The sequence below is a fragment of the Malania oleifera genome, chromosome 5 (genome assembly GCF_029873635.1).
Source record: "Malania oleifera isolate guangnan ecotype guangnan chromosome 5, ASM2987363v1, whole genome shotgun sequence".
In the NCBI taxonomy this organism is placed as follows: Eukaryota; Viridiplantae; Streptophyta; class Magnoliopsida; order Santalales; family Ximeniaceae; genus Malania; species Malania oleifera.
Window position 1 is genome coordinate 40,887,532 of NC_080421.1, and position 72,089 is coordinate 40,959,620.

The window sequence follows — 72,089 nt, forward strand, 5'->3', positions numbered from 1 at the left end:
CATAGCCTAGTATGGAATCACAGAGCTCCATCATCTGATATGCTAAATTCCTCACCCTGACCATCACGTACTCTAGCCATCACCGCTGCCAAATCTGCATCATCATCCGGAGCTGCTATAATCCTCTCATAAATCGTAGGCTGAACCACTAGACTGGCAATAACTACCTGAGGACTCTCCTTCACCAATTCTATACTGAGTCTCTCAAAATCTACCAGAATTGAGTGCTGAATCTCCATAGCTTCCAGTATGGGTCCCTTCGATTTCCTGCTTAGAGCATCTGGCATTACATTTGCTTTTCCTAGGTGGTAACTAATTGTGCAATCATAGTCTTTAATAAGTTCTAACCACCTTCTTTGCCTCATATTCAACTCTTTTTGAGTAAAGAAATATTTCAAACTTTTATGATCCGTGAAAATCTCGCACTTTCCACCATATAAATAATGCCTCCAGATCTTGAGAGCATACACCACTGCAGCAAGTTCTAAATCATGGACAAGATAATTCTTCTCATATTCTTTAAGTTGTCTGGACGCATAAGCAATGACCCTACCATGCTGCATCAACACGCATCCAAGACCCTTCAAAGAGGCATCACTATATATTACAAAACCGTTCTCCCCTAATGGAATAGCTAGTACTGGAGCTGAAACTAACCGCTGCTTTAACTCTTGAAAACTCTGCTCACAGTCATTAGTCCATTCAAATTTTACATTTTTCCTTGTAAGTTGTGTTAATGGACTTGATAGTCTGGAGAAACCATCCACAAAGCGCCGGTAATAACCTGCTAACCCTAGAAAACTCCTGACTTCCTAAACATTTCCCGGCCTCTCCCAATTCACCACTGCCTCTATTTTACTCGGATCAACTGATACTCCTACTTCTGAGATCACATGACTGAGAAAAGTAACCTGCCTTAATCAGAATTCACATTTCTTAAATTTTGCATATAATTTTCTTTCCTTTAATATCTACAATACTAGCCTCAAATGATGCTCGTGCTCCTCAAAACTCCTCGAATAGACCAGTATGTCATCTATAAACACAACCACAAATTGGTCCAAATACTGGTGGAACACCTGATTCATCAAATCCATGAATACTGCTAGTGCATTAGTCAACCCAAATGACATTACTAAAAACTCATAATGCTCATACCTGGTATGAAATGCGGTATTCGAAATGTCCTCTGCTTTAACTTTCACCTGATGGTATCCTGACCGCAGATCAATCTTAGAATAAACCCAAGTCCCCTGAAGTTGATCAAATAAACCATCGATCCTAGGGAGAGGATATTTATTCTTGAATATACAGACCATAGTCATACAAAAATACCCCTCCAACATCATCTACCCAAAAATATACATAACTCTGTCAAAAACTCACCCTATAACCAGGGTAATCCAAAATAGTCTCTATCCGCGAGCCTGATCTGCTCGCCTAACTGGCTCACCTAAAAATGTTAAAGTAAAGGGGTGAGTCGACGCTCAATAAGTGGAAATATGCTATTACTAGTGTGTGGCAACTAAGTTAAGGATACTTTTAAATAATAGTTAAACTGTAATGCAATAAATAATCTGTAAAGCATATCTTTCTTTCACAATTTAAAATATACTGTATCATCTATATTTTCTACTTTTCGTACTGATAATATCATACTATACTCATCATATACTGTAGAACTGTATACATATACATAACTGTGCTTTATCCCTGGGACTCTGTATGTCATGATTTGACCCCTTATGACAGGGTTGTGCGGCCCGTAGGCGGGACTTCATCTGGTCGGCCCTCCAGATAAGTCAATATACTCTACACTACCTCAGCCCAGCCAAACTGCATCCACTCCTAGGCTCGGGACTGGCTACTACCACGTCAAAAATGGCCCCCTCCACCTAGTGAACTGGGGAGCTGCATCCTCTTCAAACACGGTTGACGGTACCTACACACTATCTGAGATATGTGGTTGCACTCTATCTGTATATAGAAATGGTACCGTTCTCTATAATCTATATCTGTACGGTATCTGTCTGTAATCTTTCCATAGGGATCTGATACTATATGTATTCTTTTACTGTTTTCATCATGTTTCCAAAATTACCATAACTTTATCTTTCTGTACTGTAAATATTGTAATCTCTGTATACTATATCTATAGCATCTTGATGCTACCTCTGTATCTCTGTCTGTATACTCTGTATGTTATGGTAATAGGAAACATGACATGCTATAACTCTGCATATATTGTTCTGTATAAAGTTATAATATAAATATTGATCTAAGTAAAATTGTATGCACGTATATATATATATATATATATATATATATATATATATATATATATATCTGTTTCATGAAACTATTCATATAAAAGTTGTATATGTATGTACATTTCTCTGTATACTCTCTGTGAATATAAATCTATATTTGTATATTCTGTGTAATCTCATATACTGGAAAAACTATATAAATTGTATATACTATCTACATCTGTGTATTCAGTATAGTATGATACATTATAAAAGCTATATAAATTTCTTCATCACATGAAAATCTACTCTGGCCACACAAGCATTTAAACTCATATTCTGTAAATACTGTATAATAAACTGATATAAATATGTGTTTATGAAATCTCCGATAGCATTATGAAAACTCCTAACATAGCATATTTCCCTTACCTTAACTCTAAAAAGCCCCTATAAACTTCTGGCTCTATACCCACAGGGTTCCTAACTCAACATCCTGAAAACACAATACCCCAGAACAAAATATCAGTATTTTCTTACTTACAACATTTCTCATAACTGAGGGAAAGACAAATACTAAATAAAATGTCTTACCCTCAGATCAGGAAGAAATCCAACCCAACTTTCCCAACGATCAGTTCCGGCAGACTTGCAAAGAACTTCACCAGGAGGGTCGTGGTAGCCTCAGATCTTCGATCCGGCGAGAAACAGGCCCGGAAACGAAGAGAGAAGTGAGAGAGAGAGGAGTGCTGAAAATGGGTAAAAATCCGGGTTTTTCACTATTTATACTGCAGCCTTCGTCGACGAGACACGTCATCTCGTCGACGAATCTTTCAGTAATTTCGTCGACGAACCTTGCTCCCTCGTCGACAAAATTCAAGCTGCCCCCAAAACCTCTCTCGATATTTTCTCGTCAACGAATTCCATTCTACACTCGTTGACGAGTCCCTGTATTCGTTGACGAGTTCTAGCAATTCCTTGAAATTATTATTATTATTATCATCTCCAAAATGCGATGTCGTCAATGAACGCGAGCGTTCGTTGACAAAGTCTACTGCCTCCTTCTGTTACTGATTTCATTTCTCGCTCTTTATTATTTAAATACCATTATTTCCTGGGTCGTTACAGATGATATACTCAAAATGTGATTTTATTTGAACTTAATCATTTTTTTTTTCTCTTTTTGATTGATGTCAAAAGGGGGAGAAGTTTTAAGCAATAATTAAGCATGGTATTGCAAAAATTGAGCATGAACATAATATACATCAAAAGGAGGAGAAGTATTTGGTATTGTTTAATAAACTTGAACTTGAATGAAGTGATAAGCATGATTGCAAAATGAAGTGATTAGCATGATTGTAAAAGAGTTTTTGAAACTAATATTGATTTTGTGGATATTATTAAGATGATGCTTATTGAAATGGGGAGTCTTTTTAAGGCTCAATCAAATTTTTGCTCCTTATTTGTCATAATAAAAAAGGGGGAGATATTTGGTCTTACAAGGTTTAACATCCTGTTTTGATGCTAACGAAAAAAAGGAAGTTAACATATTTGGTTAAATGATGTCATTTTAGGATTCAATGATAAAGACAAGGTCAAGTGTTCAGAAGGATTCATGAAAGTTTATATTTCAAAGAAGGATGATCAATATGAAGCTAAAAGTATGGATTCAAAAATGAATTCAAAGATAAAGCTTGAAGATCATGAGAATATGAGGATTAAAGAGAATATGATGAAAGCTTAAAGAAAGATGAAGCAAGCATAAAGACTTCAAGGAATTCAAGAATTGAAAATTTGAAAGAGTCTATAGGAAATTTCATGTAAGTACTTCAAATTATTTCAATATGGATACATGAAACTCTTAGGTTAATTTATTAGACCTAGATACCTTTTAACATACTTGGAAAATATTTTTATAAGGTCAAAAATTATTTCAAAAAGGTTAAAATCATTTTTGGAATGAAAAGCACCAAAAGGAGGATTTTCCAAATGATGTTAATTTTTCTACATCCACATTGAGGTGTATTTTTTTATATCAAAACCTCCTTATTTTAAAAAGTATTCAACATAAAAGTTGTAGGATTTTCTCTTATCTTTCTTTTGACACCAAGCAAGTAAAATTTGGAGTTACACAGAAAATGTTATGATCAAAAGACTGAAGGGTACTCGAAGTTGACAACAGCCTTGTGTTCCTCCAATAAACTGTCTGAACCATGACAAGCGCCTAGGTGGTCAAGCCAGGCGACTGCCTATGTCCTGGCAGGCGACTGCCACCCTACTTCCCATTTAAAAATAGCTGGGTAGGTGACTGATAAAATAGCCAGTCTATTGCCACGCGACAGTTTTTAAATTTCTATAACGAATAAATTTTTTAAATGAGATTGCTTAGGGCTCAAATTTTGTGAAAACTTGGGGAATACTCCAAGTCACTTAGGGATCAAGTAACATACTTTTTCAAGTCTATCAATAGTGTCAAGATCATTGAATTAATTAACCAAGAATCAAATTCAGCTATTAAATTCTCTCAATTGCTCTCAACACTCAAAGGCTATTTCACTCTCATCTTGTCTACGAAATTTGCTGAGTTCTTGTTAATTCTCACTCACCAATCTTATGCTACAAATTCTAAATCTTTCAATCATTGAAAGAATTAATCGGTGATACACTTCCTTGAGCTTCAAGTTAAATTCCATATTGTTATTTACTTTGAAATATATTATAGTGCTAAATTGTTGTACTAATCAGCTTTTTGTGTGAGCATTCTTTGTACATCTATTTTATTTGTATCTTATAGATTGACGATTCCAAGGATTGTTTGGATCGTTGGCTAAGCAAGTGGATTTTACTTAGAGAGGCAGGCTCTAACCTATTTGAAGGAGGGACCAAACGAGGGTACATTATTTAGAGAGGTGGGCTCTAGCCTAATTGAAGGAGTGACTGAACAAGGGTACATCGTTTAGAGAGGCGGGCTCTAGCGTATTGAAGGAGTGTGTAAAGGTATGTTCCGCCCGGTAAAGGAACATGTTTAGTGAATCCTTTAGTGGTTTGCTAAAGGCAAGGACGTAGGCTGGGTATAAGCCGAACCTCATAAAAATCCCGGTCTCACTCTCTCTTCCCTACTCTTTACTTTTCAGCAAAATTTATAAATTGTGTGGATGCTTTATAAATCTCTGAATTCTGAGTGTTTGGTTGTTAAATAGACCAGAAGATAATTTGTTTTGATTTGATCAACATTGATTGCGGAAACTGAAAGAGACTACGTTGGTTGATCATCCTTAACTTATTAAACTGAAAGTTTATTTAAAAGCTGAACATTGGGAAGAAGTGTGTTTGTGAATGTTGTGTTGATTGAGAAAGCTAATTCATTATTACGGGGATTGGTTCAAATTCATATCCACGGGGCTTATATAAACAAACAAACCATCTCAAGTTCTTACATTACCCAAGTGCTGTATATTTTAATCTTGGTTTGGTTGTATGCTTTCAAATTGTGGATGATTGGTTTGGTTACTTGGATGTTTACATAGTTGTATTGTTGATTGTATAAAAGAAATTAAGTTCTTGTGTAATTGACAAATTAAACAAACAAGTCAAGAATTGGTTAAAAGAAATAAAAGAAGTTTAAGTATTCTTAAAAGGAATTAAAAGAAAATTTTAAAATCCAATTTAACCCCCCCTCTTGGGACTACACCTTACTTTTCACTGACGACCTCATCATATAATAACTTTGATTTCCCTACGAAGCTACTGATTGCAGTAAAAATACCATTCCAACTTTCGGGCAACTAACTAAGAATCAGTAGGGCACAAATCTCACTATCAAATGTAATCCCAACTGAAGCGAGTTGATCTGACAACTCGTTGAAACTATTCAAATGCCTGCTAAAACTTTCACCTGCAGACATGGTCATAGTAAATAACTTTTTCATAAGATGTACCTTATTAGTGACTAACAACTGCTCGTACATGTTAGAAGGCGCATCCATCAGAGACTTGATGGATGATATGTGCTTGATATTAAATGCCACAGACTTTGACAACGTCATTCTAATAGCTTCGAGAGCTTTCCGGTCAAGTAACTCCCACTCATCCTCGTTCATAGATCTTGATTTCCCTTCAATGGCAAGTGCAACTCCTTCCCAAACAAGTAATCTTCAATATGCATCTTCCAGAAATCGAAATTGTTGCTGTTAAACATCTCAATCTTTGAGCTCTTTTCGTTCGACATCCTGATTCGCTGATCTAGAGATGAAATTAGCTCAAATGGATAGCACGATTGGATCCATAAGGTTGAAAACCATAGAAATGGTTCAAGTTGTTCGAAAAACGGACCTGAAATGGCTCCGAAAAGCCCAGTCAAAGATCTTGTCAACTATAACGGAATATTCCCTAACTTAACGGAATATACCTACTGTAACAACCTGCTCCTTTTTTTACATATTTTTTTTTTATATAAATAAATTATCATCACATCTTACATTCCAGTTCAGCAGGTCACAATCCACCTAGGCCCGTGGGCACTAGGGATATATCAAAGCATCAAGCAGAAGCCCTAGCAGCAGAAAATATACAAACATGTACATCTCAATACCATATACCACAATATACCAGAGTTACTACAATCACTGTATTTTCATATATACATCCCAAAAATAAAACCTAGGGACATTTCCCACAAAATCTAACTGTCCCTACAAAACTTACCCTTCAAAAAGGGTAGATAGACCGTACTATATCAGCAGGGCTTTTCCCGCTCTCCTATCTGGGGCTCCTGAAAAGTTAATAAGATTTAGGGGTGAGACACCTCTCAGTAAGGGAAATAAACTAATACCAGTGTGTGGCAACATGAGTATTCTGTGTTCTACATATACCACACATAACATATTCAATACTGTTTATCAAATTTGGGAAAACATATGCATATCAAAACATGATAGAACATACTGCATTTTCATAAACATTTCTCATCTCACATCATAATAATAATAACATAAAAACAATCCTGGTAGGTTAGCTGGCTGTTGTCATGTATAACCCCTACATGACTGGGTTGTGTGGCCCGAAGGCGGGACCTGACAATGGTTGGCCGACCACTGCCAAGTCAAACAGTAGTCTGTAGGTCCGATGGGTCTACCCAGACTGGTTCGTACACTAGGGGCGATAACAGCACACTTCTTGAAAATAAAAACATCGACCATCCAATCTCACACCACTCCGTACAGTGGCATTAACACAGATATCATGATCACAAGGACCATGGACACATAGCAACGGTACCGTGCAAGTGTTATCTTAGACCAAGCCAACCAGGTTCTGATATCATATACATATACTAAAACCGTGATATATAAATATCTCATATTATTTATTTTCACATCAATCATATCATTTCACATATATACGTGTATCATGAAAATCATCGGCCCGTACGCCGGTATTACACATTTTAACATAGCACGGCCCGTACGCCGGCAAATCACATAGCACAGCCCGTACACTGGCAAACCACATAGCACGGACCGTACGCCGGAAAATCACATAGTACAGCCCGTACGCTGGCAAATCACATAGCACAGCCCGTACGCTGGCAAATCACATAGCACGGCCCGTACGCCGGCAAATCTCATCCACATAGCACGGCCCATACGCCGGCAAATCACATATACATATACAAATATCTCGGCCCGTACGCCAGTTTTCCATCATAGAAATCCATATCGTCCCCATTAAAAAAAAACAGTATTTCACAACATTTTTATACTCATGCCACACTAAACAAATTTTCTACGTATTCAACATATCATCATTTAAACAGTATTTTCCAAATATAAATTATATATATAAATATATTTATTTTTCCTGAAATCAGATGCTATATATATATACATACATTTTCTCAAAACAAAACTAGCTTAGTTTATCCCCTTACCTGATTCCTGAAAAGCCCCTAAGAAAATTTTCCCCGTACCCACAAGGTTCTCAACTCAACACCCTGAAAATGAAAACTCGCAGAATTAAAGTTTAGTATTTTCGTACGTACAACATTTTCTATAACTACCACTAAGTCAAATTCGACTTAAAAAAGTCTTACCTCAACTTAGGGATGATTCCCAACGTTCCCAATCAACACCCTGGAACTGAAAATTTCCAGTATTAAAGTTCAGTATTTTTATGCGTATATCACTTTCTTCAACTGTCAAAAATCCAAATATTGAATATAAAGTCTTACCTTGGATTTGGGATGAAATCCAACTTCATTTCCCTGACGATCCGCTCCGGCAGACTTGTAGAGAACTTCGCCAGGAGCGTCGTGATGGCTTCGGTTTGTCGATCCGGCGTAAAACTAGCCCGGAATCGAAGAGAGAGAGTCGTAGGAGAGAGAGAGAGAGAGAGAGAAGAGAGAGAGTGAGAGAAGAGAGAAAGCACGCCCACCAAAATCCAAAATTTGATTTCCAAAGCTTCTTAAAGAAGCTTGTGCTAGTTTAAAAATATATATAATAATAAACCTTAAGTAAAGTAAAGTAAAGTAAAGCTTCTTTAAGAAGCTTTCATACTTTATATATATATATATATATATATACACACACACACACACACACACACATATATATATATATATATATATTTGTTCCTTATCATACTGTTCATTTTACTTGTTAATTTAATTAATTAATTTTATTTTATTATTTTTTAAAAAATTTATTTTTTTTTCCTGGTTACTACACCTACCGTTAGTGCTGTCATTACTTGACACCGTATGTTGACGTGGTAGGGTGTGGAGTCCACTACTGACGTGGCACTGGAGACCCACATATTGGCAGATTTTGTGGGTCCCACTGGATGACGTGGCAGCGCTGATGAGTCAAATGCTGCGGTTGCCACGTGGCGACTGATGGGGATGCCACGTGTTGGTTGGTCGGGTATGAAACGACCGGGCATGGATCCGGGTCAGGTACGGTCCAGGCCTGGAGAGGGTTACTGGGTCGGGTCGAAGCAGCCAGGTGAGGAAGACGCGTGGAGTGCGTGCGAAGGCGTGGCTGGCAAGTCGCCGACGCATGAAGGCGCGTGAAGACATGAACGTCTCCGGCGTGGCGTGTATGGTGTCATATGGGCTCCTTTCGAGCTCTGGTTTGCATCATTGGCTTCGTCTCGACGAGATGAACGTGATGGTGGCCTCAAAATTCAATTTCGAGACACTAGACATGGCTTTGTTTTCGGTGAATTTCTCCAATTTGGCATTTCTGCTCCAAACCAGACTCTGATACCACTTGTTAGGAATCTGTGAGCAATAAACAAACGTTAGAAAAATAGGAGACACCAGAAATTACGTGGTTCGGTCTAAATTAACCTACGTCCACGGAGCACACCACAATTCACTATGAAATCAGGAGAAAATACAAACTCTCTCTCTACTCTCTCTGCACTCTTCCTCACACTCTGTTCTACACTCATATTTTCACTTGCACACACATCTCTATTTATAGATGGCTGGAGGAAATACATTAAATGGTGATTGAGGCATTACAATAAATCGGCAATCAATAGCCGCGGACACAGCTCAACGCGGCTTGCACGCAACACCAGCTCACACAAGGCACCGCGTCTCTGGCTCCAGCTACTCAACAAAATCCCTCCTTTTGTTGACAAACATCAATGTGAAACTTGTCACATGGAAAAAAAAAAAAAAAAAACTCGTCTGCCTTTTCGCAAGAGTCAAAAATTTGTTAATGCACCTTTTTTTTTATCCGTAAATGTAAATTATATTGATAAAAAAAAAGATATGTATAGAAAATCTGGGCATATGAAGGGAAGCAAAGGCTCCCAAACAACACAAAAATGCAATTACACTAAACCCGCGCATCCCGAGGGGCACAAAGGCCATCAAAAACTAATCTAACCGTCAAAGACATCAAAAATAGTTAACATTTTAAAATCACAAAAAGGGACTTTCAAAACAGCTCAAGCCACCTTCAAAAAGATATCCATGATGATAAAGGAACCACTAAGGAAGCAGCAAAAATCAGAAATTCAGATCAGCAAAAGCACAAGCACTACAGAATCTGAAGGGGCAGGGAGACAACTCAGAAACCATCATCCAAAGCACAACTCTGCAAGCATTTTGAAATGCAAAACCAAAAGTAAAAACAACCAGCTCAAAAACACACAACTCGAATTGTAGGAAGACAACACTACAACCCAGCATTTTAGGGACCAGCAACCAGCAAAGCAGAAAAACAGCACCCAGCGACTTATTGAAGCATCAGAATCCCAAAAAACCAGCACAGCTAAGTCTACAGGAAGCCTAAAAAAAAGCAAGCCCCAAAATAAATTCAGAACAGTTTAGTCCAGATTTCTGCTTCAAAAAGCATAAGTGCACCAACTGAAACAGCAGTTGTAGGTATCTGCAGGAAACCCACCAACAGACATGAACAGCTCCTTTAACAAATTCAGAATCTCAACTACTGACTTGCAGTCAAGCATCAACATGTCTCGGCCCCCAGTAAACAAAAAACAGAGGAAATTTGTCATAGATTGTTCTATAAGTGTAAAGTGTGTACCTGTATCAATTAGAACAGAGTCTCAGGCGAGATGATTTTCTTTTCAAATATCATTTTATATCGGAAGTGCCAAATGTGATATACTGTGGCAGCAAAATAGGTTTTCTTAGCCACTGACTGAACTCCTGTGCCCTTAGCTTCCTTGTGCATCCATTTAAGAGTTGCTTTTAAGGATGTCATGCTTCTAGTCAGCCCCATCCATTTTCGAACAAGATCCCAAACAAGCTTCAATAAGCTGTAATCTGAAGAAGAGGTGATCTATAGATTCCAATTCATTTTTGCACATCTCACAGTAAAGGTCAACCCCTTCCCTCTGCAATTTATCCTTTGTAAACAACTTCCCTTTAATGCCCAACCAGAGAGTAAAAGAGTGTTCAGGTGTACTTCCACTCTTCCACACCTGCTTAAACCAAATAAGCGTCGGCCCTTTGTTTCTCCAGAAGCTATAGCTTTGGGAGCAGCTGATCTGGTCCTCTTGTAGCCACTGTTTCATCATTGTAACTACAGCATTTTGGTCCCTGCATTCCTGACGGATCAGATTCTTGATGTCCAGAATTTTCTTCATTAAAGGAGAGTCATCTCGTTTTGGAGAAGCCTCCGAAACATTACAGTCCTTGAGATAAATCTGGTTAACCCATTTAGCCCATAAGGAATCCTTTTTAGCATGGATATTCCAGAGAGCCCTGGTGAGGAGAGCCCTATTCCAAGTTGCTAAATCGAACACTCCTAACCCACCTTCATCTTTTGGCAAGCACACCTCCTTCCAAGCAACCAAGGGCCTTTTCCTTCCTCCCCAGAGAAAGGTCCGACATAATTTCACATGTCTCAACACAGCCTTGGGAATGGGAAAAATGGAAAGCCAAAAACATTCAATACCTTGAGTGATAGAATTAATCAACTCAAGTTTACCTACAAAGGATAAGGTATGTCCAGGCCAAGTTCCAAGGAGACCAGCAATTTTGTTAATCAAAGGCCCATAGTGAACTGAATTAAGTCTTGTTGAGGCGAGGGGAACTCCTAATTATCTGAAGGGGAATTCCCCCTCTGAAAACCAGCCATTCTTGTGATTTTCTCAAGGTCATGTCCCTTGATTCCTGCAGTGTATAGGTTTGATTTCAGCCTATTAGCCACAAGTCCAGAGCAAGCGGAGAATCTGTTAAGACACCCCATGAGAAGCTCAATAGATGGGATATCAATTCTAGCGAATAGAATTAAATCATCTGCGAAAGCCATGTGTGTAATGATGTAATCTTAAGTTTTCCACATTTGGGGTGGAATATGAACTCTGAATTATTTTCCAAATTCTTGAGCAGCCTTGATAGGTACTCAAGGCAAATGACAAAGAGGATAGGAGAAAGGGGGTAACCTTGCCTAAGCCCTCTCTTCCACTTAAAAAACCTATGAAACCCACCATTAAACGAAATGGAGTATGCTGTGGTAGAAACACATTCCATAATCCAATTAATCATGATATCTGGAAACTTCAAATTTTCAAGCATGCTTCTAAGAAACACCCAAGAAATAGAATCATAGGCCCTTTTCAAGTCCACTTTGATCATACACCTGGGAGAAATTCTCTTCCTCACATACTTTCTCACAAGCTCTTGCACCATATAGATGTTTTCAACCATGCTACGATGCCTGATGAATGCAGTTTGGGCTGAACAAACCAGAGTGTCCAAGCAAGGTTCAATCCTATTAACAACTTGTATATTACATTACAACAGGCTATAGGTCTAAAATCAGTGACTGTGTTGGCATGACTAGACTTAGCTATCAAAGCTATAACAGAGTGGTTGATCTGTTTAAACATCTTGCCTTTCCTGAAGAATTCTTTAACTGCATAGGAAAAATCAGCTCCAATAATTCCCCACACTTTTTTGAAGAAGCATGTAGTGTAGCCATCAGGGCCAAGGGATTTTTCATCCCCAATGCTGAATAAAGCCTCTTTAATTTCCTTCTCTGAAATATCTTTCACCATTTAGTCTGCCTGAGCGTCACCAACTGTCTGACCTTTCAATATGATCTGAGGATCCACATCTGTAAAAATTACTTCAGACTCCAGAAGGCCCTTATAATAGGCCCACATACTTCATCAGAACCGATTTATTGAATGGTCTGCTCATTACCTTTAAATCACCAGCAGCCATTTGGTTTTTGTTCATGTGCCTTCTCATCCAAGAATGGAAAGAAGAGTGCAAGTCTACACTCTTTAAGGTTTGCGGTTGGCTTGTTGAGCCAAGAAAGCTCTATTAGCCTCCTCCATTCTAACAAACACTTTCTTTTTTGAATTCACCATCCTCTTAATTCTCAACTCTAATGTTAAGAGTCGTGTTTGCAATCTTTATGTGCCTCAAGAGCTCTATATATGCCCTCACAACCCCTCTGTGGAGCATATGGAGACCGAAATGGAAGTCCATTGAGGGATCTTAAAGGTTTTTTAAGAGCTTGTAATTTTTTGACAAATCTGAACATTCTGCAACCCTGGATTCTTGAGTCCCAGCCAATCCTAACCACTTTCTGGAATCTATCATGTACAGTCCACATGTTAAAAAATTTAAAAGGTCTCCGCCCTAGGTAGCCATCATCAGCAAGGCTTACCAAGCATAGTGAATGGTCTGAAAAGTGCCCAGGCAAATGGAAAGAGGCGTGGGGTTTTATGCTGCTGATATCCAATTTGGAATTGATCATAGCCCTATCAAGCTTGCACCACACTCTTCCGTTAGTCCAAGTAAGTAGACACCCTGTCGAACAGATGTCTGAGATCCCTGCCTCCATGAAGCAGTCCCTCATAGTCTTAACCTCATAATCTGTCATAGAGACACCATTCCTTTTTTCATCTGGTCATTACAATCAATAATACATAAGGACTCTTTGAGGGTCCCAAACCACAAAATCTCTTCTAGCCACCATGACGTGAAGTTCTATTAAATGTTCTCGGAATTTCAGCTGATTCATAAGTCTTCCAGGTTGTCACTAGATGATGTTGATTCTATACGAAACTATGGTCTAGAGAATTACTATTCACCACGTATATTTATAGCTCACATTTCTATTCTAGGTTAGTTCATACTAACGGCCACCAGATAGTGATACATTACTTTTCGATTGGTGACCCAAACATTCTTAGCCTTTTGAAATTGTGGGGGATTGTTGGTGTTTTGTAAGGTTGTGTTTCCGAAAACTTCCTTTTGTTTTCCCACATTGGTTGCTATTAGGAAGTTTGGGAGCTCTTCATTTATATTCCGTAAGGTTTGTGAACAAGTAAGCACCCAAACTCCCTCATGGACACACAAGGCAAGGCACAACTCATTCATTTCATGGGAACCTGATCTAAAAACATCTAACCAAGCATGATGCACACATACATCGCACGTAAGGAGACCCCTCTTGTGGTCTTGGTTTTAACTAATTTTTCCTATTTGGACCTTTTAGTCTTTTGAATTTCCCTTGTCTGTTAATCTTCCTAATATGCACTTACTTGAATTTATTTATCATGCAATTATTTTTGTTAATGCTCCTTGTCGTGTTTATTTAAATTTAGCTCATTATCTATTTATTTTTGTTGCTGCAACATAAATTTGGCTCCCTATATTTTCGAATTACTAGTTCTGATGTCTATGTCATGATTTTAAGTTATGATTGCTTCTAATTGTTTTTGTCCAATTGTTGTGTTTAGCGTTCATAGATATTATTCTTGCCTAATTATTGTGTGTTGTGTCCAAAGATATGTTTCCTATTCAATTGTTGTGTTCATAAATATTTTTCAGTCTAGTCACATTGTTTTCCAGTCCTCTTTTTTTTTTTTTTACAATCCAATTGTTTACCACAATCATTGAACTACTATTTTTGTACCATCTTTGTGATTAATATTTTATTTTTGTATCTATATGAGTTAGTGAGTTGATGTTGGTCCTATCTCTTAATCATTGAGTGTGTGTCAAATGGAGGGTATCCTATATTTTGGGGTGGACGACAGTAAGCTTTTTGCACTGTATTGGAGTGGTAAAATCTACCCTAAGGGCAGAATCGATTGACTCCTCAACGGGTAACTCTCCTCTGTATTTCTTTTCATCCTATTTTCTAGTTTAGTTTTTACAATATGAACTACATAAGGGCCAAAAAATTTTTTTGTGGATACGGTTATTGTCGGTCTTAAGCTACTGACTTAAAATTGATCATATCCATCAGAATTGACTGTTATACCTTAGCTCTGCACTTTTCACAGGCTTCCTACTCTTGATAAACTATTTTCATGGTTTAAAGTTGCAAGATATACCTGCATCTTTTCTAAGGTACCACTTATTCTTTAACTGTAGTACCAAGGGTATTTATTCTTGTCCCACCTATACAAGCCATGAAGGTTTAGATCTTAGATTGAGGAACTCATATGGGTTTCAACTCTTGGAAAAGAAAAAAAAAAGGACTAATAGAGTTTGTTTTGTTTGGAGATTAAGCAATTATGTGATATGTGCTCAAAAATCTGTAAATGTTGATATGTTCATCTGGAAAAAGTGCAGGATGTAAATCTTAGAATGAGGTAAGCCTCTTGGGTTGGTTTTCAATTTTGTTTGAATGCTACCTCCTAGCGTTCAAGGAAGCTACTGCCCTTCTATTGTATTCTTCATATATTTACTTGGACTAGTAATTTGATTTTTACCTGGTGTTGAAAAAAAAATCAATTAATGAGTTTTTAAGTTACAAATCAATTCAAGTTTTATTATTTGGAGGATACTTCTAGATTTATAATTTTGTTTCTAAATTTTATCTTTTAAAATTTAGATTATTATTTTAACTAAATGATTTTTTTTTTTTGGTAAAAAAACCAAGCAAGCATTTTTTATACAAAGGGAGGAACAAAAGCAAGCCTTTTACAATACTTTCCTTCAATTACTACAATTAAATTATTAACAACTTAACAAATTGTTAACTGTCAAAAACTGTCGTAACTTCCTCCCACATTCCACATCGTACAGAAAAGACCATTCACTTTCTTCATTTCAACTATGGATAAAACTTCAGAAGTCCAAGGTAACTTTGCATTACGTATCCTTCTGAGTTACTAAGATCAGTTAGCCAGCTATATCTTCCTCCCAACTTGTATAAGAATTTTGAATATCCAGGTCATATTTCACCTTAGCAAAAATCTTCTTTGATATCTGTCAATCAAAAAATAAATTGTTTCTTGTTCCATCTTCCTTCCAGCCAGAACCTTATATTTTGAATCTTTACAATACTCATTGCCAATTGGCAAATAGGCATATATAAATGTTTTTCACACTCTATAGACAACAAAAAGCGCAATGCTACGGAATGTTGCTTTATTCATATGAATTTATGCCATATGAACATTGGATTTTTGCTCCTTATATACTTCAGACATTAGTGAAGACCTTTTGATAAGCTTCACTAAACCTTATACTTAAATCTAGTTTGGGCCGAAACAGAATTGAGTCCTTTAATTATTGACATTTCCACTACTTCTTCTTGGCCATCTCTACTGATTTCCTTGATTGAAGTTGTTGAGATTATCAAACTTTGATAGATCCAACTCATGTTGAATCTAGGATCCATAATAATCAAAGAGAGGCTATGTTCATGCCAATTATCAAAAGGGGGATATATATTCATATACATACATACATATAAATAGAAATGATTTTTTATGTGACATATCTTATTTTCTTGCTTATGTGCCTAAATGTTATATCTTTTAAATTGTTTTAATGCCCAAAATATTATATGATAAAAAGGGGAAAATTTTTTTGTGCTCTTAAATGATAAAAAGGGGGGAATGTTTTTCAAAAAGGAGAGTTCTCTTTCGCTAAGTTTATTTTAAATGGCCAATTATACTTAGCCTACCAATTATACTTAGCCTTTTTTGCTGATACCAAAAGGGGAACAACTTTTATGAGCAAAATGTTTGACCAAAAGGGGGAATTTTTTTTAAAGGACACGGGGTAATTATCTAAGCTACACTTGAAGTCGGTTGTGTGCCTTATTGGCTAACTAAATGCAAATATTGAATTGTCTTCTTCCTTTAACTTTGCGTGAGCTAATTGTTTAAACCCTTACTTTATGCATAGTCTTAGGGAGAGCTTTCAGCGCTCTCATCTTGCACATTTTGCTTTGATGCGTTTGTTCATATCAAAAGGGGAGGGGGAGATTTGTTAACTTTTTGCGTCTGATCTCTACTTTTAATGTTGACATAACGCGGTCTGTATCTCTGTGTTAACATTAGTATGGCGAAAAGTCTATATTTTTTCAACCTTACCCCTCATGAGTAAAAGGAACATGGACAACCAGAAGGACCTCAGATCATACATCCTAGCATCTTCCCTCAGGGCTTGAAGCGCCAACGCGCGAAGAAGAAGACATCTACTTTCATTGTCTTGCCATTCTTGTTTGATTCAATTTGTAAATCATTGCAGGAATGAATGATATGGATGTAGCCAAAAGATGTCGGACTACCCCTAGGGATCCTAACACTTTTCACAGAAACTCTTTTCTTAAAATAAATAATAGTTAGGATAATAAAATTGGGCTAAAATGAAGCTTAGACAACTTGGTCCACCCGACGCCAGGTTTTGGGCTAATTAAAAGCCTCAATTGATTCCGTCCATTGCAGGTCATTGACTGGTCAATGAATTGGCAAGTGGACTAAATCAACTTTCTGTCAAACGAAATCTTAAGAGTACAAAAGCCTCGGTAACCGAACTTGAACACGAAGTCAAATGTTGCTTCACAGTTGACCCGTTCATTATAAGAATCAAGCCCTGGCTACGGTCCGAACGAATCAGGTCCTAAATGGCCACCCCTATAACGCCCCCACCTGGGCTCAGCTAGGGAAGCACTGCGGTCCTCTCTCTCCTCACACCTGGATTCCACGCAACAGGGGCGCCTGGACCTCTATAAGACTAATGATCCCTGGTCCCTCGCCACAAACAAACGGGTCCTTTTCAGTGTGCTTTTGTCCTCACTCAACACAATCCAGAGAAACTTCTAGCCGGTCGGTCACCCATAACAAGATTGCTCCAGACAAGCATGCTTAATCTATGGAGTTCTTATGGGTTAAGCTCCCGAAAAGAAAGGTGCACCTTGTTTGAATATGGGTAGTAACATTCTAATATTTTACGTCTTTCTTATGGGTACACCATTTATCCCAACTTATAGAACACAATGTCTTGTTGCGAACCCATATTTCCAAACCCAGGCGATGGGAATCTCATCACCACTTTAGGCTGGGTGTTGGCTTCTGCTCATTTGTCAATGTGACATACCCGCAACCAAAAGTGGGGCCGGGTGCACGTGTTCCCTCACCTCCTCTGATACATAATTTAACTTGGCACGCCAAACTCGAAAACCATTCATAAAGAACCTCAAATTATCAAACTGCGTCTATAGAACACCAAAAAAAAAAAATGAATTCACTTACAAAAATCAAATATCCATTATCCACATACGAGCATTTAAAAATAATCCCTGTACAATAGATTATACATATATCAATATCTCTCCTATTACCCCAAAAGAAACAACCACAAATATATCAGCTAGCCTTCCGACTCGTATCTCCGGAGAACATGAACAAAAAATTGTTATTCACGTTCGGGTGAAGACCATCTCGTAAGGTGGAATCAATAAATTATCAACTAGTACCATGTGTGACACATGAGTTTTACTATCTAACAGATCAACATCAAACTGTTTACTACATCAATATCATACACATGGAGAAACTGTACCGTTAATAACATTTCCCTGGACATCTCATATCCTAACACACATCAATATGCACAAGGACATCCTTTTGATGCAGGCGGAAAGTTCCAAGGATAGGGAAGATTACCGCCATACAAGTAAGTCTTTGCTCTGGTATAAACACTTACCTACAGGCACTCCACTTACTCAGTAAGCCCTCCCAGTTGAAGTTATACGTCGCCGCCAGTTACACACATCTGTATTATTTTAAAGCGACGGTTTCCGAGGATCGAGATGTTTCTTACCCGCCCCATACAAGCTATAGCAGCCATTTTGCATTGATACCAGGAACTATCCCCTAACAGAGCAACTTGATCAGCCACAGCTCCCGGTGGATGTTACCTCGCGCATGACACTATGCCTTCACAATATGCTCTATACCATATTTTTTATTGCTATACTTAATTACACTTATTGCGCAAACACCTTCCACACAGACATCAGCTAGTATACTTCATGCCAATGTCCTTTACGTGGCCACACAGAGCAAGTGCCTGTAATGTCAGTACGTGGCTCACACAGACCCTAGTATTTCTTCTTACACGGTGGGCCACCGTACCCACACAGGGTACCTAACATGGCCCACACGGCGCCATTATTTCACATGCGGATAACGTGGCCCACCACAGATGCACCATACCCACACAAGGTATCAGACCATGGGTCACACAGGACCCCCATATATATCACAGGATTGTATAACCGGGCCCACAGGCACCACTCCAGCTCTCCGCAACCGTGGCCCACACAGGCCCCACTATTCACAGTATCCACTTCCTGTGACCTACCCGTCCTATCATCAGTAGAACCAGTCTCCTCTACTGCCAAGTCCTACCCCTCTACATGCCAATTGACAAGCTCCCTCCCCCTCTGCCAAGTCATCTTCATGCTCTAGTCTAGGAATATAAACCCCTACTCCTGTTACCCTTAATTTGAGCTTTGCCTTACGAAGACACCAAACCAGTTGTCCGTTCCCACAGACGTCTCACTGCCAGTCCACCTTTTAAGCGGGGGGGCGGGGGGGGGCTCAACAGATCAACTCCGTCCCACTCAGTATCCAATTAGCACCACTAACGATTCTCCCTATGCGTCAATATAAAACTCTTCATCTCCCATTATATTGCCGTATAAATCATCTCCCTTCCCCGTCTGCAAACCCCAATACCCCCCTCTTCATATTCATTATTAGGAAAACTTACTCCTGTCCACGAATTACTTCTAGCAAATTCTCCCACCTATGAAACGTCAACACACTCCTTCCTTGTTTGTATTCAGACAGTCCCCCATTCCCCATAGCCAATACTAACCTTCCGACGCTTGTCCCTACCGGTTCACCCTACTAAAATATTGATTATAATTTTTTTCCCTCTCACTGATTCCGAATCCGCTGGTAGGTCCCAAACATATACCCGCCCGCTACCGCCACCTGAGTTTTCCCATCCCCAAAGAACCCCAAGTATATCATGATTTAACCTTCTAATTACACTAATGAAATCAGAAGTTATTCTACCATAACTCATTTATTCTACTTTTGGGGGCTATTTCACACGATCCCACGAGCACTTCTGTCCGTTCGGCTTGTAGTGCGAATCATTCCTAAGTCTGTGGTGTGTTGACGCCGATTTGGCCCCCCTTAACATTACAGCACACTTGAGGTTAAGACTGAGCCTTTGCCTTATCCTTGGTAGCCCACGTTGTTCCTGACAACACTCCTATGTCTCAGACTGTCGGTGGCGGCGCCTGGAGTCTGGTGATTTCTGGCTTTTCTACTTGGGCGAGAATGCCGTGAACTCGTAAAGAGGGTAGAGTGGAGAACGTGAGCTGAGAGCATTTTTTTTCTTTTCTCGTCTTTTCTTCCCTGCTGTTTGCGCGGAATCCTCTTTTTTTTTGTTCTTCTCTCTCCTCTTCCTGTGCTACAGGAAAATTAGCTTTTAGGTTTCCTTGTTTTTCGTTTCTTTTATTCCTTACCTTTCCTGTTATATCTATTTCTATATAGCATATCAGATATGCCAGTTACATATAGACGTGATGCATATGATATGACCTATATCCAAATCATGCAAATTTCTTAATGTGAATAATTTCTCTTAATCATAAGTACTTCAATTACCAATACAATTTTTTAATGATATTTTTTTTTTGGGTAGTACAGCACGATGCCTGAATTCAGTAATTTCATGGTTCGACCGAACCATTTGGGTTCGGTGAAATTTTTCTATGTAGTGAACTCCGGGCTATTGTTATTACCTGATTAAAAATTTCCAAAATACCTCCTCCTGGGCCCAAGGTATTATTTTTACCCCGTGTTTACGATAACCCTTCATTCTCATAATTGCATACGTTGATCGCCCAAACCTCAATTCCTCCAATTGTATCTCAAATTTGTTATCTCTTTTATATTTCCTGCCAAAATCTTTCAATAGATGCATAGTTTTAAATCCCTTGGGCATTTGTTGTTTTACAACTTAACTACCTCGTTTTTCTTTTTTTTGGTTGCTTCATTTGCATATATGTTTCAATCTTATTTGAATGACGTATACTGTTGTTTCTCACCTATTATTGATAAATTATTGAGAGTTCATGATGATTTGCTTCGATTTGCACATCCATTGCCAAACTTCGACAAAGCTATGGTTTTGCTTGCAAACCATTTCTAGATGCCATAAATCCTCCATTTCTCAGCCCTTTATTTTGAAGAAATATTTTTGGCGCCCTTCCTAGTGGGAACTCCCATCGTGTGAGATCATTATTTCACTCTCTTCCTCTTCACAGCTTACTTTTGTGCAACCTACATTACCATTGAGTTTTTTCTTGCATCTCATACTGTGGTTTATTTGCGTATTGTTGTCCTATTTTGTGCGTGTAGACGCATATGTGTGGTACCGCCAATTCATTTTCTATTGTCTTCGACGGTCGTCGCGAACAGAGGAGACCTTGCTCCCTGTGAAAAGTCTCTTGGGCGCGTGAGAACCAGCTTCACGAGAATTAGGTGCACCAATCCTGGTCCGGGTTGTATAGGTGCACTCAATAGTTTAAGCGAACCATCTTGAACATCATCATACTTGTGAGCTTGCAGTGCTGGGGACCGTAGGCAGAATTGGCCTGAACCACTTGAAAAATCTTTGTGTGGTGTCTCATTTAGTTCCTGCCTCTACTTTTATTGTCCACCATTGCTTATATATTAGAAAGACCTTAGGTGTTGGATACTGATATTTGGTTTAACCTAGGCACAAAAATTTTTTTAAAACTTCAATTCACCCCCCTTGGGATGCAAACCAAAGTCAATCGTTGGGATATTACTAGACCTGTTCAAACATCAATAGACATATTAAATATGTAGTGGTACTCGTGAGATGTCTTAACGTCTCCTTTCTCTAGTCTATATAGCATCGTATACTAGACGACTTCAATACCGTCGAGGTTGACCCTCGTCTGGACGATTACGGACTGGATTCGATCCTTTTTTGGGGTGCGCCCCCTCCGAGCATTGTTGTGCAAGTTTGTTACCAGGCGAACCATCATATCTGACCTTACTTCGCATCCTGCAACTTACGCCTTTTCCTTTTATGAAAATTCATCGAAGTGTTATTTTTTTGAAGAAAAACATCATTTTTGCACGTAACTTTGTATATAGTTAACATGAAGTTGCATTTTAGAAATTTTGCATTTTTCTTTCATGTAAGTTTCATGCAGTTATGATCTTATGAAAAAAAAAAACATTATTTTTGTAAGTAGTTTTGCATGTAGTTTGCATGAATCCATGTTTTAGGGAATTGTACATTTTGCTTTCATGTAAGCTTACACATGTATCATTTTATGAGGAAGAAACATATTCTAAGGCAGACATATCATTCTTTGGATGTAGTTTTCTAATCTTTGCATTTCTCTTTCATGATAATTCATGTAGACCTTATTTTTTTAGTAGGGGAACCATGTTTTAATGCACCCACATGTAGACCTTATTTTTTATAAAATGGGAAGCATGTTTTAATGCACCCACATAGAAGTTTTCTTATCAACTGATAAGGGCTAGTAAAATGAATCTTGAGGAAATCATAGGGTATCGGTGGGATTAATTTCCGTGCATGAGCCCACTAAAACGTCTTTCTAAAAATTCAAAGTTTGTTTTCCTCCCTTTACAAATTACAAAAAAATGAATATATATATATATATATATATATATATCGGTCTTTATTAAAAATAAATCTTTAGTAATGAGACATCAATGAGATTAATTTTCCCGTATGAGCCCTATGAAAACTACTTCCTAGAAAATCAAAATTTTTTTTTCCTTCCTTTCTCAAATTGCAAAAAGAATACCAATTTTTATCAAAAACAAATCTCGAGGAAGTGATGCGACCTCTATGGGATTAATTTACCTGCATGAACTCCACAAAAACCTCTTTCAGAATCACAATTCTTTTTCCCTCCCTTCCTCAAAATTGTAAAAACAAACTCCAATCCTTTTTCCAAAAATTGGAGTTTGTCCCAAAACATTTTTTTTTTATTTAAAAGCCTTTTGGATTTCCTTTATTGGAATTTCTCAAACTAATTTAAATTCCGAAACAAGGTCTTCTTTCTTTTCAAAAATTGGAAACGATTTTTCAATTTTTCCAAAACCCTATTTTTTTTTTCTTTAGTGCTGCTAACCTCATTCCAAAAAAAATAAAAAATTAAAATGTGGACCCTTTTATTTTTTTGAAAATTTGAGTTTTTTCCTAAATTCACCTGTTTTCTTCTTATATACCAATATATTATCTCACCCATGGGGGATTTATTTCCAAAAATAAACAAATTAAAATTTTCGAACTACATAGGCTTTATCTTGAGTCGTGGGTACATAGATAGCATACCCTAAAAAGAGTAAGTTCAATCTAAAAAGTAGAAAGTATTTTTTTTTTCAAACAACCTAAATCAATTTTCAAAATGGAGTAGTAAGATCTTCGTGGAGTTCAGTCTTTCGTATATGTCTCACAAAATACTAATTTTTCAAAATGGGAGGTGCACACACACGCACACACACACACATAAGCACAGTAACCGTTTCGTGAATGGATGTCGAAAGGGGTGCTAGGAGAGTAACCATCATTCATATGGTTATCCAACTACCTTCTCAACACAAACCAATTCTCAAGTCCAAAGTCTCTCTTTCTAGATTTTTCTTTATTTTACCTTTTTATAAAAAAGAAAAAAAAAATAATGACTCCCTTGTTTGTATTTTTTAGAATAAAGTTACCAACCTCCTCTGAGATTTCAAAAAATTTATGAACTCCTCGAGATTCCAAAAATTCCAAGAAACTCCCTTGGGCTTTGCCAAAAACATAATTTTTGATCAATCTTATCATAAGTAAATAAAAATTTTTGAAACTTCAAGAAGATCTAAGCCTTTTTGCTAACCATGAGGGGAAGTCGCCCCCCCTTCTTTTACATTATTGATAGTCACTTCGAGGACTATCATGATTTTGCCTTTAATTTTTTAGGAATATTTTAATTAATATTTTCTTCATCACATCATTTTTCAAGGTAATGAAGGCATCTTACAATCATTTATTCGCTCTAGAAACAAAGAGGAATTTAATAAAAGACATGTTAATCGAAAATTATTTAAGAAGAAGCTAAAAAGGCTAATTTAATAATACGATGAGGAAATAATTACCATCTACTCTTCCCTAATTTAGATGGCAGATAGATACACATTAGATACTATTAGCATGACTTTCTCTCTTTAGAGAAAAAAAATATACGATCTACCATGTACACTAAAAATGATTTAATACAAAATAAAAACATTAATTTAATACATGACACATGTCCTCTATAGCATCCACGCCCAAACTAATTTAATGACATAGTGTGTAATATATTAGTAGACTTTCTTATCGAGATCTATACTTCACATCTTCCCCTACCTACATCTTTCACTTTATAAAAAATAATATAATGAAAACATGTCATTACACTTGTCATGCGCACACATGTATACCAAAATTAATTTACTTAAAATAAAAATTAATTTAACGTGAAAGATGTGAACTTAACAATTTTATTGTTTCTGCTTTATTATATATATATATATATATGTGTGTGTGTGTGTGTGTGTGTATAGTTGTATATGTGAGCACACACCGCATATATGTTTCACCGCCTAAAATTTAGGAAAATAATAAAATATAAAAAATTTCGGTGTATGGGTATCTTTAAAAAGTGATTAATTTACCTAATTATTTATTGATTGATGATTAATTCATTTTAATCATTAATTAGCAAAAAAAATGTTCCAAGGATAATGAGAAAAAAAAATTTAATTAAAAAAAGTTACCTTAGAAAATGCATACCATTTAAATTTTTTGATTGAAGGAAATTTTGACTAGTAAATTGAATTAAATGCACACAATTTTAAATTGAATCTTAACTAACAATAAATCAAAATTTAAAATGTGGTCGAATTTTTTGAAAAATAAATAAAAAAAATAAAAACAAAACTCCACGATTGCAATCAAGTTTCTTAATTGGGCAGAAAACTAAAAATGCAGAGAGAATGGGAAAGATGGACTCAATATTTTGAAAATAATTAATGGGAATAAATTCAATTTTACAAGAAATAAAAATAAAATAATATTAATTAGAAGGGGGAGGGGAGGGCTGCTGACTCCTTGGAACGGGTCCAACTTCGGACCGCCCGCCCCGACTGTGTAACGCTGGTGAGGCAGACACAATCATGATTTAGAGAGAGAGAGAGAGAGGCACGTTTGGGAGTAGTTCTTACAGCACGAAACGTGTTAGGCGGCAGAGAGAGAGAGCCTAAAAAAACACTAGCGCAAAACTAATCATTAAAATAGGCTTGTAATTAATTAAAAGCAGGAAAAAAAAAAATAAGAGAACACAAAAATAAAATTAAAATAAAATCTCCGCCTGCTTTATTTCCTTTTTATCATCCCACCGTCTGCCTCTCTGTGGTCTCGCCACATTGCTTTTGTCAACATCTATCTAGCTTTGATCTTAACGCGAATCCCTCCATCGGCTTCTGCATTTTTAGCGTCGAATCGCCACTGTTTTTTTTTTTTTTTTGGTTTTTGGTTTTCCGGCAGCAAATTTGTGGGCTGAGGATCCCTTGTTGTTCAATTACCTTTTTGTATTCTGATTCAGTATTTATTGTTGATAATGTCTGTTAATTTTTTGGGCGTCGGGTTTTGATTTGCAATCTTTAGATGAAGATTTAGGATTTTTGTTTCACCCGAGGATGTAGACAAGGAAGGCGGTTCTTTGCTCTGAATAATGAAAGGAAAAATTGTATGCCCATAGGGTTATTGGGTTGATTAATTGATGATTTTTTTGGGGTTCTCTTTGTGTTCTATTCGTAATAAGCTGATGATAATAAGATTGTGATATTTACTGGCTACTTTTGGTTGATTATTGATGCGGAAGCAAATATATAAATATTTTTGATCTGGTGCGCGGTGAAATTGGAAAATCTGATAGATTTTAGTGTGGTTGTTTGTTGAGTTTGGCATTTGTTGCAAATAAATGCTGAACTGGGTACAAATCTGAGTCGAAGGGATTATAGCGGTTTGGGTTTTTGAAGAGGGCTATTAGATCATGGAGCGGATAATCGGTGGCAAGTTTAAGCTTGGGAGGAAGATTGGGAGTGGGTCTTTTGGTGAACTCTATTTAGGTATGTAAATGATCGTTTGATGGAATTCCTGGGTTCTACAGCAATTTCCTTTTCAACATTTTTTTCATGTGTGTATATATGCGTTTGTAGGTGTTTCTTGTCCTTTTGTGTGGGTAATATTGTTTCCGAAAAGTTGTATCTTATGTCGTGGTTTGTTGATTCAGGCGTTAATGTACAAACTGGAGAGGAAGTGGCTATTAAGCTGGTACTTGCTGTTTCCTTGTCAAAATTTTCTGTAATGATACCAGATGGTGTATAATTCAGATTTTTAAATATTGAATTTAATTAGAATGTTGTTGATTGTTCCATTATATGTACAATTACTAATTTTTTGTAGTTGCAAATCTGTGGACAATTGAGCCTTTGATTTTGCATAGAGACGTGTCATGATCTGGGAATGTTGCTTGCATTTTTTTTTTTCTGCTACAATTGAGTTTTTCTGTTTAATTTGGCATTGTTATTCATAAAGTTAAGCTGTAGACATTGTGTGGCATGAATTTAGTTTGGTTGTGGTATGTGCTATATCCTGCTGTTAGTGCTTTGTATTTGCAAAATCAACTGTATAACTGTCTAAGTTTTTTGGTCATATCCCACCAATAAGTTGCCTTTGTCTCTGTTATCCATACAGACCATGGTCTTATCATAACCTTAAGAGATGAACACAAAAAAATTTCCTACTTATCAGAGATTAAGTTTCACTTGAGTTATTATTTGATGTCCCATGAATTTATTTGTAATCTTGTTCATTTTGTATTCCCCCGTTCTTGGCTGTGTTTTTATTGAAAAGTAATGGATGAAAAAATAAGTTTCATTTGTTTTGATCTTGAATTTATATATTGTATATGTTATAGACTTGTAGTTTAGTTGCAGGAAACTGTAATTCTAGTGCTTGACTTAATTTTTTCTGTTACTGCAATTCCTAGGAATCTGTGAAGACAAAGCATCCTCAGCTTCACTATGAGTCCAAGCTGTATGTGTTTCTTCAGGGTGGAAGTAAGTTTTCATTTTTTTCCTTGTTAAATGCGTGCCAAGGGGGGGGGGGGGGGGTTGCAGAGGAGTTTACAGGGCAGAATAGTTTAGAAGGTTACAATGCCAAGGAGGTACAGCATTGCAAAATAGGGACTAATTGATTCATGGCAGCTGTTATCTTTGTAGTCTCTAGAGCTTCATAGCTGTTAGAGCTTGGAAGATTATTATGGTAGCAAACGATTTTTTCTGTTGTATTTTTTTTTTGGTCAAAATGAAAAATTTATTTATTTTTAATTGTAAAATTTAGCTCTAAACTTAAAAAAAACGTTGAACTTAATGAACTTTGTAGACTTAATTAGCTGTTCTTGGTGATCACTATGGTTTTTATATACTGCATTAGCTTTATAAATGTAATGGATCTTTAATAGTAGAGCTGCTCTTTTGCAGCTGACCAACTTGGTTGATGTTGAATTTCACTGTAGCTGTATGCTGCATTGATGTGATGCTTTTTCATACTAGATCAAATCAGCAGTGGATAAGAGGGTGTCCTCCTGGGGTCCATAAATCTCTATATGTTTTCATAACATATACTTGTTGTGCATAAATTTGTTTAGAAATACCCCCCAATATTTCCAAATTAATGTTATATTCCATGCTTTTTGTAATGAACAGTAGACAGGCTGCCCCAAAAGTTTGCATATTTAAATTTTAAGCCACACTCAAAATTGCAAACTATGTTATGATTTAATATAAAAATAAAAAATTTATAATATGAAGGAATAAAATCCGTTTTGCCTTCTCCTCCCCATAAATTTATTAATACAATTTAAATTTAGCATCTATTTGCTAGTAAAAATTTGAAATTAATCTTCTTTTTGTTACCAGCCCCCCTCCCCCTCGAAACAAGGAGCAAACTTCTGATTTCACTACTGAATGAAGTTTTTTGTGGAAGCTACATAACTTTTCCCTATAATTTTTTGATTTGATGTTTCATTGATGAAGCGGGAATTCCCCACCTCAAATGGTTTGGAGTGGAGGGCGAGTATAATATCATGGTTATTGACCTCCTTGGACCAAGTCTAGAAGATCTGTTCAACTATTGCAACCGGAAGTTCACATTGAAAACCGTACTGATGCTTGCAGATCAATTAGTAAGTGCATGCCCCTACTCTAGCTCAAGGAATGTGTCTTGAGCTGCCAAATTTGTGATTTATTGCATTGTAATCTTTGCAGATTACAAGAGTTGAATTTATGCATTCAAGAGGGTTTCTTCACCGTGATATAAAGCCTGACAACTTTTTAATGGGCCTAGGGCGCAGAGCAAATCAGGTACACATGTTTCCATGTTAAAATTGCACTTTGTCAATTAATACTAATAGTAGTTTACCCATGGGATATCAGTAACACAAAATTTTAAATCTATTTGTGCTTTTTCTTCAAACTTTAAAAATATCAATTGTAAATATACTTGTCTTTATATCTGCAAAGAGGTATTGTTGTGCTGAACATCTTTTTAGAAACAGTTTTTAAAGCTTGGTATGCATTGTTAGCCCAAACTCTAGTAGCTCTAGGCTTTAGGTAAGTGGTTATGTAAGATGGTATAGCCATGGTTACTTGGGGATGCTGGTGACAAATCCTTCTGTTTGTGTTTATTCTATTTTTTTATATTTTCTTTTTGGATGTTTTTATTATATCATGGATGTTATCAGTGTTTGGCTACTTCTTTACAAGTGGCCAGATGCACATTCTGTTCGAGTGTTAAAGCTTGAAATATTTTGTTAGTTGACAGCCTAACAGCTTGAGCTTTTAGATCATGTTTTTTGTATGAGAACTATTATCAGAAAAAATGCGAGAAACATCTTTTTGACACATTAGCTGGATTTCATTTTATGTTATCCTCCCCTTGTGCATCAATTATTATACAACTTAGATCTAGTCATAAATAGGGCATAACTTGGTCCAGTTTGGGTCAGTTTGACCCCAATGCATGCTTGAACCAGTTTAGGAGTTGTGATTGTTTTCTAAAACCAAAACCGGCCTCTAAAACAACAAACCCATGAAGATTTTAGGTTAGTTCAAATTGGTTTGGTTTTGAGCCTTTTATTTTTTGATTTTTTTTTAAATATTAATTTTTTATCAAATGGATTAAGGCTCCAAAATTGAATACTCCTGTAATACAGAACAGCAATCTTCTCAATATAGTTAAGCAGTATACCTTATCAAAAGAATACCAGCTGATATGTCAAAGAAATTAATTCTGTATTTTGCTCTCGTAATGCTGTTTGTAATGTATAAATCAAATATATACAAAAAAAAAAAAAAATGATGTTGCTAGTGATGATGATGAATCAAAAGTTTGATCCTCATGTTGATTTGATATTGAGATGGAGAAGAGAAGAAAAAAAAAAAAAAGAAGATAAAAGGGGAAGAAGAGAATAAGTGAGAGAGGGAAATTCTGGTGGCAGTTCCTGGAGCCTTATGTACAGCGCCAGGTCTGCCCTCTTATATATTAATAATAAAACATGGAAGGAATAAATACCCCCAGTCAATAGAATTACTAATATTGTCTATTCTTTTCTAACACTCCCCCTTATGCTGGAGATGTATAAATATGAACTAGCCTCTAACAAGGCTGGGCTGAATAAAGCCTTAATGAGAATATTGCCTAACAGATCCACTATTACACAAACAAAGTCCTCACAACCTTCTTTAACATAGCAGCCCTTGCAAAATGATAGTCAACTTTAATGTGCTTTGTCCTCTCATGAAACATTCAGTTGCTACTTGCTAGCAACATAAATGGCAACTTGATTATGACAAAACATATCTATGGACTTTGTTACCAAGAATCCCATCTCTTAACATAAGAGACTTTAATCACATAGGCTGACTCACAGTTTGAGCCAAAGTGCAGATATTCTGCTTCAGCACTATATCTTGCTATAGTAGTTTATTTCTTGCTATGCCGCTTAATAAGATTACCTCCCACAAATTTACAACATCCAGTAGTAGATCTTCAATTATCAGTTGAGCCAATCTAATCTGCTTCAGAGTCCCATGATCTCTATAGTTTATATTACATGTATGCATCAAACCTCTGCCAGGAGAAGCTTTGAGATACCGCAGCAAAGGATCTAGTATAGCTTGGTTGGGATTTGTCATGAACTGATTCACCACCTCTTCATTGAAGGATATATCAGGTTAGATTAACTTGCCTGCCAACTGCTCATATCAACATTTGCCTTCAAAGTCCAATCCAACATCCCTAGACAACTTCACATTGGCATTCATTGGAGCATCAGTTGGTTTGGCTCTCAGCATACCAATCTCACTTAGCTAGTCTGGGTTATATTTTTTTCTGAGATAGATTCAATCCTTTCTTGCACCAGACAATCTCAATACCAAGAAAGTAATGCTGAGTGCCCAAGTTCTTGATTTAAAATTCTACTTCAAAGCCACTGCTTCACATGTGCAATCCCGATTTGGTGATTGCCAATGATAATGAATTAATGATATCATCAACATAAAGTACTAGAAATACTACACCTCTACAAACAACATTCAGTTGTTTGGGATTTTCCATAAATTGACTCACCACCCCTAACAAAGGATATGCTAGGTTTATTGGCAGTCAAGTAGATGAACTTGCCAACCATGATGTTTGTCTTCAAAGTCCGATCCAACATCCCTAGATAATTTCACGTTAGGATCCGTGAGAGTATCAACTGGTTTTAGCTCTGACCATTCCAATCTCATTTAGCAAGTCTAAGGTATATTTTTATTGAGATAGATTGATTCAATCCTTTTTGACATTGTACAATACTACAATCTCAATACTAAGTAACGTAGAATACCAAAGTCCTTGATTTGAAATTTTGCTTGAAGTCACTGTTCCACATTTGCAATCTTGGTCACTACCATGGTCTTAAATTTCCACGAAACTGTCGAAATTTCCGATTTCTGTCACCTTCGAAATCGAAATGGCAGTCGATTTCTGTCTTGCATAATTTCCGTTGAAATCTCAATGAATCATCCGAAATTTATCGAAACCTCGAAATTTTAGCGAAATTGGTCGAAATTTATCGAAACCTCAAGAGTGAAGTGAAATTTCTCTTTTAATTTATTTTATTGAAACAAAAGGTTATCACGAGTGCTTTTGAAATTATATAAAGAAATAAACTTATAGTAATATTTTATTTAACCATTCATGTCTAAATTGTCAATATTTGTATAATAAATAATATTTAAATGATTTATGAATTTCATTTGCATTAACTGAATATGTTTAATATACATTATCTTACAAACATGTTTGATATACATACTATTTTTTAACTTTTCCACCTCATACAAAACATAGATGTATTGAATTTGTAATATATTAGTCTTAAAACTTATATTTTTATGTTTGTTAACCATTTCTAAAGTTTCACAAAGAATTTCATGCTTTACTACTAGTTTCCGTTAACTTTTTCAAATCGAAATCGACATTGAAATCGAAATTTCTGTCAAAATTTCCGTACTTTTGGAGCTTCTAAATTTGAGTCGAAATCAAAATTTAAGACCTTGGTCACTACCAAGATATCAACAACATGAATTACTAGAAGTACCACAACTATCTTTTTTGGCGGACAAAACTGAAGAATCACAGTAGCACCATAAACCAAATGTAGAGGCCACCATACTAAATTTGTCAAACCAGGCTCGAGAAGACTACTTAAAACCATAAAATGCCTTATGCAGCCTACTTACCTTACCATCCTCCCCCTGAGCGACATTCGGAGGAGGTTGCTCCATATATAATTCTTCTTGTAAATCTCCATACAAGAAGACATTCTTCAGATCTAACTGGTATAAGGGCCAATCAAATTTAACAACCAACGAGATCAACACATTAATAGAATTTAGTTTAAGAATAGGAGAGAAGGCAGGAAGGTCTCAAAATAATCAATATCATATGTTTGAGTGTACCCTTTAGCAACTAATCAAGCCTTAAATCTTTCAATAAAGATATATAATGGGATATTTAATAGCGTGGACCTAGCCACACCTAACCAACTCCTTACTAGAAGGAAGATCCACCAAATTCCATGTTCCTTAAGTGGTCAACACATCAATTTTTACATTCATTGCATGCTTCCATCTAGGGTTGGCAAGTGCTTCAATGTGTGTGGAAGGGATAGAAATAGAGGAAATAGTCTAGGCAAAAGAATAATAGGAGTTAGGACTAGGAAAGTGAAGAACTAAAACGTAATGAGGTAAGCAACTACTGTGCAGTACATGTTTGGATACCTCTCTCGTGAGCAATTGGCAAATCTAAGACACGTTCTAATGGATCTTCAGAACCAGAAGCTGAAAAGTGATGGGCAGAAGGGGCAGATGCACGGTGGTAATGATGTTTGTGCCCCCTTCTTTTTATTCATAAAGCCTAATTTAAAATTTTTTTTTGCCTTTAAATGAAGCTTCTTTTTTCTATCAAAAAACAAAAATCTTCAATAACTAATGGATCTCTTAGAGGAGTGGAGTTTTCTCCTGAGGGATAAGGATAGAACAAGTGGACCAACACACCATGGTGGGGGGGGGGGGGGGGGGGAGGGGGGTGGGTTACCAAAAATTGTTGATAGACTCAAATTAAATTTATTCAAGTAGGATCCAACACTAGAGAAATATGATGTCCTCTTAATAAAAGTAAAATCTACACTAACATATTTGTGTTAATTTGAGGATTGTAACATCTATCCTTTCTAAATTCTCTTGAGTACCCAACAAAGGCACATTTAGCATGAGGAAAGAACTTTGCTTGATTAGTATGTGGAACATGAACAGAATTTGTGCACACAAAGACATAAGGCTCAACATGGATGTTTCTGGGTGCACAATAGAGGAGGATTTGTTCCCCCTACAAGACTAGAGGGCATCCTGGTAAGCATAAAATTGGTTGTAAGAAGAGCATGGATAGAGAAGTAGTTTAGGAACATGCATATGAAAGATAAGAGAAAGTGCTATGTCAAGTAAATGTCTATCTTTCTGTCTAGCTACTCCATTATGAGCATGTACACATGAGGTTTGATGAATTATCGTTTTGGCCAAGCAAAAAGGCAGAAGCTCATTTTGAACGAATCAAGTGCATGAAAAATAAAAAAACATGAATACAAAGAATTGCCCTTTTTTTTTTTTCAAAAAGAGAATTGGGAGGCCTTTCAATGAGATATCCCGAGGTTTTCAAGGAATTCGTAATGGGGTGGTGGATTATAGTGTGATTCTACCTTCTTAGCCTTGATCCCCAAGGAGAGATATTTGATACTAAGGGACCTCATACCTGTTAATCTTTTTCTTTTTTAATAAATAAAGAAGAGAACTTTATTAATATCCATAATGTGAAGTACATGACTTGGAGGACGAGGAGTCCTCCCTAGAGATTCAAGGGGACATTTAAAATAAAAAGACACTAAAGAAATAATAACAATACAAGTATAATTACAAAAGGAATTGCCTCCCAATCTCTTATGATGTCAGATAGATAATCCCCCAAAAAGACCAAGAGAGTGCACCCAAAAGGAAGTGAAGAATGGTGACCTTTAAAAATCCTAGCATTCCTCTAAATTGACAAGGTCCAAAAAATGGCAAAAAATGCTTTCTCCAAAGAGCTCTATTGTTTCTATTCTTTCCAAAACCCCTGAAGTTAACCAATAATAGCTGTCCCACCTTTCTTGATGCCAAGCGCTCTTCCTTTGATAAGAAAAGTAGGCACTCCAAAGCTGTGATGCCACTCTATATTGCACAAAGTAATGAGTGTTCGTTTCATTGTATTCACAACACATGATGCACATGTCAATATCAAGAGCCTTATAGTGCCTTATTCATTTGAAGCAAATCATGTGTGTTAATCCTTTCCCATTTGTTGGATCCCATACTTGTTCATTATCACCGTATGCCATAGGGAAAGACAAAATCTCCAATGCCACTTATAAGGGAGATGTTTTTGGATACCAAATTGTTGATGCCTAGTCCCCCCCTCGGATTTAGGTCTACTAACCACCTCCTAACAATCTAGATGCCCTTTCCTATCCTCCCCTAGACCTGACCAAAGGAATCACACATTAGCATCTCTAAAAACTTGGCTACTTTTGAGGGAATTCTAAACAAGGACAGGCAATAAATTGGGATGTTAGATAGAAGCAATAATAAGAGTGGTATGACCCCTAAGTAAAAGTATGTCCTCTTCCAATCCTCCAATCTCCTAGTCACCCTTTCTAGCAGAGGGTCCATTGAGGCTTTAGAGTTTGGGGTACCTCTGTGAGGGAGGCTTTGGGTTACCTCATACCTATTAATCTTATCCCTGGTCTCTTTAAGAACTTAGGTAACTCTATGTAGGAAGCTTTGGGTTACCTTATACGTATTAATCAACCTATTTATCTTATCACTGTTCTCTTTAAGAACTTAAGTAAGAGACTGTGAGGTTTTGGGGGGGATGTTGTGGTGATTTGAGACATACAAATTTTAGACGCTGTGCTTGCAGCTAATGAGGTGGTGGAGGATTTTTTTTTTTTTGGTTGGGGGGGGGGGGGGGGGTGGGGGGGAGTGGCTTCTTATTTAAGTTGGACTTTGAGAAAGCTAATGACATGGTATTTGGGGCTTTTTGGACAAGGTGATGTGTAGGAAAGGTTTTTGGTAGTTCTCTATGGCCCAAGGTGGTTAAAAGTCAATATGGGCTCTGTTGAAATGGATGGGTGACTAGAGAAGAGCATTATTTCTTAAGCAAACCCTTGGAAGTTTGTTTCCTTGGTGGTTTGTAATTGATTTGTTTGGACACGGACGCTTTGTAGCTGACAATGCCTTGTTTGTTTAAGCTTTCTACTCTTTATACTGCACCTTCAATTCATTCTTTTGTTCTAAAGGGAGTTTTTTTTTTCTTGTGGATTTCCAATTTTATAGGAATCTCAATGAAGGAGAGGTTGCGAGCTTACCGTACTTACCATGTTGGATTGCTTTGCTTCTTCCATAAGAGATGATGAGAGCGTTTGGGAGGGTGATTCTTCTGGTTGTTTTCCTCAAAATCTTTTTTCTTGCACCTCTCAAAAGCTCCTTCTCCCAATTCTTTTCATTGGAGCCACATCATTTAGAAGGTCAAGGTTCCTCTAAAGATCAGGACCTTTGTATGGACTACTGACTTTGAAGAAGATTAATAAGTGTGATTTGTTATAAACAAGAACGCCATAAATGTCTTTTAGTCCTTTCATTTGCTTGATGTGCTGCAAGTACGGAAATATGAGCCCTTGAGTGTTTGCCTTTTCCTCTATTGTCAAGTGCCAACTCACCTTTGTATTGCTCTCTTCTCTTGCTTTGGCAAAGCTTGTGTAGCACTTCGGAATGTGGAGATCTCTTGCTTGTGAGACATTGGGGTTTTGGCTCAAGTAGAAATGCTTGTGTGCTGCAAAGTGGTATCGTCTTTGCTATCTAATGGACTCTTTGGATTAATAGGAATACGAGGACATTTAAGTGTGGTTGTTCAACTTCCCTTGGTTTTGTTATGGGATATAATGGTGTTCTTGGATTCCTTCAGGCCCATTTGTTTTGGTGGGGGGGGGGGGTGTTGTTTATTGCTGTCCAACCTTCAAAGGGATTGGAAGGCAGCTCTACGATAATCTTTTTGGTTGCTGCTCTTTGTTATTAGAGGACGCATTGTCCTCATTTATTGTACTTTGTTTCAATCCTCAGTAAAATTTTCTGTTACTATGAGTTTTTACTTCTTGGTAGAATTGAGTAAATACATTAAGAAATTCAGACTGTCTTTTAACAATTTAACTAATAGATTCAGGTCATACATGAAAAGTCCGCAAAAGATAAAATATTAATGATCAATCAATTCTTGACTATACATGGGCCCCAAATAATGAATAAGAGAAAACAATGATTTACTATGAGACTCAATGTTAGAAGGAAAAGGTGTCCTAATATGCTTTCCTATTGACGCATAGAACACTGAAAATGAGAAATAGACTTGAACATCAGAAAATTTGTTGTAATTTTTGAGGAGATGGATGATTCAAACGAGCATGCCATTGATCCAAAGGAACACCGTGCATAGAAATTGAAGAAGCCATACAACAAGAACTTGATCTACCACCACCACTATTGAAATAGTACAAGTCATCCTTCTCAGGCCCTCCTTCAATCCTCTTCATTGTCTGGAGATCTTGAATAACACAATAAGAAGGAAAAAAGTCACCGAACAACTATGATATTTAGTTAATGATTAAATAATATCACGTCCAAGGGAATTTAGGCACATAACACAGGGGAAAGAGGAATATAAGGAAATAAAAGAATATAGGCACAATCTGAATCTGTTGTCAGTGAACCATAAGCAAGATTGACCTAGGGTAAAGTAGTGGTTTAAAGGGATGAAACACAGAATCACTAGACACAGAAGACAAAGCTTGAAGTTGAACCATGCGGACAAAATTGTTATACTCTTTGCAGGGGCATGGTAGATGATGTACTCAATGCCCCATTGGAGTGGCGGGCTGCACTTGAAGTGCCAACACTAGAATCTCAGTAAGAGGCTTATTGGCCCAAGTAGGTTTTTCACGAAGATCCCAACTTTGATCAATGTGTGCAAGGTGTGCAAATGTGAGAATCGCACGACGCATTCCTTATCCTTATACACTATCTCTACCACAAGTGCCATCCAAACCTCGACCTCCTCCTTGTCCTCCAACACTTCACCCAGCACGGTTTGAGGTAGTGCTAACCATGGCTGAACAATTATGGAAGAGGCTTGAGAAGCAGACGTTTTGGTGATCTGTTGGATTCTAGCTTGTGCTTCATTCATGGATATTATGGATTCACGGGCAAGAATTTGATCACGACGGATGGTTTGAACATAAGGACTCAACTTAAATGGAAACTTGGCAGCCAAGAATTTCCCATCACCTCGTAATCATCTCAAAATCGCAACTAAGTTATTGATATATATTGAGTTCCTCTCACATTCCCTTTGGAGCACTATAATACCCAAGATGGTTCTTAGTTGTATTTGAAAATTTTTTCATATAGGTCAAAAGCACGAGTTTGATTTTTATCTTGTCAGAAGTTTTTTCAAAGATCATCTTATGTAGCCTTGGCTATTCTATGAAACATCACATTCACATCAATACGTGGATCTATGCTATTCAAGAACCACACAAGCAATATGTCATTCTCTTTCATCCAATCTTCATAATCCTTGGAGTCTAGAGACTAAGGAGAATGCAGACTTGGACTTCTTTTGCATTATCATACACAGGCACTGTTGGGACCACAGTAAATTGTTAGAGGATCTAACCAATTTGATGGCTGTGATTTATGATAACAGTATCAGCTGAAGTGCTTTCTGTAGACTCCATTAGAACCACCCCCAATTCATTACAATCAGCACACACCCCTACAAGAACACAGCAGCAATCCTGAATTACAGCAGTGAGCACTAGCAAAGGACAACAGTTCAGACCTTAAAAAGGTCCAGAACTTCAAGAGACATCCATGCCACAGAACTGAAGCTGCAAATATTCAGAGGAATGACTTGACTGCATAAAACAGGGCAGACCACAACAAAGCACCATGGCACTTAATATGTCCCTGGCAACAGCTACAGGTATTATGGCTGGCAGTAACTAGAAGCAAGTGCAGGTAAGAAAAGGAAATAGTCATCGAACACAATCAAAATCAACCAGAAACTTATACAAGATTGCAAGCAATCAATCATGAACACACGAAGCGTCAAAACAGCCGACAACCAGCAAGTAAAACATCGGAACAGTAGCGGTATTCTAGAACCAGTATGCAACTGACTTCACATCAGCAAGCTACCATGAGCACACACAACCAGTGAGGAGATGTGATGGTTTGGCTCCCCTTTAGGAATATGGTCGGTATGTGGGGTTAGGTTGTGCATATTTCCTATATATATGTGTGTTTGTGTGTGTGTATGGTGTATTTAGAACAACAAATCTCAGATATTGGAAGCATATATACATGCACACATGCTGAAGTGCTTTGAAGGGCTTGTGGGAGCAAGTGAGTGTTAAGTCAATAATGAATACCCCCCCCAAAAAAAAAAAGCAAGGCAAGCTATACAAATAAACCCTCAGGCTCCTAGCCATGGTTTTAAATCGTGGTAGTGGGTAGCGTAACGTAATGGTAATGGGTGTAATGGGAAGCGGGAGTAGTATATGTTACATAACAGGAAGCGGGTGTAACGCCCATGAATTTTTTTCAAGCACACACATCCTTGTGCATATTAGCGTAATTGCATGTTTTAAGCTTTTAACCCTTCTTAGAAAGCGTTTTAGTGTATTTTGGATCCTTTAGTTTAACTAACTAAGTTATTTGGTAAGGGCAACAAGTTTACATTTGTTTTAAACCACCATTGATGGAAAAATTACGTGTGCGCGCGTATTTATACTTCTCATTGTTCTTATCTGTGATAAATTCTTATGTGTGCTAAATTAATTAATAAAACAAAATACATTATACACTCCATTAATCTATTCGACACATAAGATATACGAAAAATACAAATATAGAATAACTATAAAAGAAGAAGGTTGAAGTTGAAAAATATAGAACATAGATATCAAATTATTAATATTGTTAAAATAAAATATTTTTCTAACAAGTTAGTATCTCAAATTGTTAATTAATGCATCTCTTATGAGTATTTAAAGAAATAGTAAATTTTGTATCGTTGTCATCCTCATTATAATCTTTGCCCCCTCTCATTATAATCATTTCCCCCTCTCATCACATGGTATATTGAGAATGATTTATGAAAGAGAGGGAAAAAGTGAGAAGAAAAAGTAAAAAATTAAATAAATTTTTTGGCGTAACAGTCCTGTAGCGGTTACATAACGGCTGTAGCAGCCTTTATGTAACGGTCATGGTCTGTAATGGCCACTACAGCCGTGATTTTTTTTCCCACCGATTTTGCAGTGCGTAACGGTATCGGTAACCGAAAAAACCGTGTTATGTAACAGTTGCGGTTGTTATTTGAAACCATGCTCCTAGCTGATGTGATCAAAGATCAAGAAAGTCTTTAAAACAAGTGTGAACTTCCTGTATTCCAATAAGAAATGAGCATGGAGAAATGATTCGTTCAACTTCTACGTAGATTTCTACTTCCCTTTGAAGGCTCTCTTGTTTCTCTCTTGTTTTCTCCTGCTGCAGATGAGGAACAAAAGAGCCTTATCCCACATATTTTTAGCCCTCCTTTTGAAAATAGAGATTTAAAAGAAGGGATTGGACTTGCATTAGCTTGGTTTATAAGTTCTAGAATAAATAATGTTTGAATTAACATGGAATAGAACTATGGAAAAATGAAATTTGATAGCTGAATCAGGTATGACATAAAATGGTCAATAAGACAGCCTTTTGTTTATTTGGTCAATTTTGTGCTATTTTATTTTCTGAATTTTATCTTGAGAATAAATTCCATTCCCACACTTGGATTGGGTAATTATGTAATTTAACTTTTTTAAGTGGTTGAAATTTATGTTAAATTTTTTCCCTCTTTACAGAGAAGAACCATCATTATTGACCATTCACTTATAAATATTCTGACTTGGATATCAGCTTTGTGACCAATTTTATAACTTGTTGAAATTATTATCATAGGTGTACGTCATTGATTATGGCCTTGCTAAAAAGTATAGGGATCTTCAGACTCATAAGCACATACCATACAGGTAATTCATCTCGTGGTTAGCTTGCAAGTCATTATTGCGATTTCTTATGTTGCTGATTTATCCCATGTTGTGCACCTACTGTTTGTTATTTTTGTCGGTTTTGTTTTTATTTTTTTGATATCTTCTTGTTTGGAAGTTTTTTTCTCTTATATCTTCTTGTTTGGAAGCTTTTTTCTCTAACTATAGTTGCAGCTTTCCACTTCTATTATTATTATTATTATTATGTGAAGGTTGTTTGGAATGGGGACTTTGCTCTTAATTCACTCAATAGTTGTTAAAGGATGAACGAAAAGATGATTACATGGATGCCCTTGGGGTTTGTCAACTGTCAACGGAAGAATTATGATTGCATTGGCATTGCTGAGCATGTATTTTTGTACAGCGCAGCTTTGTGTAAGAGGAATTTGTTAACGAGTGGACTGTTCCATCGTGTAAAATGTTCATGGACCAATAAAAGACCTAGTTGCCTATGAGTAAATGGACTCTCTGGTCTGATTACTGATGTGGATTGGCTGTCATATCTTCTTTGGTTCCTTATTTTCACCTGAGAAATTGGAGGGATGAAAGAGAGGTGCCTGGTGCCCCAAGGCTTGTCTATTGCAAATGAATTATGATTGTATGGACGTCTCCTGGGCTTTACATATTTTTATACAACTCGTGTTTGACTAGTCAATAATTATTCACTACCTTGACTGTTTTCTTGCATAAAATGTTCATGTGAAATAAGGCTTCCTATGCATACGAGTAATTGGACTATCTGGCCTAATCATTGGATGTGGCTCTTGATGCAAAACGGGGAAAACACACATACACACGCACACACACACACATTTAAAAAAAGTGAGCTTCTAAAAAATGTACAATGTATATGGATTCTTTTAATTGTGATTTATCTATATATATAGAAGTTTTCCCTTTTAATGGAGAACAACTCTGAAAAAGAAGAAGAAGAAGAAGAAGAAGAAGAAGAAGAAGAAGAAGAAAGAAACCTTGGCCAAGTAATCTGCTATCCTGTTAGGAGAAGGATGCACCTAAAGTGGCATGAAGACAATGCAGCATCAATATCTTGTCTCTTTCTTATCCAATGCCAAATTATCCAGCCATCTTGACTGTAGTCCTTTGCCCAGGTTGTGACATGAGAAGGGAACTCACCAAAGAAAAAGAAAATGTCTACCCTGCTGGTATATGGGAGGATAAATTTGTTAAAGGAATTCCGTAAAATGATGTATTCATGAAATGAAATTCAGGTATCTGGATTGACCTCGCTGGTAGTACAAGTAATTGGCATGCTACTATGGAGCTGCTTTAGCTAATTTAATTGGCGTGGTTCTGATATTTAGTCTGATATCCTGGAGGAGAAGACTATATTCTTGGTCCTGGGTTGTGTGACTCTGTTTCCCCCTATTTTTTGGGTCTTTTCTTTTTCGTTCTTGGAATTAGTTCTCTTTGAGGTGTTAATCATTGCTAGATTACCACTTCACCTAAGAGCTTAAGCTATTAGATTGTGGGCTAACAATGTATATCAAAGCTTTAACAACCCCCCCCCCCCACGGGGGCGGGGGTGCGGCACGTGCAGCCTGATTGCCCATGGAGAGATAAGTAAATGATAAATGACTTCCATCATAGGGAATAAAATAACTTTTAACCACCACATAATAAACGCGGGAAACAAGACTAAATGCAAGGACTCCTGGCTACCATAGCTCTGATACGATGTTAGATTACCACTTTACCTAAAGGCCTAAGCTGTTAGGTTGTATATCAAGCTTTATCATCATTAATGACCATACCTTTGTGTGGCCCCAATCCCCATTGACCTTTTTGTATTTTTCTTTACTTGTTTCCAATCTTTGCCAAATTGGTTGTTGACTTCAATTATTCATGTTTCCATTTTCTTGTCTAGACTATTTTTCATGCTACTGCTAGGAATTTTTATGGTGGGCAGAGGACAGAAAGAAAGCATTCTCTGCATGGTTGGTGATCTTGTGAGATGCATATCAACTGTCAACCCTTAAGCTCTAAATTGTAGAGTTAGGATCTGAAAGGCGCTCATAGCTATGAAGTTAAAGGCATGGTTGTGAGCATAATTCACATGAAACTATGCATCTTTATTTTTTCCTTTGCCCACAGATCTCTCTTTCTCTTTCTTTTCTTTTTCCTTTGCTGAAACTACCAAAGACAATCCCAAAAGATAAATAGTTAGTTATCTATGTACTAAATTGTCCAGTTGCGTTTCTTGCCCTTGGGACAGGGCCTGCGAATAGGCTTGAACCTATCTCCACCCCCCTTGCAGAGAAATATTAGACTCTGTTGAGGTGGGGAAAGGACCAAGAGTACCCTCACCAGAATAATAGTCAACATGCTGCACAAGAAAAGCGATGACAGTATTAGAAGATCATGAGACGTGAAAGCATCGGTTTGTACTTATTGATGGTGAGAGAGTAAGAATTTCCGCAAGAATTGTAAGAGAGAAAGACATCCTGTTATACAGCCAAGGGTGCGCCTTTAGTCTGTGATCATGACAAATCTTGAGAGGGAGAATATCACATTGCGCTGTTTCCACCAATGATCTAATCTTGTAGATGAGCACGCTACAATCGTTCACCTATAGATTGGTATTGTAGACCCAAGTGATATTGTAAGGATGGGGATGAGGCTCAAGCTTCAAATGCAGCTCCTGCGCAGCTTCCTCCAAGATTACATTGGGGCGGTTATTGGGATCAATAATTAAGGACACTATTCTGACGGATTACCTGAGTCCAAAAGATATTGATTATGCTTCCTAGTATCACTCTCAATTGAGGATAGCATATGGTGAAGAACTAGACAGGAAGGATAGGCAGAATTGTCACATTCATCATCTCTTATGACACCAGTCTTAGCTTAAAAAATTAGTGTTATCTTCATCTTTATTGTTGCCAAGTGCCATGCCATGAGTAGGGCACATAGCAGTGTGGTGAGTGAAGGCTTGGCATTTGCATAAATAAATCCCACTCAAAAGCTTTAAAACCTCCTGTATGTTCTAAACTTTAGACGTTGTGGAACCCTAAAGGAGCATGAAAAGCAGTCATACCCAATTAATCAATCGATTTTTCATGCACAAGAGGCCTCTCAGACTAAGGCAGAGTTTAGGAACATGATGCTGCATATCCTCTTCCACCTGAGTTGCAATCTGAATTGCATTTCCAGCTGTAATAAGGTGACATGTTGCAAATTTGTGAGGCGCTCTGCCAATCACAGGCTTCAACCCTTGCCGATACAAGGCAATGATAACATCTTCTTTCCATTCTGTATCTGCCTGGGTGGCCAATTAACAAAATCTTCTGGTGTAGTCTGACTGTCTGAGACAGTCATGTGATCTTCCTGTTCCACCCCAAAAGCTGTAGGTAAGTGCATTGTTGATAATTGGGGAAAACAAATTGGTCCTGCATAACACATATTTCATATCATCCTCATCTCTGAATGGATCTGGAATATTTCTTGCTGCTTGAGCTGCCAAATGTGAGCACCTTGAGTGTGGACTCAGCAAGATACAGCTTCCGTGTTTCAATCAGGTCACACCACTGAAAATAATTTTCCAGGGAATAAATCATTCTTCAAACTAATACCTCAAAAGTCAGAACAACTAATCTAATACCTCAAAAATCAGGCCAATCTCCTATTTTCGAAATAACAAGGGCAGCAGTAGTGGCACCAGTCCACTGATGAGATAGAGAGCCTACTGGAGTTTTTCCAGAAAGGTGGGAGGATAGAGTCTTCAAGGTTTTGGGACTTAACCTCCTAAGAAAGTTCAGCATTAGCCATGTTCTCTGATTTTCTTTTGGTGATTCTTTTTTATTTTTTTCTTCTTTTTAAGTTTAAAAATATTTTATTAACTATTTAATTTTTTTAGTATGAGGGCATAGTTGTCAGAATCTTACTATTCACCATTCGATTCATATGATTCATATAAATTCCGCACCAAATCGATTCAAATCTTACTAGTGAATCTAAAACAATTGAATCATTGCCAAATCTATCGATTCACACAATTCTGGACCTATCATATCCTGACATACCTGACAAGTTTAAAAGCCCCAAAACAACATTTCTTTCTTTTTTATTGCTTTTATTTTTACACAATTACTTTCCATTCCTTGTATATGTCAGTTTTGTGCTTAGAAAGAGGAGAAAACAGAACTTAGGTCTTTCCCTGCACAAAACCATTCCTCACTCTAGGAGTATAGTGTTCTGCCATTGGGAAGAAGGGGTGGAACAGTCACCGGCGAAGGTGGTACTCATGTTTCATTGTGTTGTTAATATTCAGAAGGTTTTTTTTTTAGTAGTATGTTCAATTATTATCATTTTTTAAGTTAATTTTTTTTTTCTTTTTTAATCTGAGAAAGAATATGCGGGAAATATTATTTTTTAAAATTATTGATAAACCCCAAAAGGTCAATTTTTTTATTATTTTTTTCTTGATTCCTTCCCTTAAACAGCATGAAGTTCATTGTTTTATTAGTATTTCCTAACTCGTTCTCTTGCTTTTCATTTGTTTAGGGAAAGCATACACATGAAATATGGTTTTTTTAATTGTCAATATTTTTATGTATTTTATTACTTCAGTTATTGTTTATATATCAATATACACATGTAATTTTGAATTTGTTTTGGAATTTTGTACTGAATGTTATGATTTGATTTGATTCTCGATTCCAAAATTGGAATTTTGATTCACAATTCAAATCTTGATTTGACAACTGTGTATGATGGAAACTCAAGAAAAAAGAAGAGGAAAAGCAGAAGGAATACATTAATTGGAAAATACTATTGAACAAGTTCGGACTGGTTCAGATCACCTAAACCTTGGCTCTGGAGGGTTGTGCTTGGAATTTGGATCGGGTTGAGATGTGGCTTAGTATGGCCTTAAGTCTGTGTTTGTTTCATAGAATAGACTGGCCGAAAAGTTTTGGCTGCCAAAGCTGGTTTTTTTATTTTATTTTCAGTTTATCTTTTGATTGACTGAGAATAAGGAAGCGTGGAGGGCTTCAAGAGCAGGCGTAGTGGAGGGCAATGAGGAATAAGGAGAAGAAAAAGGGGGAGGTATGGATCCTCTGGCCCTGATACCAGATTGGGATTGGCCATGAAAAAAGGGAAGGGAAGGGGAAGAAAAGGAGAGAGATAGGAAAAGACGACACATTCAATTCAAAGTCATTAATTTCAGGCCTTCCTAAATCCTATTTCATCATGATCATTTACAGAAAAATATAAAATGTGAAAATTATGACAAACCCTTTCATTGAAATTTCTAAGACTCCATAATTGAGTAATCTCCTGAAGATAATCCTAAAGATAAAATAGTTCTTTAATTATCAAAGTGACTCAATCACACTTCCTGCCCTTGGGATGGGACCTCCAAATAGGCTTGAACCCTATCTAACCAAGTTGTGGCTCTCAGTTCTACATTAGTGTGGCATGAGTGCATTAAATGGGGAAAAGAAAGAGCTTGTGTGGTTCACAATTAGTTGAAGTTTATGACTGGCTTGGTTGTTTTTTCTTTTACTTTTTGTTTTTTTTTTTTTTGAGTAGAAGTGTGTCATTTGATGTCATTGTTAGTATTAGCCTTCTAAAAGTTTGTGGTGGAGATTTATCAGCTTTTATTTACATTTTTTTTTTTTGCTGCAGGGAAAACAAAAATCTTACAGGCACAGCTCGCTATGCAAGTGTTAACACTCACCTTGGAGTTGGTAAGAGATGCACAGCATCATCATATACTCCCAACTGTTGATGGGATATGGATGATTGCAAATGTTCTTTGCTTTTTATGCTCTATCTAATTTTTGTTTTCTTTTAATATACTGGCAGAGCAAAGCAGAAGGGATGATCTGGAATCTCTTGGTTATGTGCTTATGTATTTCCTAAGAGGAAGGTTGTATATATATAATAGTGATACTATCATTTTATCATTCTTTTAAGCACTGATCCTATTTTTTTTTTAATGTGTCATCACTACGTATCCTTTTCATTTCTAATCCATTGTATACAATTTCTTTGCATCAGTCTTCCCTGGCAGGGATTGAAAGCAGGCACCAAAAAGCAGAAATATGACAAGATTAGCGAAAAGAAAATGTTGACTCCCATCGAGGTATCATAATAGTAGCCTTTTTCTTTATATCTCAGACACCATAATCCTTCACTTCATATATTTGAATGCAATGCTTGGATGTTGGATGTGGGTACTTTGATTGGACAATTTAGAATAATTATCCTTGGAAAACAGGCAAGCCCAAAACTTGGACATGCACCCCCCATCACTTGTACTGGTGTCATATAAGATAATTTTGCAATTTTTTTTTATAGGAAAAGTAATTTATTGAGAATGAGAAGAAAGAAGCACAACCAAAAGGAGGACTACAAATTCTCAGAAGAAATACTGAAATCTAAAAAGAGAGAGACCTCTGACAACTAGTTCTAGAAACCTCTTCTTAATCCTTTCCAGCAGAACCTACAGAGCACTTTAAATTAGGGGTTCAAGTTGAACTTTTTTCTTGCTCTTGCTACACTATCCATTCGTGCTACTTTCCAGGATAGATAACAACAAATCCATCTCATCTATCAATTTATGAGCTATAGTGTCCTTCTCTCTCACCTCCTCAGAGTAGACAGGAGTAGGCAAAATACAATGTCCTATAAGATTAGTCACTTGAATATCTTTATCCAACCATCACACATTCAAAACCTTCTAAAGGTGTTGCTGACAAGGAATACATCACCTGCAAAATTTAGGGATGTAATGAAACTGATGAAACTGACTGAACCAAGTTTAGTTCGGTTCAAAAAATCAGTAAATCGAATGTTTTGGTTCGGTCAGTTTTATGTTTTATGAAACTGAAAGAACGAAACTGAACAGAGAAGGCAAATTCAATTACCAATTTTGAAATTTCTAAAGAGCGTAATTGATAAAATTTTTCATATTTTTAAACATCTCCTAAAAAACCAATTCAACAATTCATTTTTTTAGAAGTCATATCCAATTGTATTTCCAATAAGAATTCCATTGGAAAACTTTCTAATTAAATTGGTAATTTAACAAGGTCTGCTAATTTTTAGTAGGCATAATCAAGGTCCATTACAAGGCCTAACCGACCAATACAAACCGAACTGAACCGAATATTTTCTATTGGTTCATAAACATTTAGACCGAATAATTAGGTTTAGACGGGGGATTTTGCAAAAACCGACCGAACCGAACTGAACCGATTACACCCCTAGGAAAATCTTAGGTATCCAAATCTTACCCATATTGCTCCTGAACTTAGTCCAACAATAACATCCATTTCACACAAATTCACTATCATATGCAAGCTCATCAAACTCATTACCCCATTTTTATTTGCTATTGACCAACCGCTCTCACCACCTTTGTACCCTGATCCACTTGTGAAGTCAGCCAGAGTCTCCAAAGTAGAACAACTTTTTATTTCTCTTTAAAATTTAGTAGTTCCAGCCTATTGATTAAGCTTTTTTTCCTTGAGAAATTTGCCATCTCAAAACCTGCTTGCGAAGCTTTTAGATGAGCAAAAGCCTTACTAGACCCAAGGAAAGTGACTTTCTTTACAACCCCCCTTCTATATTTGCTTCCACTATAATTTTGCCCCCGTATGAATCTGGTCTCCATTAAGAGTGTTATTGGCAACCGCCATTGCCCCCTTATCAATATGGTTGCTCTGGCACTTTATGAATTCTGGGTAGCTTCCATGATTTCTGCACATCATCAACAACATCATTCCTCTCCACAACTGGTAGAGTACTTCCCAACTCTGGTTCCTGCTAAATAATTTCTTGCCTGCTTGGATAGGTCTCCAACAGTAGAGTATGATTACTAAATACAGATTTCCTACTTGATGGCTTCAGGTTGATAGTTGGATCTTCTGATTTTTGGGTGGGTCTGGCTGCTCATTTCCTGTGAGTGAAATGGTGTCCATGCAAAACTTGAGCATTTTTTCCATCTTTATTAAATCTTGGCCTACGAGAGAAAATATGCGGAGATTGGGAATCTTTCAATTACTGGGCCTATTTCCGGCTTGTTGGGCTTAACTGTTAAAACTTAGATGTTGTTTATCCCCATTAGAGACCTCTAGTTGGGCTGGACCAGGCCCCAACTTTTGGGGTAGCTGACGTAAGTCCAAGTGAACATGAATTGCCCCCACCCATTCCAGCTTGCTCCCTTGACCATTTTGACTGCACTACCCTTTGGAAACCCTAATTGATCATCTCCAACACCTGCTGAACTTCCTTCCTGCCAGAAAACTCCATCATTCCTAGGAAACACACGCGCCAGCAATGAACAGATGACTCCAAAGCAGTTCTCCCTTTACAATCTCACTCCACAGACACCAAATTTTGTCTTTATGATTCTGTACCTTTTGATATTGGATCCATTCAATTTGCATCCACCTATCAGCCCTGTAGACCTTCCGCAAATTATCATCAATTTTCTCCTTTTAAACCTTGCGAAAAAAGATTGAATATTCATTCTCATTAGATCTGATTCTCACCTCACAAAATCTACTCATTCGAGTTGGCCTGATTGTTACAACAAAGTCAATATGACCAAATCATTTTCTCTGAACAATCCTGCTGAATTGCGACCATGCCAAAGCCAAACTTTACAAACCCCATTGTACTGCCAACAGAGTTGCCCCCACCCATTGAGTCCTTGTCATGTTCTTCTTGATCAGCACAAAACCTCATACTTGTTCTCTCTAGTCTTAGATTGAAGGACCTTTGATCTGGACTAACTGATTGAGATTCTGCTCCGTCATGGCTTTTGCTCGACACCATAGCAGAGGGAGAACAAAGGTGAGGATTGAGAGATAACATCATGCAAGAGAGAGAGAGATATTGCTTTGTGTTTTGATATACAGATATAGCAACAGGTACTCACGCCAACATAGCCTTTCATCAACATCAATGCTCGTTATTGACATCATAAATGTACTACATTGTCTCCCTAAGTCCTTTTCAGTTTTAAAAAGTAATTATATGTGTGTTCTGTTTTTAGTTTTACAATTGTATCATTGTTGGATTCTATTATTTCAATATAGAAGTAGGTATAGGGACATTTTAGGAATTTAGAAAACAAGGCCAAGTCATTTTTATTTTTACAGTTGTACCATTGTTGGTTTCTTCTATTGCAGTAGAGAATAAAAGTATTTATACGGATGTTTTAGGCATTTAGAAAAACAAGTCAAAGGCACTGTTGAATGGGGAATCCCTTTCTAGTAGTATCTATTTCTAATAGAAAGGGGATTCCCCCATCTGACAGTTATTTTGGATTGGTTTTTTAAAATTCTTAAAACTGCTCCGTAGATACCTATTTTCACTAATTTGAAGGACATAACAGTAAAGTTAATAAAACATTTATTTTTTAAGTTTTAAAATACATAGTTGTCAAATTGAGATTTGAATTGTGAATCGAATTCCAATTTTAGGAATTGAACTGAGAATCAAATTGAATCATTCGATAAAAATTTCTAAAATCAATTATAAATGATATGCATGTGTTGATATATGAACAAGCTGCAAAATAGTAAAATACAATTAAATTTGAATATAAATTTTGACTATAAAAACAAAATCTTCTCATGTGTATGCTTTCCCTAAACAAATGAAAAGTAATGAATGAATCAAGAAATATTAATTAAAAAAATGAACTTTATGCTGTTTGAGGGAAGGAATCAAGAAAAAATTAAAAAAATATTGAATTTTTTGGTGTTAAGCAACAATTTTAAAAAAAGGGCAGCTCAGTGCACAAAGATCCTGTGTATGTGGGGTCCAGGGAAGGGATGGACCACGATGTGTCTATAGTAGGCAGCCTTACCTTGCATTTTCATGCATAAAAGGTGAAGGTGTAAAGTGAGGTGTTTTAAATCCTTAAGAGGTGAGGCATAAGCCTTAAGGCGTAGGGTTACAAGCCTTAAGGCATTGGGGCATAAGCCTTTTAAGAATTTTATTTTAGATAAAAATATGTAAATAAATTACTTGTATTTTTAAAATTAAGAAAAAATTAAGTATAATGTAAACAAAAAGTTCAAAAATAATTTTCAAACTACTTGTTGGCCATTTAGAAATTGCTAACTTGAATTCGTTACGTAAATCATGACAAGAGATAGCCATAAGATTACAAAGTTCAAGTTACTTTCAAGATCTAAGGTACAACTCTCTATTATTTTGGAAAGGTTGAAGTTCAAGACTTCTAGAAATCAACTCATATTATGACATTCCTTTTATATAAACATGATTCAAAATTTTCTAGCCAAATTTAACTTCAGAATCACACATCCAAAACACGTAAGTCTCAACTAAAAAGGTGCAAAAGGCATGCCTTTTGTATGAATGCGTAAGCCTCAGCGTCTAATGTGTTAGATATTTTGGGCTTTGGTATTTTAGATGGAACGTCTAGGTGTTTTAGGCATGCTTTCTCTTGAGGTGAGCCTCGGTTGGGCCTTTTTAAAACGTTAGAACAAACCACTAAAAAAACAAGCTTAGAATCTTAACAACACAACCAAACATTAGTGCCACCTTAGCAGATGAGTGTTCTGCCCCTTGTTAATGGTAGAACACTACTTCTCCCAGAGTGAAGAATGGTTTTGTGAGGGCAAAATAAAACCTAAAGTTCTATTTTTCCTCTTTTTTAGCGCAAAATTGACCTAGGCAATAAATGGAAAGTAATCATGTAAAAATAAAAGCAATAAAAAAGTGCTGTTTTTCAGGTTTCTATCCAGTTGGGTGTGTCAGGATAAGATAGGTCTAGAATTGTGTGAGTCGACGGATTCAGATTGATTTGTCAGATTCATGAGGTGAATCAATAGATAATCATAGATTCAGCCACGATTAAGTTGTTTTGAGATTTGCCCAAAAACTAATAAATTAAAATGAAGGTTATAACGATGAGGACCATTAGATGAGTTGATAGTGACCAAGATGACGCTTAGAAAGTGATACTTGGGTTATGCTTGTAATGGGACAGTGCTCGTTAGAGCTGATTTGAAGTGGTATTGGGTTAGTTGGGGGTTGCCTTGTGGTCATGGCAGTGGGTTGGCAAAATGAAGGTACTGTTGAAGTGGTACTGGGGATGGTGTGGAGGGTGTTGAGGAAGTGATATAATGGGAGCATTGGCAGGTGGGGGTGGTGAAGATAGCAGCTTGCAGTTTCAATGTTAAGTGCAGGTCGACAGCAGAAAAATGGAGGTAGCAAAGGTGGGCAGTGGTTGGTGGCAGCCATGAATGGTGGCAATGGTTATGGGAGGTGGTCAAGGATGATGGTGGTCGCCACGATGTAGGCAATGATGTTGATAGTAATGATGTTTTTTAGGGCCCTAATTCTGTTGAGACCAGGATTTCAGGGCCTAATCCACTTCCCACCCCCAAATCAGCCCCACTTCTGGGGACTATGGGGCAGCATGAGGCCATCTCAAGAATGAATGGCTGGGTCATACCTTTGGGCTCGCTGTTTCATGGAGTAAGCTTTGAGGCCCTCCTTGGCATGCGTGTAGGCCTATAGGACCATGCCAACTTGTTTATTTCAGGCTCTGCCATATAAATCATAATTCAAGCTCGGCACACCTTGTCCTAGTGAATATTGATTAATGAAGGTTTTGGATTATTATTATTATTATTTTTGTTTTTGTAATTATAGTTTTATATATATATAATACAATAAATTAACAGAAGTTTTAAAGTTTTTGGATATATATGTATTTATGACTGTATGTATGTACGTATTTACTTCTGAGTTAAATCTTGGCTTGTAGCCTATACATCTTGGCCTAAGTTTGTGCCTCACTGAGAGCATAACCACCACCACCCTACCCCACCACCACCCTACCACCACAAAGCCTTAATTCCAGCAGGTGGAGTTGGCTTCATGAATCTCTTTCTTCCACTCTGCATGATCTAGTGCAATGAATTGCTGTCAATTCTTTAAATCACTATGGTAGAAGGTATCCTGGGTCTATCCCACCCCTTCCAACTTCTAATGTAAACTAAAACGCTATTTCCACTGCAGCATTATTTTTGGTCCCTGCAGGAAGCGCCTAAATCATCTTTAAGGTGTTTGGGGGCATTAGTTTCAGTCCTTGGATTTGGATTTGGATTTGTATGGATTTGGACAAAACTTGATTCTATTTTGTATTATGTCTTATTCAAATTGGCATAAATCCAAATCCATCGTCTGAACTACAGTGCCCAAACATGGGATAGTGAAATTCTCTTCTACAAGGGCTCAGCGGTTGGCCTGGCTTTCAATCAGTATTCATGTTTCCAAATATTTCTGTATGTGCATTTAAGTTAGGTACAAATATGATCAACAGGTGCTTTGCAAATCATACCCATCAGAGTTCACCTCATTCTTCCATTATTGTCGATCATTACGGTTTGAAGATAAACCAGATTATTCATATTTGAAGAGGCTTTTTCGGGACTTATTTATTCGGGAAGGTAAATGACGCTAGACAAATTTCTTTGGTAACTAGCTTAGGAGCTCAATGATCTCGATGGGTTTCTTTCGACCATAGCAAGCTCTTACGGTGCTGCTCCTTATAGGTTATCAGTTTGACTATGTATTTGACTGGACCATATTGAAATACCCTCAGATTGGAGCTAGCTCAAGAGGACGGGTTAGTACTTGTTTACTTGGTGTGGATTTCTGTTATCTAAACTCACAATAATGCTTCTTATGTCATCTCTTCTCCTTTTTTTAGCATCCCAGTGGAAAAGCAGGCTTTAATGCAGGACCATCTGTGGAAAGACCAGAAAGGGTCTCAGGTCTGTTTCTTACGCAAGCAAACTGGATTTTGAAATGAATATACTACTAGTTCATCTGGTTAAAAAGTTTTTTGAAGTAATTTTTCTCTGGAATTTTAACTGAATTTAGTTCTTCATGTGCGAAATAATTGTCTGAATGCCAAGCTGTAACTAATGTGTTGAAGAGATGCAATTTGCTTTTCTCAATATCAATATATGGGTTCTATTTTGAAAATTTTTTGGAGTGCCAAATTCCTAATGGGAAAAGAGAGAAGCCATTCCATTTAACAGTCTACAAATTTTTTTATTTCCAAAAAAATTGTTTTTCGTTTTATTTCAGTGGGGCAAGGAATTCGTGATAGATTCTCAGGTGCAGTTGAAGCATTTTCTAGAAGAAATGCATCAGGACCTGGTTTGTATGGTGACCACTCAAAACACAGGTCTCAAGAGGACATCCCTGCATCCAAAGATGTGGTAAATTGATATTTCTTTAAGATCTTTTTCTTTTATTTATTTATTTATTTATTTTTCATCCTGTTTCTTTGTCCACCTTAAATACTAGGATCTTGCTTTTTGAAAATTAACCTATTATGTGGTGGCATTGGATTTTGTTTTGAGTACTTTTTCCTTTTCAGCAGCCCAGTTTAGAGAAAGGGCGCACCTCACGCCACGGAAGCTCTTCTAAAAGAGCTGTTCTCCCGAGCAGCCGGCCAAGCTCCTCTGGCGAGCCTGGTGAAAGCCGCTCAAATCGACTGATATCTAGCAGCGGCCGCCTTTCTACCTCACATAAAATCCAACCTGGCGTTGACCCCAAATCATCATCTTTCACTCGCACTGCAGCCACAAGAGGCTCCCGTGATGACCCTCTTCGGAGCTTCGACCTCCTCTCCATCCGGAAGTAAAAGGGGAAGCAGTTTGGTTAGTGTCATTTTATGTGATGAAATCTGTGCATCTTGTATACGAGGAATTTGATTTCACCTCAAATGTCATTTTGCTTCCCCTGCTACACTTCCCCTCTTATTTATTGTCTTCCCATTGTTTCTGGTCTTTGTATCGTAATGGGACTCGTCCAAGAGAGTTTTAAGTTCGGGAAATATTTGTTTTGTCTGGTACTTCAGTGGAATGTAATAATTATCGTTCATTTACTGTGACAATTTACTTTATTCAAACAAATATCCCTCTCTTTAAAGAATAATCATCCCTTATCCCCATTGTTTGCACTCATCGGTTTGCTGATTTGTTGCTGAATTCTGTATTTTGTGCATCCAAAATGGAGGGAAGGCTGCTGTTGAATTTTGTCTGGGCTTTGGCCAGGCCTTTGTCTCTGCAGGTCATGGAAATTCTAGTCAAAATGCAAATTTTTTTTTTTTAAAAATTTATGCCTTCTTAGTTTAGCAGTAGATGCTAATATGAGCCATTAAAAGCTCCAGGATTCCGGTGATTGACTGCATATTTTTCAAACAGATTAGGTAGAGAATGTGCCAGGGTCATCTTTTCTGGACCTGATTTAAAAATCAATGACGATATCTCATGATTTTTGCTTTGCTTAATTCAAATTTGCCCTAATTTAATATTAGTAATCAAGGGTTATTTGTTTTTTTTTTTTGTTTTTTGTTTTTTGTTTTTAAGTTTTTAGTTTTTAGTTTTTAGTTTTTAGTTTTTGCTTCTTAGCAGTATAAAATGTTTGGTAAATTACTTGTATAAATTTTTTAAAAAGCCTGTAGCTTTTTCAAGAACCTTGAGTATAGATTCAAAAATTTTAGAAAGTTAAAAGCTAGTTTGTCTCTCCACAAATTATTCTGCTTTGGCGTCATGGTTAGTTTTATAAAGTCAACAAATTTTAAGCCATCAGGGTATCTTTTTCGAAAGAGCCAAAAAGTATTTGACAATCTAACATTTCATTAGGTCCAATCAAAGACTTGCACTTCATCAGCATCAAGTCCACTTCACAAAACCTAAGAAAAAGCATTAAAAAAAAAATCATCTGCAGCAGGCATGATATTGCACCAATTCAATCTAGCACTTTTTAGACAAAGCTTTGTAAAGATAGAGATTCTAGGGTAGATACTTAACCGAGCTTACAACATCCATGAACTTATCCAAGTCAATTTAGCCCCTGCAAACGATCTTTCATCCCTTAGCTTGATGCAGTTGATTGGATCCTCACTCAATGACTTTCATTTTTATTAAACACTGATTGGATCTTATTAAATGATTCCTTTACCTTCAACTTTGGGAGTTAAGTGGATCTACCGGTGATTCTCCTTTCATTTCCCACTTAATAGATTAAATGTTGCCAAGAAATATTATCTTTCAACCTTAGGTAGTTGACTAGGTCATTCTAATGATCTTTCATCAATTCTCATCCAATTGAGAGTGTCGACATTGGATTTTGTTTGGGGTGTTGATGAAAGGGAATAATGGTGTCCCCAAATGAGAAAGTGATTTTCTAGAAAAAGAGGGAGAGGGGGTAAAACAAGTAGAAATTTATAACACAGAGTCACCAACTTAATTTTTTTTTTTCAAAATATTGCGAAAATAAAGAAAAACCCTAAGAAGTCTACAAAAATTAGATTTTGGGTTCAAGAGAAAATTTGTGTATAGCGACTTACCATCTCAATAATGGTCAGCCAATCAACACCCCTATCGATAGTCATTTACAGAACTATTACCACAATTACATACGTGTGCCTTCAAAAAGAAAAGACAAAAGATAAAAGAGAAAAGACCCCTTTTGATCCTCGGGTGTTGGTATCATTGTTTGAAAACACTCTAACATGACTTCGAGAAGCTCATAGTATTTGCTCTAAAAAGGCTTGATCTCAAAACTCTTATTTTGAAGAAAACATGATGATGCTAAAGATAAATTATGAAAACAGTTGGATTGAAAATATCAAACTTATATTGTTGACTTAAGAGCTAGAGTTTAAGAAAATGGGGCAACAGGCTTGTATTAGCGTCTTTGAGTGAAAAGAGTGAAGACAGTGGTTTTGGAAAATGGGGTTTAAGTTTGAAGAAGTGTGATAAAATACATTAGTTTTATAAAAGTTAAGGTTTCATCATTGTTCACTTAAAATCAAGAGAATCATTGGGAAATACATATTTTTGGGGGTTCTAAATGAATTTTTTAGAAAAAAAAAAAAAAAGACTTTGTTACTAAGATGGGAACACAAACATAGTTCGTTCAATCTAACTTTGTTGGTTGGGACCTTGATCCTTCTTGAATCATACAATTTTAGAACTAGACATCTTTACCTTAACATAATCTACTACAAAATCCTCATCTTTGCCTTAACATAAGCCAGAACTAAACTTTGGGAACTAAGAGACAAAAACTCATATTTTTTGCGATTTTTCACACTTTTTCAATATTTTTAAAGATTTTTTATAATAACAATAGAAAATACACTCACTAATACACACACTAAACCATACACATTAATATTTTGTAAATACCACATGCGTACTATCACACACATATATATGAAATATACACACATACCTACACACTCACACCCACCCACACACACACACACACACACACATTATATATATAAACCAATTGTTGAGGCCTTAATTCTAAGAGTATATTATGTACCTTCCTTTTGTCTATCCCCTCATTAATAGGAAATTAATATGTAATTATTCTATGTAATCTTTAATTTAATATAAATACAATACACTCCCCACTTCAGAAGTGTGGTGGTTTTCAAATCTTCTATCAGAGCCAAAGAGACCCTTCCTAATTTTCGTTTAGCGCGCTGCCGCAACCCTAGCTAATTTCTTTTCTCCCTTCTTTCCCAACGCAGCACGGACTCCCTTTCCCTCCTCGGAGCCGTCGCCGCAGCCAGTCGCAACCCTAGCTAATTTAATTTCTCCCTTCTTTCCTAGCACCGCACGAACTCCCTTTCCCTCCTCGGAACCGTCGCCGTAACCAGCCACCACCCTACACAATCACTTCGAATCAGACTGCAGAACCTTTCCCGTAGCCAGCCTCTATTCTCACATTCAGAGCCGTCGCAACGTTAACGACACCGCCTCCGGCCTCCGCAGATTCGGAATCATCCCAACACCAGCGACACCGCCTCTGGCCTTCGTCGCTGCTCACCTCTTCGCCTGCTCCAGTCTCGGCTCTGGCTCCCGTTACGAAGCCTCCTAGTCCGAAGCTGTAGAGGATAGCCTGGGACCCACATTGACACTTTGGCTCCGTGACTTGAGAGATGTTCTTGTAGAGCTTGTGAAGTGTGGGGCTACAATATCATATTTAATGTGTTTTGATGATATTAACCAATACCTGTTTCTAATATTTTTCCTATCTAGTTATGGTTAGTAGAGGTACAAGTAGCAAATGCTTGAAGTACCGAGTGAGAAGAAAATATCGGATTGAGTAGGCGTCAAGAAGAAAAGATCAAATAGACACATACTCGGAAGGACCTAAGTATAACTAAATGTTTTATAATTGTTGAATTATTTGTAATAAGAGTTGTGTGAGTGGTAGGTTTAGTTTGTAATTCTTACGTTTTGTTTCTGCATGATTTCTAAGCAAGAGTTGAGCAATGCATATACATATTAGGACACATGAGTTTATAGGATTGCACTAAAGTCACAAACACAAACTCACATTTCATGGTTTTCAAAGTTAAACTTAAAGAATTTGTTAAATGAATCCTAAACTCAAACATGATTTTCAAAGGGACAAGTTTTTAATATTTTGGTTTTACAAACATTTTCATACTTGGTCCCAAATGTGTCAAAACGAGTCTTATGTCCTAAGGGTGCAAACAAAGTTAAGTATATTTTAAATAAAGAACATGCTAAGCATATAAGATATCGAAACGAGTTTTCAAATTTGTTTTCTTAAAACAAGATATCTTATATTCATAAGGAATTTCATTTGGACAAGTTTTAATATTCATTAGACTTAATATATTTCATATATTTTTGTTCAAGAATGTTTTAAGTCATTAAAAGACTTTTTGATAAGAAAAAACAAAGTAATCGTCACTAACGTAGTGTAGCCTTGAGTTCTGAATACCTTTTGGTATTTGGGGCATAAATTTTGCTAGAAAAGTCTAAAAAGGACGAACTTAGTGTCCCTGGAAAGTTAAGACAAAATACCACAACTTTCATGTTGATTACTTTTTCTGATTTAGGAAACCCATCGATGAAAATAGGAGATTCGTCGATGAGTGGCAGTGTGTGACTAGTCAATGAGAGCAGGGGACTTGTCAACGAGTCCAACATGTAGAACTACTCTAACGGGCGAAAAACGGTTAGTTTACCAAATAAAATAATTTTTATTCCCCCCAATGACTAGTTAACGGTTCTTTTGGCTCTTGGGCTATAAATAAAAGTTATTAGACTTGTGTTAACATGATTTTGAGCATTGTTAATCATATTTGTGAAAAATATCATTTTATCCAAAACCTAAGCACTTTGCACTTTGAATTTTAGTTATTTTTCACAAGTGCTCAATCCTCTCTTGCTCACTTATCTTGTCAGATTCATTCCTTGAGAGAATAGAGCGAGGATTTGGTTGTATTTCATATTGGCTCATTTAAGGAGCATTAATTTGTATTTCTAATCTCTTGTAAGGTTTTTTGTGAACCATTGTTGCAAAGTTCTTTGTGAACCAAAGCGAAGGCTCTTAGTGAGCGTGGTGGGGATTTGTTCTCGAGTTGTAAGACTTCTCCGCGTGTGAAGGAGTATCCTTAGTGGATTGTGGAATCTTTGGCTTGGTGTTAAGGCGTGGACGTAGGCTTGGTGCTGAACCACGTAAAAATACCGGTGTTGTTCTTTCTCTCCCTTACACTCTTTATTTTATATCTTGTGCATGATTTATATTTATATTGCGATATAATTTATTGTATCTTTCTAAGAGTTTTTATTTTGTAGAAAAATACGTATTCCACAAAAAGAGTCTATTCACCCCCCTCTAGACTATATACTCCCAGTTGGGACGACTAACAAGTGGTATCAGAGCAAGGTGCTTGTATTTTTCAGAGTAAAATCCAAAGCGTAAAAGATAAATGGAGTATTCCATGAGCTCCTCTTCACATGGACGATCTTTATATCAACCACCGATGTTCAACGATTCCAACTACCATGCGTGAAAAAATCAAATGACCGTCTTCATTCAAGCATACAACTTGATTTTGTGGGAGATCATCTCCAAAGGAAACTTCTCAATCACAAAGAAAAATAAGGATATTCCAAAGGCTTTATTGGAACAATCACCAAGAGAAAAAAGGTTAGTTGAACTCAATTTTAAAGCGACGCATATTACTTATTGTGGTTTAAATGATGTTGTACATAATTTTATTTGTGAATGTAAAACTGCAAAAGAAATTTGGGATGTACTTGAAAACATCTATGGAAACCCATCTCAAAATGAGCAAACAAAAATATGCACGCTAGTTAGAGGATTTGAGTTGTTTAAATTAAATGATGGTGAAGAAATTTCTTCCATGTTCGCTCGGTTCACAAACCTCATAAACAACTTGAAAGCATTTGGTAGAATTTATTCATAAGAATATTATATTCAAAAAATTCTCCAATCTTTACCTAAGTCATCTATGACCATTGAAGAAGCAAGAAATCTAGAAAAACCTAATATAGAAAATGGTCTTGTCTTAGAATCATCTTGTGCTAATCAACAAGAAATAATTAAAGATTATAATATTGCATTCTTTACAAAAGAACTTAAGAGACTTTTAAGTAAAAGAATGCAACAAAAAGAAAAAGAAGAATCATGCATTGAATGTTGTGATTTTATAACTCTAGGCATGATATGATAAATTGCCCCCTAAATCAAAATGAATAAAATTTTCTAAATGGGGATCATAATGCCATAAATGGTGCTACTTGGGATCAAATCAATGGATTAGCCACCGATGATGAAAATGAGAAAGAAGCACATCCTTACTTCATGGCTAACGAACAAGAAGATGAAGTAAGTTCGGATGAGGAGGATTATGCATCTTCATATGATAAAATTGTAAATAGTTGTGTTAAATTGTTTGATGAATTACTCTTAGTAAAAAGGAAGAATAAAAATTTTGAGAAAGAGCTTGCTTTGCCAAAACAAATGGAATTTTCTTTGAAAGAAGAAAATGAATCCCTTAAAAGGAAAAATGAAGAGTTTGTTTCAAATTTTCAAAAAGAGCATGAAACTTTAAAAGAAAAGATAGAAAATTTGGAAGAAAAATTGTTAAAATCCAAAGGCAAGGAACCTTGTCTTTGTTCTATCTTGAAAGAAAAAAATTGCTCATTAAAAAGGGAAAATGAGGAGTTTATAGAAAAGGCTAAAAAAGATCATGGATCTTTTCAAGTTGAGGTGAAAATTTTGAAAAATCAAATTGAAAATGTTTTGAAGGAAAATACTATCTTGAAAAAGAAAAATGAAGATCATGGCAAAGTAATAAGAGGAAAAGAAAACTCCAAGAAATCTTTGGGAGTTAAGAAACTCATAAATCACAAGGTTATGCCTCAACAAGTAAAAATAATGCAAATAAGTCAAGACCCTCACATGAAAACAAGATTTGTTTATATTGTGAGTGAAAGGGTCATATTAGATATTTTTACCCTTATAGAGGAGAAAGAGGCAAAGCAAGGAAGCTTGAATGGGTAATGAAGAAAAATCCCTTGGCACCCAAGGAAGAACGGGCACCAAGGAATTACATGAATTGTAAAATATACTTCCTTAGGACCTAGGATTAGGAAATAGGTCTTCAGGTAGATACCTAGGTAAAACATAAATAAAAATTGAAAGTATAAGATGATAATGGTTAGGCTGCATAATTGAGGGGGAGCAACATATTCAAAAAGAACTCATCCAATTAGCTCTAAATTGTATTATGCTTATGACTAGAAATATTTTGGATACTTTATGCTACCATCCATGACTTGCTAAGTGTCTTTAAATTCATTGGATGAATAGTCTTGATTATAATTTGAATGACTTTGAGTTGTTCTGAATGCCACTATCCAAATATTGTCAATTGTTTAAGTTTATTTGGTGGATAGTTAATTATAATCATTGCATTGAATGTTAAATATCCATCTTTGCTAAATGTCTATATTGTGGATAGATAATTTATAACACAAATTGTTACTTGAGCTATACTATTGACTGCATGTTTGTTCTGAACGCCATATGCAAGGCTGAAGCAGATTTGTGAATTTCTTGTTGGTAATTAATTAGGATTCTGCATGTTGGTTTGAATGATCTATTTTAGACATACATGCTAGTTAGTTGACTAGAATCATGACTCCATAAGACTGATTTTAAGTTCTAAATATTTTTACAAGTCTTATGAAGTGTCCAAGTAGTGACCATGCTCTTCGTAGTATTTTGATCTTAAGTGATCACTTAGTCTATTACATAAATTCTGTCATTATTGAACATTTTTTTTGTTAATGCATGTTAAAAGGATCATTTGCATGCTATTTTAAATGGGAATTATAAGCCTTTGCATATGAAATGAAAATGTTTTGAAATTTAGTGTATGCTAGTTGAATTTTATGAATATCTTTGCAATGCATGCTAATTAATTGAATAAGTATTTGGTACATGTTGAATCCAAAATACTATATAAATTGAAAAACATGTACACAACTTGTTATCTTAGGAAGAGCTAGTTTATGGACACCAATTGGTCCTAATCCTTGGGTTATGTTCTTTCACTCAGGACCTAAATGGTTAAGCATCATCATTTTAATTAAACGTCACATGTTTTGATGATGGTCCATTAACTAGGGCTAATGCATGACATTGGGGTAGGTTTCATTTGTATCACACTCATTAAGTATTTTGAGTTGTGTCATCTTCATTTTGAACCCTTATTGCATAATGTTTGAAGTATAGTCTTGATTGGCTATCGTATGCTTATTGAAATGCAATATATCATGATTGTGATCTAAATGATTAATATTTGCTGCATGCTGAATTCTTATGAAGGATGAATATAGGATAAATGATTTTAAATGAACATCATCCTTGAACTAAAAATTCAAGTAAGTATGTATGCAAATATACAGGGGAGCTTAAGCCCCATCCTTAAGAAAAAAGATAAAATTCATCTGCCCTATGGACTCACATTTTCTATTGTTTTTTGTTTTTGAGTCCGAAGACTTTTCTAGGCACCTTGAGCATCATGTCCAGTCCTTTAATTGAATTATCTTGTGAAATGGACTGTTCTTGGATTTATGAACACACTACACACAACTTAATATTAGTTTTATATTGAGTGGGTGCTTTATAGAAAATACCCTACTAATTGGTTAAAATGCTTGATGTATAACGAGTAGAATTTTTTTTTAATCATGCCAATATTGATGAGTTAGAATTATAAAACCAATGTGATGTTTCAAATTGTATATATATACTTACTGATTGGTTTATTTATTTTTAAAATATTGGCTATTGTTTTATGGGATGAAATAACATGTGCTCCAAGCTTGTTAAATGGAAAAACCTTGTCTTTCTCTTGTGAATTCCTAAGGTTTTGAATTGTTATTCAAAGGCATGCTATAATTTGTTTTGATGATATATGCTAAGCATTGTATATCATATCCCATTCATGGATTTAAGCTTTAGTGAAAGCTAATCATAACAACATTTTGAAAATTTGCACTGAATGTTTGATCCAACATCATATGATATTTTTCTTAATGATCATCATTCATGAGTTTTTAAGGAAGCCATTCTTGGCATTTCCAATGTTATGGTTTAGCACCAATTTTTTTTGGCATATGTGTTTAGCACACACTCACCTCACCACCATGGAATCATATCTTAAGGGAGACAATTTTAGTTAAATATATTGTACCTCTATTTTTGATGATGATCAAAGGGGGAGAAGTTATTTGGTGTCCTCTTTGTTAAAAGAATGATGTGTGGTGTTATGTGAGGGTAAGGGAGAGAAGTGAAATGCATTTGGGGTAGAAAGAATATGGTTGCATAAAAAGTTAAACTTGCTTATTAGTTGTCTTATCTTACACGAACTTTCTTATGAATTGCATGTTAAAGCTCCATGAATATGAAATCTTTTTATTGTGCCTTATATGCATATAGTAAGAGGAGGGGGGGGGGGGGAATGTTAATCATTTAACAATATGCATATTTTGAGGGGGAGTTTTAATATATACCCTTTACGATAACACCAATGGTTTGCTATCATAAAAAAGGGGGAGAATGTTAGCCTTAGAGGCTATGTGAATTTAATTGCATTGTTTTGATGATAACAACCCATTAGTGGTTCTAGATTAGATTATCTTTGCATAATAAGCTATGGTAAGTCAAACTCAAATGCAAAGATTAAGTAAATTAGTAATAGGTTAGACATCATCAAAAAGGGGGAGAATGTTAGCCTTGTTGGCTACAATATCATATTCAATGTGTTTTAATGATATTAATCTATTTTTGCGTTCCTAGTGTTTTTCCTATCTTTGCAGTTATGATTAGTAGAGGTACAAGTAGAAAATGCTTGAAGTACCGAGTGAGAGTGTTGACTTTGGTGTATTCCCAAGAGGGGGGGGGGGGGGTTGAATTGGGTATTAAAAAATCCTCCTAGGTTTAGCTAAGCCAACAGCAGTATAACACAACCTAGGGTCTGTCTATACAATCCCAAATGTGCAAATAAATATAATGAGCAGAAATTAAATCATGCGCAGTATTCATAGACAATTGAAAATAACATACACGTGTAGGAATATAAATTGCAAAAAATTAACTTGCACAAACGATATGTTATCGGTGTTCAGCCAACTATGCCTTTGTCCTCGCCTTGGTTCACAAGTAAAAGGATTCTACTAAAGGCTCACTTCATGGGTGGAGCAGCACCGGTTACAACCAGATCAATTCACGGGACTGATCTCAACCTACAACTGCACCTTACTAGGATGGTGCACCTAACTTTTCTAATCGGGTCTAAGCCAATCAGAGACTATTTAATAGGGCTAGTCTCCCTCTTTAGGCCCACACCTGAAATACAATCAATGAATACAATACAAATAGTGCACAAAGTGTATGCTTCTCCAACAAGTAGATTTGTACCAGTATCAATCAATCAATGCACATCAATAATATAGGAACTATAAGCTCAGTGCAATATATGTATTCACACTCAATCTAATGTCAATAAGTAATCAATAGTAAGAGTGTGTTCTCAATCTAATCTTTGAAACAATATTTCAATATATCTCAATCACAAGTGGTGTTTCAAAGATTTTTAAATAGAGTAATCAAAATCCCTCAAAATGATTTTCTCAAAAGTTCTAGCACAAGAGATTTTAAAGAAAAAGCTTGTCAACTGATTTTTGCAATAACACAATACAAGATAAGCTTAATGAGCCTTGCAACAATAGTGCAAAGACTCGCTAGCTAAAAGTTTTCCCCACTCAATGAGTTTATTAGTTAAACCAGGGGGAAAGACTTTGGCTAAAAACTCTCCATCACAAATCAACAAACAATTTAAACTAATGAGAGTTATAGCTTTGAAGGATCTCTCAAGATATACTCACTCAAAAAGATTTTGCAAAGGAATAATAAGAGGAGGAGTATTTTTGGCTTGGAGTATGAAAAAGGGGTCTCAAAAATTCAGAGAAAATATTTTCTATTTAAATCCCCAATCACCTTTTAATCTTGCAAATGAGGCTCTATATATAGACATGGCCAAAATTATGACCGTTGGGGACACCAAGAGTATTTTCAAATTTGTTTTAAATATGTTTTAAGAAATTAACCCAATTTAACCCTTAATTACCCGCGGTAATAATTGACCAACCTGAGACTTTCGGTCGCCCGAACAAACACAATGGAAAAAGCAAGTTTTTCATGTTTGAGTGCCCTAATTTATATTCGAGTGGCTGAACCAGGCGATTTTCCAAACGCTCGAGATTCGGTCACCTGATCTTAAGTTCGGTAGCCCAAACTTGACACTTTGGTCGCCCGAGGGTATTTTGAACGTGAAAGTTTGAGCGCCCGAGTTGGTGAAAAGTACCTGACATGAGTTCGGTCGGCCGTGGACACTCAAGTCATTTGAGTTTGGTCGCCTGAATCTAGGTCAACTTTTTGACCGATCAGCAGTTCGGACAACCGAGGCAAAATACACTGCCAAGTTCGGTTGCTCGAATCCATAGGATTAAGCATATTTAAGTTCATTTTTAAAACATAAGATTCCTTAGATAATATATGTGATAATGGGGACATTCCTAAGTGCAAGTGCTGGGACCTAGGGTCTTTCTAAGGTTATTTTTCTTACCAAAAAAATTCAGCGTCAGTCGACCGAATGGTGATCCCGAAGGTCATTTTAAGGTCTTGAGCTTATAGTCCTATATGCATGATATGCAGATTATTACAAATCTTGGAATAAATGATTATTACAAACCCAATTGAATGAAAAAAATACAACACTTAAAAGCAATAAGGGTCTTCATTTTTCTTCGACTCTCTAAGTGCCATCATATGACATTGTCAATGAAAATCTGCACACACACTCGACAACCATTAAATACCGAAGTATTTGTTATAATCAGAACAGGGTATGACCCATAGGGTCAACAGAGAGGCAAAGATCGGACCGCGTAGGCATCAAGAAGGAAAGATAAAATGGACACATACCCGGAAGAACCCAAGCACAACCGGATGTTTTATAATTGTTGAATTATTTGTAATAAGGATTGTGTGAGTGGTAGGTTTAGTTTGTAACTCTTGCGTTTTATTTCTGCATGATTTTTGAGCAAGAGTTGAGCAATGCACACGCATACTAGGACACATGAGTTTATAGGATTGCACTAAAGTCATAAACACAAACTCACCTTTCATGGTTTTCAAAGTTAAACTTAAAAGAGTTTGTTAAATGAATCCTAAACTCAAACATAGTTTTCAAAACGGACATGTTTTTAACATCTTGGTTTTACAAACATTTTCATACTTGGTCTCAAATGTGTCAAGACGAGTCTTATGTCCTAAGGGTGCAAAGAAAGTAAAGTATATTTTCAATAAAGAATATGCTAAGCATATAAGATATTGAAACGAGTTTTCAAATATGTTTTCATAAAACAAGATATCTTATATTCATAGGGAAACTCACTTGGACAAGTTTTAATCTTCATTAGAATTAATATATTTCATATATCTTCATTAGAATTAATATATTTCATATACTTTTGTCCAAGAATGTTTTAAGTCATTAAAAGGCTTTTTGACAAGGAAAAAGAAAGCAGTAGTCACTGACGTAGTGCAGGCTTGAGTCCTGAACACCTTTTGGTATTTGGGATATAAATTTTTCTAAAAAAGTCCAAAAAGGACGAACTTGGTGTCCTTGAAAAGTTAAGACAAAATGGCACAACTTTCATGTTGATTACTTTTTTTGATTTAGGAAATGCATTGATGAAAACAGGAGATTCGTTGATGAGTGGCAATGTGTGACTAGTCAATGAGAGTAGGGGACTCGTCGACGAGTCCAACGGGCAGAACCGCTCCAACGAGCGGAAAACGGCTAATTTACCAAATAAAATAATTTTTCTTCCCCCCAATGACTAGTTAACGATTCCTTTGGCTCTTGATTTATAAATACAACCTATTAGACTTGTATTAACATGATTTTGAGCATTGTTGATCATATTTGTGAAAAATATCATTTTATCCAAAACCTAAGCACTTTGCACTTTGCATTTTAGTTATTCTTCATAAGTGATCAATCCTCTCTTGCTCACTTATCTTGTAAGATTCATTCCTTGAGAGAATAAAGTGAGGATTTGGTTGTATTTCATATTGGTTCATTTAAGGAGCATTAATTTGTATTTCCAATCTCTTGTAAGGTTCTTTGTGAACCATTGTTGTAAGGTTCTTTGTGAACCGAAGCGAAGACTCTTGGTGAGCGCGGTAGGGATTTTTTGTCGAGTTATAAGGATTTTCCACCGGTGAAGGTGTATCGTTAGTGGAATTTGGAATCCTTGACTTAGTGCTAAGGAGTGGACATAGGCTTGGTGCTGAACCACGTAAAAATACTAGTGTTGTTCTTTCTCTCCCTTATACTCTTTATTTTATATATTATGCATGATTTATATTTATATTGCGATATAATTTATTGTATCTTTCCAATAGTTTTTATTTTGTAGAAAAATGCATATTCTGCGAAAAGAGTCTATTCACCCCCTCTAGAATATATACTCCCGGTTGGTATGACTAATAAAGTGGCTGATTGGACGGTGGGGATTCTATTGTCACAGCTTGTGAGTGTAGTTGCTTTCCATATTCTATCATCACAGCTTGTGAGTGTAGCTGCTCTCCATTACACCATGTTGCAATCTCCATGGCTGCCGAATCCACCCTTGTTCCTTTCAAAACCCTCATCCACATGGTTAAAATCAAACTCTTCTCTTCCAACTGTCTTCTATGGAAGAGTCAATTGCTTCCTCTCTTAGAGATCCAAGAACTTATTGGCCATGTGGATAGAACTCTTGCACCCCCACCTCGCTTTGATCCCGAGGATTCTCAGACACCAAACATCAAACATGTGGCATAGAAAAATACAGACAAACGTCTCCTTAGCCTTCTCTTGTCTTCCCCCTCTAAGGAGGCTATTGCTGAAGTAGTGGGTCTCTCCACTTCATTTGAGGTCTGGGTTACCTTGGAGAACACCTTCAGCCTTTTCTCTAAGGCCCATGAAATCTATCTCAAGGATGATTTGCAACTAATGAAACGCGACACCAAGTCTGTTTCAGAGTTTGCCCAAGCCTTCAAGGCTTTTTGTGCCTAACTTGATGCAAATTGGATGACCTGTTGATGACACAAACAAGGTTCACTGGTTCCTTAGAGTTCTCAGCTCGAGATTCTCAAGTTTTTCCATGGCACAAATGGCTCTCACCCTGTTACCTTGTTGTTCCAACTTGGTGCCCAAAGCCGAGAGCTTTGAGCTTTTTCAAAAATCATTGGAACCTGCTGCGCTACCCACTACGGCGTTCATTACTACCCATCGCCACCCTGCGAAATCGAACTCGAGGTCCAATTTCTCCTGCACCCAACACGACCGAATTTGTGGCGATGGATGAGGACAAGGGTGATTCTCCCCTTGACACCGTTCCCTGCATTAACAAATATGCTGCATAGAAGGTCACTATGCAGATAAATGCAACAAATGGTATGATCACCATGGTCTAACCTCAGAAGCTTAGCTTGCCAAAGCCCTCACCTTCTCATGTTCCATCTTCGGCTATGAGGTCTTGGATTGGTATTTACATACAGGAGCTTTGGCCCACATGACTCCAGCTTAATCCAACTTAGATAAGTCAACTTCTTATACGGGTACATATTGCGTTTTTTTTCAGGAACGGTGAAACCGTCGATGGTTATAAGAGCAATCTACAAGGGAATTACTCTTTTTCTGAAACCTTTGATGGTTTGGCTGTAATCGTCGACGATTTTGTTTGGCGCAAATAAGGAAATTCGAATCGAGGATCAATAGATTTTGGGGATTTGGAGGTCTTTCCTCCGAGAGTTGACATAGGAGTGCTTTAGATGGTAAATATGCCTCCTGTGAAAATAGGGTTTGTATAAATACATTGTATTGTAACCATAATGTAAGCTTGAACAATCTTATAGTGAAAAATTAGTCATTGCTCCTATGGACGTAGGCACATTGTCGAACCACATAAATCTTGTGTCTTTTGTCTATTGTTTTCCAATTACTCTATGTGTGATTGTGATATTGTGCTTGCTTTATCCGTATATTCATCACTAATTATTTTGCATCAATTGTTCTGGATTGATTTGTGTTGTGTGTGCTTTTGCTGTGTGTTCAACTCCAACAATTGGTATCAAAGCGATTGGTTCTCAATGGTTGGGATCTCTTTGGCAAAGTTCAATGTTGGTAAGTTCGATGGAATGGGAAATTTCAGGCTTTGGCAGAGGAAGGTGAAGGACGTGTTGGTGCAACAAGGTACGGTGAAGGCACTTTATGGAAAGAAGTCATACGACGTGGATTACGCAATTAAAAAGAGTTGGAAGCCAAAGTTGTGGCTAGCCGATGATGTGATGTATCACGTCATTCACAAAGAATCGTTAGCGACAATTTGGCTGCAACTGGAGAGCCGGTACATGTCTAAGTCTTTGTTGAACAAGTTGTATCTTAAGCAACTACTTTACGAGCTTAATATGGAAGAGGGTGTGGATTTGAATCAACACATCAACGTATTCAATCAGATCATCAGCGATTTGAAACGAGCTGATGTGAGGTTTGAGGATGAAGAAAAAGCGCTAATGCTGTTGAATTCCTTGCCTACGTCTCCAACATATGAGAATTTGGTTATGACTCTAACTTGGGGAAAAAAAACCCTAAAGTTAGAGGATATCATGAGTTCCCTGTTGAGTTTCCATCGAAGGAATAAGGTTAGCAACGATAATACTTAAAGCGAAGGGCTCGTGGTGAAGGATAATCAAGATCATGGGAAAGGCAAGTCTTGAGCTGGATAGAACAACCATAACGCTTGGTCCAAATCCAGGAAGAGGAAGGATGTGCAGTGTTTTAAGTCTAGTAAAAAGGGCACATAAAACCTGAGTGTCTAGAGAGGATGAAAGGGAATGCTGAAAATAAAAAAGGGTCATGAAACACAGTGAATGTAATAAAATAAGGAGACTTTGGAAGCAGTGATGTTGATATACTCTCAATTTCATCTGGATTGGATGAATTCTTAGATGCTTGGATCTTGGACTTGGCGTGTTCTTATCATATGATGCCCAACAAGGACTAGTTCACTACGTATAGATTGGTGAGTTCTTCTTCCGTTTTGATGGGGAACGATGATGCGTGCAAAGTGATCAGGATGGGGAATATTAGAATCAAGATATAAGATGGTGTGGTGAGGACATTGTGTGATGTAAGGCATATACTAGAGTTAAGGAAGAATCTGGTTTCGTTAGGCACCTTAGATTGTAACAGCTTTAGTTACAAATTTGAAGGTGGGGTAATGAGGTGAGCAAGGGCGTTTTGACCATGATGAAGGGGAAGAGAGTGCCGGGAAGTATATATATATATATATATACGCTGCTAGGTACAACAGTTGTAGGTGGAGCTATAGCCGTAGAGTCTGAGTCTAAGAGTACTATTTTGTGGTATATGCAGTTAGGGCATATGCGTGAGTGTGAGATGAAGGAATTTCACAAGAGAAATATTTTGAAGGGTGTAAAATCATGTAAGCTATATTTCTGCAAGTGTCATGTACTTTGGAAGTAGAATAGAGTTTAGTTTATGGAAGCCATGCACAAAACATAGGGATTACTGGACTATGTTCATACAAATATTTGGGGGCCGGTAAGAGCGGCATCACAAGAGGAACATGTGTACTTCGTGAGTCTCATCGATAACTACTCATGTAAGGTCTAGGTGTACTTCATGCAGCACAAGTTTGAGATGTTTGGCAAGTTTAAATTGTGGAAAGCTAAGGTGAAGAACCAGACCAGGAGGAAGATAAAGTGCCTCAGGTCAGACAACAACATCGAGTACACAAATTTGGGTTTTAGAGAGTTTTATGAGCAGCATGGTATAAGGAGACACTTTTCAGTATGCTAGACACCACAAGAAAATGGTGTGGCGAAGAGGATGAACCGAACCCTAGTTGAAAGGGCTCAGTGTCTCAGGTTTAATGCTGGACTTGCAATGAATTTCTAGGCCGAGGGGGTGAGTATGACTTGTCTCTTGGTTAATAGATCACCAAAGCATCACATGATGGGAAAGTTGCTAAGGAGGTGTGGACAGATAACAAGGTAGACTACTCTGGGTTGAGAGTATTTGGGTGTCTAGCCTATGCGTACATTCCTTTTGAGGAGAGATCAAAGCTTGATGCGAAGTCTATACGGGGTGGATCTTTCTGGGGTATCAGAATGGTATGAAAGGGTTCATGTTGTGGGATCTAGTGGAAAACAAGGTGATGATTAGTAGATATGTGGTTTTTAATAAGAAAGCCATGTTACGACGTACTCAGAAAGAAGAAGAGAAATAGGTTCCAGAAAACTATAGCAGTAATAGACATGTGGTTCAGGTGAAGTTGGGGACTTAGGGTAGAAATGCAGGGGGTTCTAGCTTGAGAGATCAGATGGCAGTGCAGGTGGAGTAAAAAACTTAGGGTGGATATGATGATGATGTTCAGATCACAGGGAGTTCTAGCTCAGGCGACCAGCAGTCGTTGCGCAGTATAGCTATAGATAGGAAAAAAATGCATTGTCAGGCCACCCCTCGGGTATGGTTTTGACGATCTAGTGTCTTATGCCTTTGTCACTAGTAGCAGGTATCCTACTTCATTTTAGGAGGCCGTGCACATCTAGGAGAAAGGTAATTGGATGAGCAAAATGATGGAGGAGATGTAATCACTACATAAGAAAAGGAATACTTGCAAAGGAAGAGAGTTGACTATGATGAGATCTTCTCCCTTGTAGTTAGACACACTTCCATCAAGGTAGTGTTGGGACTGGTGGCACAACACAATATGCATCTAGAGCAGATGGATATAAAGACGACATTCCTCCATGCTGATATGGAGAAGCTAATTTACATGACATAACCAGAAGGGTTTGGCTAACTTGGACAAGAGCACTTAGTTTGTAAAGTGAAGAAGTCACTTATGGACTTAAGTAGTCTCCAAGGCAGTGGTACAAACAATTTGATGTCTATATGATCCGTATCGACTAGAGGAGGTGTGAGTACGGTTGCTGCGTCTATGTGAGGAGTCTTGATGATGGGTCCCTCATATTTCTATTGCTTTATATAAGCAACATGCTAATTGCTGCTAAAGACATGACCGAAGTGAATCAATTGAAGACTCTATTGGGAAAAGAGTTCAACATGAAAGACTTGGGTGCAACCAAAAGGATACTTGGCATGAAGATTCGCAAAGATAGAGCTGCAGGGAGACTGTTGGAATTGGTGTGATCCCAAGAGGGAGGGGGGGTGAATTGGGTTTCAAAAACCTTTTGGCTAAATTAAACTTTTACGCCGATTTACCACATATCATATCCCATTTTCGTAATACAAACATGTATGTAAAATAATTAAACTATGAGTGCAAGCATACACGTGTGCAGTATATCTCATTTAATTTAAATGTGTACATGCAAATAATTGTAACAATGAATAAACAAGAATACGCATATAGAATTTTAAGTGCAAAAATTTAAATGAGATAGAGAGAGAGTGACACACAGATTTTTTATCGAGGTTCAGCCAAACCAGCCTACGACTTCGCCTTGGGCATACCCCCTAAGGATTACACTATCCTTGCTTATTTAAACGGGCGGAGTAGAAGCCGTTATAACCTCTCTTTACGGGGCAAGGTAAATCCTAGTTCAATTACCAGGTTGAGCCTAGTTGGTC

At 36.8% G+C, this 72,089-nt stretch overlaps 1 protein-coding gene across 2 annotated transcripts; it reads left to right on the top strand.

Moving 5' to 3' along the window:
• The first annotated feature begins 25,319 nt into the window (after positions 1 to 25,319).
• LOC131155190 (casein kinase 1-like protein 10) lies at positions 25,320 to 53,939 on the top strand. 2 transcript variants are annotated; one of them, XM_058108142.1, is made up of 14 exons: positions 25,320 to 26,240; positions 26,405 to 26,445; positions 27,164 to 27,233; positions 28,212 to 28,360; positions 28,443 to 28,538; positions 39,864 to 39,934; positions 45,599 to 45,660; positions 45,779 to 45,842; positions 45,974 to 46,058; positions 52,287 to 52,413; positions 52,519 to 52,592; positions 52,677 to 52,740; positions 53,060 to 53,193; positions 53,355 to 53,939. In XM_058108142.1, exons 1-14 carry the CDS (start codon positions 26,165 to 26,167, stop codon positions 53,619 to 53,621), a joined length of 1,380 nt encoding a protein of 459 aa, XP_057964125.1. In that variant the 5' UTR covers positions 25,320 to 26,164; the 3' UTR covers positions 53,622 to 53,939. The 2 variants fall into 2 exon arrangements, with proteins under 2 accessions (XP_057964125.1, XP_057964126.1); XM_058108143.1 differs by having other exon boundaries at positions 25,434 to 26,240; positions 53,358 to 53,939.
• Positions 53,940 to 72,089: the final 18,150 nt, after the last annotated feature.

Bases quoted from the DNA above. Each gene is read 5' to 3' on its own strand.
- LOC131155190 (XM_058108142.1), top strand. From the start codon at position 26,165: ATGGAGCGGATAATCGGTGGCAAGTTTAAGCTTGGGAGGAAGATTGGG. The intron at 26,446-27,163 runs GTACTTGCTGTT...TGCAATTCCTAG, and splicing joins AGGAAGTGGCTATTAAGCTG to GAATCTGTGAAGACAAAGCA. The intron at 52,593-52,676 runs GTTAGTACTTGT...TCCTTTTTTTAG, and splicing joins GAGCTAGCTCAAGAGGACGG to CATCCCAGTGGAAAAGCAGG.